The 72,089-nt window shown below is 36.1% G+C and overlaps 4 protein-coding genes across 4 annotated transcripts; 3 read left to right on the top strand and 1 right to left on the bottom strand.

Annotated features, from left to right (window-relative positions):
• Nucleotides 1-14,279: 14,279 nt before the first annotated feature.
• Nucleotides 14,280-37,963, top strand: LOC110096339 (ABC transporter F family member 1). Its single transcript, XM_020822229.2, has 6 exons — nucleotides 14,280-14,436; nucleotides 14,537-14,769; nucleotides 33,976-34,049; nucleotides 34,267-34,477; nucleotides 34,588-34,822; nucleotides 36,603-37,963. Exons 2-6 carry the CDS (start codon nucleotides 14,545-14,547, stop codon nucleotides 37,658-37,660), a joined length of 1,803 nt encoding a protein of 600 aa, XP_020677888.1. The 5' UTR covers nucleotides 14,280-14,436; nucleotides 14,537-14,544; the 3' UTR covers nucleotides 37,661-37,963.
• Nucleotides 37,964-41,288: 3,325 nt separating this feature from the next.
• LOC110096347 (U-box domain-containing protein 12) lies at nucleotides 41,289-46,682 on the bottom strand. Its single transcript, XM_020822247.2, has 4 exons — nucleotides 46,182-46,682; nucleotides 45,094-45,210; nucleotides 42,684-43,097; nucleotides 41,289-42,607 (listed from the first exon to the last, which is right to left on the bottom strand). Exons 1-4 carry the CDS (start codon nucleotides 46,482-46,484, stop codon nucleotides 41,552-41,554), a joined length of 1,890 nt encoding a protein of 629 aa, XP_020677906.1. The 5' UTR covers nucleotides 46,485-46,682; the 3' UTR covers nucleotides 41,289-41,551.
• Nucleotides 46,683-51,691: 5,009 nt separating this feature from the next.
• Nucleotides 51,692-64,094, top strand: LOC110096336. Its single transcript, XM_020822223.2, has 4 exons — nucleotides 51,692-51,872; nucleotides 62,854-63,062; nucleotides 63,136-63,284; nucleotides 63,793-64,094. Exons 1-4 carry the CDS (start codon nucleotides 51,821-51,823, stop codon nucleotides 63,878-63,880), a joined length of 498 nt encoding a protein of 165 aa, XP_020677882.1. The 5' UTR covers nucleotides 51,692-51,820; the 3' UTR covers nucleotides 63,881-64,094.
• A 2,907-nt stretch (nucleotides 64,095-67,001) lies between these two features.
• On the top strand, nucleotides 67,002-69,393 carry LOC110096362 (lysM domain receptor-like kinase 3). Its single transcript, XM_020822264.2, has one exon. It carries the CDS (start codon nucleotides 67,920-67,922, stop codon nucleotides 69,261-69,263), a length of 1,344 nt encoding a protein of 447 aa, XP_020677923.2. The 5' UTR covers nucleotides 67,002-67,919; the 3' UTR covers nucleotides 69,264-69,393.
• Nucleotides 69,394-72,089: the final 2,696 nt, after the last annotated feature.

Here is a 72,089-nt window from a genome sequence, read left to right as displayed (position 1 = left end):
AAGGTGTTGTCACAATGGATGGATGTTGGCGGCATTGGTGAGACCTGAAAATCTGTTAGCAAGCGGCGGAGCCAAATGACATCGGAGGTGGCCGATGCTAGAGCACGGTATTCCGCCTTAGTGGATGATTTAGCCACTGTGACCTGTTTCTTGACACACCATAATATGAGGCTTTTCCCTAGGAAAGTACATAAGCCAGTGATGGATTTTTTTATCGAGAAAATCGCTAGCCCAGTCAGCATCAGAATAATAATTGATTTGAAGAGAACCAGCAGATAATGGGAGCTCGAGACTGATTGTTCCATGAATATAGCGAAGGAGACGCTTTAGAGCAGTATAGTATGCATTAGTGGGGCTATGCATATGTTTACAGATGCTATTGACTGCATAGGCTATATTCGGGCGCGTAATTGTGAGGTAATTTAGAGAGCCAGCGAGACGCCTGTAATGTGTGGGATCAGAGAGTGGTAGGTGGTCGTCTGGATGAGAAGTTGACTTGGAGATTATAGAGGTTGATACCAGTTTGCTGTGTTGTAGGTCGGCTGAGCAAATGATGTCATGGGCATATTGAGTTTGATGTAATTAGAAGCATGATGCTCGCTTCAGAACTTGTATGCCAATAAAGTTGTTGATTTCACCCAGCTATTTGAGAGAAAATTCTTGATCAATTTTGAGTGATGAGCTGATGAATATTGGTTTGGTTATTACCAGTGATGAGTAGATCATCCACATAAATGAGTATGAAGATTTTGGTATCATGCCGTGTGAAGCAGAAGAGAGAGGGATCTGCCTTACTGAAAGAGAAGCCGAATTTGATCAGAGAGGAGGTGAATTTGTTGTACCACTCTCTTGGTGCTTGCTTCAGGCCATAGAGAGCTTTGTATAATTTGCACACAAAGTGAGGATTGTCCCTATCGGTGAAACCAGGGGGCTGAAGCATATATACGTCATCGTGTAGATCTCCATAAAGGAAGGCATCGGAGATATCAAATTGGAGCACTGGCCATTGATATTGAAGGGAGAGTAGTAGAAGCACTCATATGGTTTGGCAATTTATCCACTGGGCTAAATGTCTCCCGGAAATTAATGCCAAGGCCAAAGCCTTGAGCCACTAACCGTGCTTTGTAGCGATCCACTTCACCATTTGGTTTATGTTTGATTCGAAAAGTCCATTTGCAGCCAAGTACTTTAGTACGTGGAGGAGGGGGTACTATAGACCATGTGCCTTGCTTTTGGAGAGCAAGAAACTCCGCGGACATGACAGCTCTCCAGTGAGGGAGTTTGTTTGCTTGAGAGTAGGAGGTTGGTAAAGGTCTGTGGAGGGAATAGTGAGGAGATCGAATATTCATTTGGCGCAGTGAATGCCGGCTTTTAACCGGGTTCGCATGGGATGAAGAGAGGCGATGAATCAATTGGAGATTGGAGTAGAGGGACGAGATGTTGAGGGTTGTGGGGAGGAATGGTTGGTGGGTTGTGGTGGCGGTGAGGGAGTATGATTATGTAAGTGTGGTGTTTATGTGGATCGGATCTGGTGGTGATGTGGAGGGGATTGAGGTAGGTAGCAGTAAATATGGGGAGGATATTGTTTCCTGAGGTGTGGTAGTGGGGTTAGGAGTATTGCTGATCAAGGCATAAGGGAATGAGTTTTTATGAAATTGCACATGGCGGGAAATGTAGAGATTGTTTGTTTGAAGATTTAGGCAACGATAGCCTTTGTGGGAGGGGAGTACCCCAGAAAAATACAAGGTTGTGAGCGGGGATGAAGTTTGGACGGCATGATTGGATGAAGCCATGGGAAGCAAAGGCATCCAAAGGTTCTGAGATATGAGTAATCGGGTGGGAGACTATAGAGAAGCTGATATGGAATTTTGTTATCGCAGGCTCTAGTAGGTAATCTGTTGATGAGGAAATTGGATGTTAGTAGAGCTTTAACCCAATACTGGTGTGGTAGATTAGCTTGATGTAGAAGAGTTCTTGTTGTTTCTAGGAGGTAACGATGCTTCCTTTCAGCTGTGCCGGTTTGTTCGGGAGTGTAGGGACAGCTGAATTGGTGGGAGATGCCATATTCGGTGAGATAGGAATGAAATGCTGTGCTGATGAATTCTCCACCGCCGTTCGATCGGAATTGTTGAATGTTGGTTTTGAATTGGTTAATAATTAATTTATGGACTTGCTGAAACTTGGAGAGAGTTTCAGATTTTGAATCTAAAATAATGTTGTGTGCATTAAATAAATCCATGAAAATTGAGTATGATCATCAATAAAAATGACATATAATCTAAAACCATCTGTAGAAGAAAGAGGTGCTGGACCCCAAATGTCAGAATTTATTAACATAAACAGTTTGGTTACACGAGAGGAGGTAGAAGAGAAAGACAACTTATGGCTTTTGGCCACATTACAGGACTGGCAGACATAGGAGGATAAAAGACTACATATTGAAGAAAAAAGTTTAGCTAGTTGTTGTTGAGTTCGGGTGTGAGAATGGCCGAGTCTGGCATGCCAGAGAGCTGAGTTGGAGGCTGAGGTGTGAAGTGTGACGGGGGAATTTTTTGATGATGGAGAGACCGTGTAGAGACCATTACGGTTGTGTCCACGGATGAGAGGGCGGTTATCCGTAAGATCCTTGATTAAGAAGCCATGAGAGTCAAAAAATATAGAGTAGTTATTATCAGAAGCAAGTTTATGTATTGAAAGAAGGTTATGAGAGAGCTTTGGAACATAAAGAAGCTGGCAAAGATAGAGCTTATGATTCGAGTCGAGGAGGGGTAGAAGGCCTTGACCAGTGTGATGAATGGGGAGGGAGCTGCCACAGGCTGTGGAGATGGTCTCTGTCCTGGTAGGGAGCTGATTGCTGCAGATTGGTGATGTCGGGAGTGAGGTGTGTAGATGCTCCGGAGTCAAGGACCCACGCATTGAGCGAAGTGGGTTGCGAACTAGTCAGCAGAGCCTTTGGTGTAGCATTGGATGGTACAGTGTAGTTTGCATTGTAGCGATGCCAGCACGAGGAGGCAATGTGGCCTAGCTTTCTACATATTTGACATGTTGGTCTGTTGGTGTCACTGCGATTGGGAGAGTTGTTTGGTCTGAAGGGAGCTCCACAACCCCTAGATCCTCGATAGGTAGAACGTCTACGAGGGGTAATACCATGATTGGTGTACATGGCTGTAGGATCCGACAAGATGCTACTGCCTCGATGAAGCTCAGTTTGAAGATGAATCTCTTCACTGCAGAGTAAGTTGTACAGTACGTCGAGACTTAGGGGTAGCTAGCTTGTTCGGATGGTCTTGAATGGATTATACGGCGGGGGAAGACCGTTTAGTATATGAATGATAATTTCCTCAGGATCTAGGAGAGAACTAGCTGCTGTGATGTTATCTACAAGAGTTTTTTATTTTTGCCAGATATTGCATCATGGTCAAATCTTTCATCTGAATGTGATACAGCTCATTTTTGAGCTGAATCACCCGTGACCGATTGGTGGGCTGTAATCGCAGTTCCAGTGTGATCCAGATGTCTCTTGCAGTGGAAAGGGTGAGGATGTATGGCAGAACCGCCGGCGAGATTGTTGAGAGTAAGGCAGATACTAGATTTTGATCAATCAAATTCCACTTCCTGAGCTCACTGGAGTTGTCATAGGTAGAGGAAGCTGAGGGTTTAGGGCTGGCACCAGTGAGATGGCCCTCATAACCATTTGCAGAGAAGAGTTGAAAAATTTGTAGTGCCAAATAGGGTAGTTGTCACTAGTGAGTTGATTGGATATCATGAGCTTGAGATTGTTCATAAAAAACTTCAAGGAGGACAGAATGACAATTTTTGTCATTGCCGAAGACTGGATTGCGGTAGGTTGCGAAGCTCCCGTTGAGGACTGTGTTGCCGAAGGATCTGTCATGATCTTGCGAAGGAATAGGCTTCTTCAGAGCCAATAGCTCTGATACCATGAGAACACCTGCATAAATGGTTAGAGGAAGAAGAACGATAAAAGCTGAAGAACAAAGAACTGGAGGAAACTCATTTCTTGATTTCTCATCATAAGCATTGTAGTACATAGCTTGTGTATATATAGGTGGACTGAGCTCATGTGCTCATGATGATTAAGCCATTGGCTGCATACCTTGGCAGAGTAGTGGGAAGACCTGTAAATAATGAGTAAGTGAGGTGTGCTATGCCTGCAGTGTATCTAGGTGTTAGCACTAACAAAATCATCATTCCAATTTGATTGTTTGAATGGCACAAAATCAACTTAATTTTAGTGCTTGGTTGTCATAACTAATTATCTGTAAGATGAAACATGACTATTCTCATTATTTTATTACTTATACGATCACATTATATTTCATGCATGTTTCGACATAACACCATCTCATATAAGATCACGAAGAGATGTGTTGAGTTTCTTAGGAAAATAACACAAATGATGTTGAGCTAGAGTAGCAATAAGGTGCTCACAAACAAGGATTTCTTACTAATTAAGGCTCATGAATAAATATTTAAATGTATATTCTTTTATTAAAATTCCTTAAGATCCAATTATCCAAAACCTTACACTAGTGTTGATTCAAATGCAAATCTCAATCATTTCTTTTAAATCTCTTAACACATTTCAAAAAGTCTTATGATCTATCACAAATTTGTCAAAAAGGAAAGAATTTTATTTAAATTGAACCTCTCTCCTCATGTTTTGGAATGTTTCAAGATAGAATGCTCAGAGCTATAATAAACGAAGAATAAAGTTATTTTGAATGAAGCTGCAGCGAATTCTAACAACCTTAAATTAATATGTTTTGAATTGATAATTTAAAATTTTAATAGAAGTGTTTTTATAATAGCGAGCAATAAAATGTCATTAAAATAATTTCAAAACTTCTTTAATTTTATGTTTTGAATTAAATAATTGAAATTTTAAAATGCAAATAACTAAAATTAAAAGTGAAATTAAATACTTATGTTGTCAAAATCACAAGAAAATTTAAAAAAAAAAAAAAAATCTGAAAATCCTGCTATTTATCAAATCTTAAAAGCAAACAATCAATTGATAAGACTAAGGCTTCGTTTGGGACGGTTTTTTTACTGCTTCTTAAAGCAGCTTTCTAGTACAATAAATAAATTTTTTATACTAGAAAGCTGCTTTAAGAAGCAGTAAGAAAGCTGTCCCAAACGAAACCTAAATAAAACTTCACATTTTAATTTAATGTTGCGACACAGCTCGTCTTGATTTTGGGTTCGAAGCTTACTACATGATATGCGTGTTATAATATTACAAAGTCACTTGATGTTTTTTAAACAAAAACTAACAGAATTAAATTCACCAAGTTATACAATCAAAATATTTTTAAAAATATTATCTCTCATTCTTTCCCTCTTTTTTTTTTCTCTCTTTATTATCCTCTATCAATCTCTTTTATCTTTTAATTGTCAAAGAACTTCAGTCATGAGAAGAATGACCATTGCCATCAGATTGGAGAACCACAATTTTTCTTTCTTAGGAAACTTCTTTAAATCATTCCGGCTTGTTTAGGATGACTTTCTTGCTATTTTTTAAAGGAACTTTTTTGAACAAAAATTTCAAGCACAAGAAATTTTTTTTACTAAATAGTTACTTTAAAAATCAGTAAGAAAGTTGTCCCGAACGAACTTGTCAATTATGTTCATGCTCATGTCAAGTAACAGCTTATTGCCCAATATGAAAAGTGACAAACCATAGAAATCAAACTGAGGAAAAATGTTTCTGTTCATACAAAAAAAGTTTTTTTTTTTTTGACAGTTAGGAGATTTGAGTCCGAATAAAATGGGAGGAATTTCTTAAGTCGATTGCTCGCCGCAGACCCGATCTCAGAAAAAAAGTTCAGAGAAGGTTAATTTTTGCATTCTTTCAAGTTCTCCACTACAGTAAGTTATATCTATATGTAGAAGTGTTAGGGCATCTCCAACCGAAAACTTCATTTTTCACGGCAAAGTAACGCAAAACTCCAAAATGGCGCGGTGATGCTCCAATCGAACGTCATTTTAGGTGTTTTTGAGAAGGTAACGATCGCCCTCCCTTTCGCGCGTTTTTCCGGTTGAGAGCAAAAAATAGCGTGAGTGAACAGTGCGATGCCAATATTGACGTCGCACTGTTCATCCGCGATCAAATGACGATCGGTTGGAGCAAAACAAGAACGACAAACAAGTCGGTTGGAGATGCCCTTAATACTGATATTCCGCTAACTACAGCAACCGTAAGTCATGGAGATAGTGCGGTAGTTTTAAAAACTGAACACCATCGTGGAGTAATAACAAACTCTCATTTTAAGTAGTTGCAGAATTATCATTCTTATCAAAAAGGATTTAGGCCTTAGATAATTTTTTTTTTCTCGTCATTTTACTTATGGCCTTGTGGTAAAATTTAGATTCTGTTTGAGATAATTTTTTTATTTTATAAATTATTTTTTTAGTACAATATTTTTCAGATCAAAAAATTTTTATATTAAAATATTTCTTTAAAAATAATAAAAAATTATCATGAAAGAAACTTTATAGCAATGATTTTTGCCGCTATTGATTTGTCGGAGGTTGAAATGGATGATGAAGGGTAAATTTTGTGGTCGTTTTAAAACCGTACGTTGGTATGATATAGCTAGGTACTGAAATTATTTTGATAGATAAAAAAAAAAAAGAATTGTATTTCTGAAATTCATGTAAGTAGAGAATATAAATCAACGCCACAAAATTTCCATACGCTCAACATATGTCCATCTTAGACTACTTGGTTGAGTGGCAATTTCATAAATACAGGAAAGTAGGGCTGCAAGCGAATCAAACGTTCGACGAGCTACTTGTTGTTCGGTTCGATTAAAGCTCGTTTGAGATCGTTTAATTAAGTAAACAAACAAACTTGAACAATATTTTAAATACTCTATTCTTAAATAAACAAACTTGAACACTAATGAGTTCAGCTCATTTATGTTCGCGAACAACATCATTTGAGGTTCGTGAACAAGCTCGACATTAAGCTCGATAAGAAGCTCGATAAAAGCTTGATTCGTGTTCGATTTTGAACTCGTGAATAAGCTAGATGAAAATAATTAATATTTGACTACATAATTAATAAATATAAATAATCATTACCTTTGTTATATAGACAATTGCTTTTATTATAAATGTGTTTGTTTATAGATATGTTCATGGACGTGTTTGTTTGATGGTTAAAAAAATTAGTTAAATATGTTCGCGAACAAGCTCGATAAACACTAAACGACCGAACATGAACATGAACTGAACATGAACCGAACATGAACACTCCTTAATTTAAATGAAGCAAACATGAACACAAATGCTAAAGCTCGAACAAACATGAATCAAACATGAACAAGCTGATATTAAATGAACACAAACATGAACACTCACATACTCGGCTCGGCTCGGTTCGTTTGCAGCCCTACAGGAAAGGAAGAGAAAATATCAAGAGCAAGGTAACCTTTTTCTCAAATATCACACATATACTTACAATTTACAAATTGAAAGCAGAATTGACTTTTCTTTATCATTAATGTTGAATGCTTAGTGTTGAGTCCTGGAATAATTGCGGCAGCAGAGAAAATTTTTTTTTAACATCTTAGTTTTGTACGAAGATCCAGCACACAAACCGATAAATCAATAAGTTGAGCGTTCATAAGAGACATCATAGTTTTTTTACGTGGAAATCCCTGAAAAGGAGAAAAAACCACGGGGTCTAGCCCAGCTTGAATGAATCCACTATTACTTGCAATTGATTATAAATGAGGCCCTTCCTTAGGAGGAGGATCTTGGCTCGAAGTAGCAAATATATATCATATAGAGTGTATTATATGGTAAGAGTTGGAAGAAATAGTGTTGATATGTTCGTTTTGGCTGTAGGACTATAGTCGATAAGCGATGTAGGTCAGAATGATCGTAATCGGATGATAGTCGTCAGAAGGACTGGAGGACCGTAGTCGGTGAGCGACGGTGATCGGAAGGGCCATAGTTGGGAAATAGTGGTAAAAAAAGATCGTACTTAATGACGGGCAAAAGTCTAGTGTGGTCGTGAGGAACTCCAGTTGTGGTAGACAGACTGGTGGAAGTCCGATGGTGATCGGCGGATTGGCAAAAGTCCAACGGAGGTCAGGAAGAACTCTGGAGGTTGTCGGCGGACCGATAAAAGTCCGACGTTGGTCAGGAAGATATTCGGCTGAGTTCATCGGACTTGTGAAAGTCCATCAATAATCGGGAAGAACTTCGGCGGTGATCGGCGGACTAGCGGAAGTCCGACGGTAGTCGGTAGACCGGCAAAAGTCCGGTGTTGGTTGGGATCTTCGGAAGAGGTCGGCGGACTGGAGGAAGTCCATCAATAGTCAGGAAGAACTCCGACGGTGGTCGACAGACTGAAGGAAGTCCAACGATGGTTAAGAAAAACTCTGATGGTGATCGGTAGACAAGCAAAAGTTTGACGGTGGTCGGCGGCGAGGAAGCTTCCATACTTCAAACCAATACCTTCCTTTTAAGGAAGGCTCTCATTTGTAATCAATTGCAAGCATTAGTGGATTCATTCAAACTGGGCCAAGCCCCATGGGTTTCCCCCTTTTCAGGGGTTTCCACGTAAAAACTATGATCTCTCTTATGAACGCTATACCCATATTTTTTTATAAGTTTGTATATTTGATTTTTGTACAAAGCTAAGACACTAAACTATATCTCACTCAACCGCTGCGAATATTCCAGGACGCAACACTTATAATTGAAGTCGAGATAGTTTTTTTTTTTTTTTGGAGCATTTAGGTTAATTAGGCAATACTCTAACTATTTAAAATTTTAATTAAATTTTAAATTAATAATTTATTTACTAACTTATTTTACTTAATTATTAATTTTAATATTTTAATTAAATAAGTTTTAAATTTTAATTTTTGTATAATTATAGTTCAAATATAAAGGAGTAAAAATTTTGACACACTCCTTTCCATCAAACTGGTTGGGTGCTTGATGTTTATTTTGTCTAAGTTCGAATCCCAAGGCAGACGGGATGCGGGAAGCAGGGCAGTGCGGGCGGGCAACAGGCAGCAGCTGGGCAGGCCAGTGCGTGAGGCAACCGGGCGGCTTCATTTTTTAAATATATTTTTTTAATTTTTGGCCGCTATGATCGCTAGAAATAAATGCTACTGGAAATAAACCGCATATTTTAGTTTCCTACGTGGTTTATACCGATTTTCTTATAGTGTGCAACGTTGTGGCACTATAGTGATGCACACAAACACACACACACACACAGACACACACACGAGATGGTTAGTAAATGAGCGGTGGTCTGACAACAATCGACGAAATTTTGATGATAATTGTGCTTGGTTAGAACTATAGGATCCTTAAAGCCTGAGAGCTCTCTCAAATCTCCAGCCAAAAGTTCCCTTCATGAAAAGAGCATAGGCCTATAAATAAATTTTTGTGAGTGACAAGCTTTATAAATATGAAAAAAATCGAGGCTAAATTCGGAGTGTTTTATCAGACTGCTCATATAGATTGCCTGATCATATAATATTTATTCATGCATTTAAGTGCATCAATGATGTTTGAATTAAGCGATCTTAGGCTAGTTGGATTTCTCTCGTCTAGCCACTCAATTTGGCTATAAGCATGTCATATTTGTAGATCATATGATCATCCTATTTATGCTTTGAAGCTTCTAAATATGCTTCAATCCATTGATTTGGGCCCTTTTGGACTCATAATGGATTGATTTTGGTGTCATTGGATTAGTCTCATTGAAGCGTTCATTTTGATTATAAGTTTGTTGAAATTGAAATTTGAATGGTCCTACATTTAATTTAAAAAGTTTTCAACTTGAGCATGTCTCGAGATTCGTGCTCAACCAAGACGATTTTTTGACATATCAATCGTCGTTTTAATGATGAATGTGGTTGGAAGATAGACTTTAATATCAAATGATTGTATAACTCTTCAGCGAGGGTTTTGACTATATATATTAAAATGTAGATGTATTTTAGTTTATAATAAAATATTGAGCATATTTAAAAAAATAAATAATAGTCATACTTCTTCAATTTTTATTATTATTAATACGACATCACCAAATTAGCTTGATTGGGCACGAATCTCGAGGCAAAAGCTAGTTGGAAACTTCAAAAATTAATTCCGGGAGCACCCGAACTTCGATTTCAGCGAGCTTATAGTCAAACTGAGCGTCTCGGAAATATGAACCCAACGACACCAAGATCAACCCAATCCGAGCCCAACTGAGTCCGAATCAAGGACCCGAAGCGCTGTTATAAGGTTCAAACTACAATTTGAGTTACCAAACGGTCCTTGATTTTAACGAGCTTATACTCGAATTGAGTGGCTCGACGAGACGAATCCAACGAGCCCAAGATCGCTGAATTATTTCATCATTAAGGCCTCTAAATGTCCAACACAAGGTGCACGATCGAAGGGTTCGATATCGGCCGTCCATTCAAACCACTCCCTATTCGCCCATGATCTCACACCTATTTACGAGCTATGCCACTCCAGAAAAACTATAAATAGAGCCCTAATTCTACACAAAGGGGACTCAAGTGAAGAGAGAAGAATAAGAGAAGAAGGAGGAGAAGGAAGAAGCTCCTTCTCGACCACCGCCGGAGCTCTTCCCACCGCCTGAAGATGCCGAAACTTTGCCGGATTTTCGAGAAACGGCGGGAATTTGTAGAACTTTGTAAACTTGCTTGAAGAAACAAATTGTAATATGATTGCCCCGACTTGTGGGACGAATCATCCATTTGTAATTTGCAAAACACTAGTGGAATTTTTCAAGTGGGCGAGACCCCGTGGTTTTTTCCCTTTTTGGGTTTTCCACATAAAAATTGATGTAGGAACATCTTTAGTAGAATAAATCCTTAGGAATAGTCTATCCTTTATTAGCTTAGGTGTATGGTTCTAGAGTCTTCTATTATGCCTATATATTCAAGATATTGTAAGGAATGGAGGTCATTAAATGATATAAACTCTTTTGAAGCTTTGAGAAAGCTCTCTTCTTCTTCCCTGGATTGGGAAACTCCTTGAAATCCTTCTTGCAGGTTTGATCTTCCGACGATCCACTACATCAGTTGGTATCAGAGCCAGGAGCTTGTGAAGATCGATGTACTGCAGAAGGTCGGCTGTCGACGACGATCGAAGCCGCAAAACAAGATTGGCGTTCGACGACGTTCGACATCAAGAAAGGTGGGCTGTCGACGATGCTCGAAGCCGGATCGCCTTTTACCAAGCTCAGTCGAAGGAATTGCTCGATCGGGTAGACAGAAACCTTGCTCTGATTCGCGAAAACCTTCGAGCAATAAGGAAGATGAGGAAGACGTCGGCAACCATACCGAGGTACTCTCCTTCTTCTTCTTCGATCTCATCATTCGCTTCACGGAGACACCGTCCGTCCCGCCACGATTATCCCCCGCTAGAGCTTCCGCTCCGGTGGCGCGAACCTCCTCCGCTTCAATACCGGATCCCTGTTCCCAAACCTCTTCCGCTGCCGCCTGACCTGACCAACGCCGAACCGACTCCGTTGAACAAGTCTTCAACAAAGCTTCCCGTAACCCCAACCGCCGATCAGCTTCCGGCAACCCCAACAGCCGCCGATCCGGGGTTGCCGACTACAGCCAGTACCAGGCCGCGAGAGACATCTCTGGCGCCCCCAAACCCATTTTCACCTTCAGTTCTGCCCGCCGACCAGACTCCAGCCACCTCAACCTCAGATTCGCCGACGCCATGCTTCGCCGGGTGCTTACCAGAGCTGGATACCGCTATTTCTCTGTCACTCCTCTATTCCACCAATACGCAGGGACAATCGACCCTACTTCCTCCTGCATATTCTCCTGCATTTCATTCGCTCCAGCAAAATGCAACCCTCGAGCTTGCCGAGCAATCCCACGCCAAATCATCGCCTATTGTAATAGGGGAAGCAACCGACGCTGCCATTCCGCCATTGCCGCTCGCTCCTTCCTCTGACCCTTCTATGAGGCATCCAAAACTCGAAGCCAAGGAGAAGCCCTTGTACGAAATCGACAGTGAGAAGAATCCTGCTTCTTCGAATCCTCCTATCGTATACTCAAGTTTAAGCTTCGAGAGCTCAGAAGGCTATCAAAGCCAGAATACCCACTGCGGTAGCATAAAAAACATCAATGGTTTTGCAAACAACAATAAAAAGCGTGGTTCAAGCGTCTCCATCAGTCAGGAGATGCTAGAGAATGGCGATGAAGACAAGGGTAAGGATTTTTGGTGTTCACCAGATCCGGGAGGAACCACTCTACCAATTTGCCGAGTTGTTGTGGCTTCCATGGGAGGAGCTACCGTCCCGTCGCCATCTTTCCTTCTCTTTTTTCTCGCAGGCAAATCTTCCTTCCCTCGATCGTGCTCGTCTTCCACCGAGAAAAATAATCTACTGACACAGCCAGCCTTACACGCAATCTATTTGATAAAATGCCTCACTAGGGTTCCGTTGCCACCTTGCTCCGACCAAGCTCTTGAGAACGTCCGCGAGATCGTGCTTTATTTCCTCACCTCATGCAGTGACCGTGATGTTTCATCGCTGATCGGCAAATCATGGTTCAACGCTGAGACACTTATACGGCTGGAGTTCTTTATCGGTAACTGCTATGCCGTCAGCAAAGAGAAAGAGGAGTGGAATACTCCAAAACCATGACACACGTCTCTTCTTAAGGGCGCTTTGAATTCTAAAATTCTCAATGAGCGAATGTTTGAGCTATGGGCTTCTTTGGCGCCATAGGAGTGGAAACTCTGTATTCCTTCAACAAGCATTACTGGATGCCCTGTGAAGTCTAAGTTAAACCAGCAAAGGATGGGGATTTTTGATGCTGTTAAAATCTTAAATGCAACCCTAGTGTTGGTTGAGAAAATGGGAATTCCCGATACAAAGACCGGAAGCAAGTTTTATGATTCAAAATTTGCTGCTGAACATTCAATTGGTCATAACACGGTCAAGCTAGGATGCTGTGACTGGTGGATAAAGAGATCAAAAAGGATTGCCACATTGGAGTTTGACGGAGTTCATAAATCTAAGAGCCAACTGAAGCTAATCGTCTTCTTGTCAAGGGTGCTGTTGAATGTGTTCTGGAAAGAAGTACTCATGTACAGCTCTCTGATGATTCAGTTGTGCCAGTGGACAAACAATACAGGCAACTGCATAGTTTTACAATCAAGAGAGAGGTTTATTTTGACAGCATATAGCAAGATGGATTGTTTCGAGCAGACAGAGAGGCTCTTTCATTTTATGGAGAAAATGAGTTTTATTTCATGTAATATTCTAATGTTGGCCTATTTGTCAGCTGGGGATTTCTTCAAATTAGTTGAATGCTTTCCGAGATTGACGGCTGAAATTACACCTGATGTTCACAATAGATTGACCGAAGAAGAGAAGGTGAAGATATGTTGCCCCATTAATTATGAGCAGCTCTCATTACAATCCTGCAAGGACTTGGCACAGACCCTCAAATTTCTACTTAAAATTGTAGTTCAAGTGCTACTGTCTCAGCAATCCAAACTCAAGGGTCTATTCCAAGAGTGCAACCGCTTCAAATCCTTTGATACTGAGCAAAAACAATCTAAAGATGGCACTTTTATCGAGAGATGCAAAATCTTTGACCCAGGAGGATTGCTACATTCCAGCCCTTCTCCGATGACTCGTCTCGACGGAGTCGAGCCTTTTTGGACGCAAGGGGAGTATGATGTAGGAACATCTTTAGTAGAATAAATCCTTAGGAATAGTCTATCCTTTATTAGCTTAGGTGTATGGTTCTAGAGTCTTCTATTATGCCTATATATTCAAGATATTATAAGGAATGGAGGTCATTGAATGATATAAACTCTTTTGAAGCTTTGAGAAAGCTCTCTTCTTCTTCCCTGGATTGGGAAACTCCTTAAAATCCTTCTTGCAGGTTTGATCTTCCGATGATCCACTACATCAAAAATTATGGTGTTCGTATTCTCTTTTCAGTTTGTGTGCTGAATACTGGTACAACGCTTGAACGCGAATTTACAAACTCTATCGCCGCGTATATTCTAGCACGCAACAATTATTAAAAATATAAAATTAAAATTTCCTTTAAATAAGAATGATTGTAAGTATATAATAAATTGAATATGCATATTTTTTTTATATTTTATTTTAATGTAAGATTGGAAGATATAAAAAAATCCCGTTTTACATTGCATTATTTTATAAAAAAATCTTTAGAATTTATTTATTGTTTAAAAAATTAAAAAGGCCGACGACTATAAATAGGCGACATTAGACTCTCCTCCACTTCTCTTTAACCCTTCAATTAGGGTATCTTCGCCTATACCTAGATCCGTCTATTTTTGTTCAGTGGTGCGAAGGAGGTGATCAATTCCAGTACCATTACTTCTCGGCTTTCATTTTAATTCAAGGGGAAAGAAAAAGTAAGGGTGAAGCCCTAAAATCCATAGTTGTGCTGCTTGCTCTGTGATCCCTTCATCTTATTCGAAATCTGTTTCTGACTAATTTATTCTTGCTTTTCAGGAAGGAAGATGGTTTCGGATGCGAGCAAGAAGAAAGCTGCCCAAAAGAAGGCAGCCGCGGCTGCGAAGCGGGGTGGGAAGTCCTCGTCGTCCTCATCCAAGGCTGCAGCAGCAGTTGCGACTTCGCATGATGGGACTTTGGAGAGTGTTAACAATGGGGTGGGAGCTCTCGTCATATCGGATCGCACGTGCACCGGCGTCCTTTGCTCGCATCCCCTGTCCAGGGATATCCGCGTGAGTGGCTTGCTGCTGTGCTGTATGGCTTTGATTAATTCTTCTACTACGTTCTATATTTCAAAATTTTTAGGAGTTGTTCTGATATACTGCTTATTGTATATGGAGCTCTGCTAGGTGTCTTTTTTGGTATTTTAAATCAGAAAGTGGATAATCCATGGTAGTTTGTGGTTCTGAATATTGTTGGGATCTTAATTTCAGTTGTTTTTTGGTCAAATTTTCTTTATGGACAGATGTTTTTGATGCTGCAATAAATTATTAGAAATAGCCATTTTTTTATTAGTTTTAAATGAGAATTTGACTCTTAACAAGACACAAATGAGAATTTAACTCTTAACATGACACAATGGAGAAAAATGATTTATGTAGCCGACCTCACCTAGTGGGATAAAGGCTTGATGTTGTTGTTGCACTGAATTTCACAAGTTAAAGTTGTTTTCAAATGTTCTTAAAATAATCTAGAAAAAAATTGTGTTATTTTGTCTTTCAAGATATGTTTGTCATTCTTCAACCTTATGTTGGTACTATTGTTATCTGAAATTTATTGTTTTTCTTTTTCCTGGCAATTATTCTTAATTAATATTCCTTTATGGTTTACCTATCCAGTTATAACTATTTTGTTGGTCCCTCTTAATCGTGGGGTTGGGGATCTACTTCTTTATGCGTAGCTATACTCCATAGACTCCCCAATAATATGCTTTTGGCTTGCTGCCCTCCCATTACTTTTGTAGTAGATATCATCTTGTATTCAAATCTACGTAGTTTTGCAAACTGATTTATCTCTCTCTACTAACACTTTATTCGAAATTAACATATAGTTTATTTTGGAGGAAATAACCTTACAATCAATCAATTAATTGTCTTGTGACCAAGTTAATATGCTTATTCTACTTCTATTAATCATGAAAATTGAATCCTTTTTAAGTTGATATTCAAAGACATAAAAGTTGCCTAGATGAGGCGTTGTGAGAATTCAGAAGGATGCTAATAATCTCAACTTGGTTCGGTTGACACATCTTAATATTAGCTCGAAGCTATTCAATTCAATCTTGAGTCAAACCATGCTTGTTGTTCGTTTAAGGTTGGGTGAATATGGTGGGTTGTTGACCCTCCATTCCTCCCATAGATGAATATTATGTCATTTCTATACATCGTTCCATAAATAGATCATTTACTCGGCAATTTTGAATTCAATTTAGTCAAGGTGGTGTTAGATGTAGAGTCAGTCACTCAAGTCCTAATTTGTAACATGGATCACAATTATTGTGTTAGCTGTGATATGAACGACTTGGCTACATTTTTGCACTAGTCCATAATTAGCATAAGAAATGGCTTATTATGCTCAGGTTGCTATTTTAATCATATTGTCTATCCACTCGGCTGAACCTAGATTACTTGGCTCGGCTCCAATAGAGAGTGAACCCAAGTCAGTCAGAAAGAAGATAAGTTTGATGGCAATTGGATTGGCAGAATAGGAATCGATGACCCAAGATGTTTTTGGTTTCCCAATCATCAAGCAACACATGCTCAGTTAGTTACTATGCTTCTTGCTTATCCAATGCAATTACAATCTCTTGAATCAGAGTTTGACATGGGTCCATACATTTGAATTATCGTTTGTATAAAACGTTAACTGTGTAGGAGAGATACAAGAGAAAATCCCATGTTGGTCCATAAAAACTATACCTGATGTAATCAATATGACGTCTTTGTATCTATGAAAATCTAACAGGATATTTTCGACATATGTGCAACTTTTTGGCTCTTTTTCCAATGAAAGGTCCAAGAATAGAAGAAAAAAGTTTTCCATCTCAATCTCCCTCTCTTATCGCATCTCTTTAAATTAATCTTATGGTAATTCTTGTTCATCTAAAGAACATCAAGCCATCATGTTCTTTATTTTAATTATTCATGAATTCATAATACATGTATTTACATTTTGTTCTAATCTCGAGTTAGCTCAATTTGATGTAGGCCTGACTCAATTCTTGTTTATTTTAACCCGACCTGGCTTTCTTGTTGCAATCTAAGCTTGATTTGAGCCAAAAAAATTGTTTTTCCTGAATAATCTTTGGTCTTCAAGTCAAATTCATAGTTTACATCTCATAGGCAAGCTTCATTAAGGCATTGCATTGCCTCAAGGTGCTAAGGAGTGAGATGTGTTAGTGCCATTATTTAAGAGATGGATGGTAATACTTCAAACACATAAGCTGAGTTAGTTCTTGATGATGATAATTTGACATTAGGTGATGTGGAAAAAATATTAGAAGTTGGAGAAGTATTTTTTTTCCCGCATAACCCTATTTGCATGCTAGCAATTGCATTAGCATTTTATTTTTCAAGAGTTACTTATAAGTCATTTTAAAGAATTTTTAAGACACATATTAGTATCTTTTTGAATTTATTATATATTTATATTATTTGCACAACATATGCATTTCATAAATGAGAATTTGGCTTTTAACAGGATACAATGGCGAAAAAGGATTCATGTAGCCGACCCCACGTAGTGGGACAAAGGCTTGATGTTGTTGTTTGTTGTTGTACAAGCTTTTTGCTTATTTGACCATTATGTATGTGAAATTTAGGCCTAGTGATAAGATCATGTTACATTTAAACCTTTAAGAAGTTGCATGCAAGGAAGGTTGATATATTTAAAATTTTGAAACACATTGATATCAATGCTTATAAAATAGAAATTTCATGAAATTTTGGTATAAATCTAGTTTTTTTGGTGTTTAATTTGATCTTATTTCATTAGTCTACTACTGTCCTTGAATTCTACTCTATTTCTACCTACCTATGATTCTACATCTAAGACTGCGAAATACTTTCATGCAACTAATTCCTAAAGCTATTCTAGATTATGAGATCTTGTTCACTATTCATGTTGGATTTCAGAGATATGCTTTTTGGGAGTGTCAAAAAATTACCTAACATGACAAGCTGACATGAACATGATGTGAAAATCTAGGTTCAAGTTGAGTCGATTAAATTTCAAATCGGTTTTGGTTTGATCCGAAAAAGTTAAAATTGACCTAATTACTATTCAAGTTTGGGCTAAATGGTTCATATTAAGGTTAAACTGATTTTGTTCAAATTAAGTTGATTACATTCAAGTTAATTGGGTTATGTTTTGTTGATCTAAAAAATTGCATGATCCATATAATAAATTGGTTAAATGAGTCGAGCTTGGTTTGAATCGTGTTCAGATTAAATATTTTATTCCTAATAATAAATAGGCTAGTGATGTGATACAATCCGATGCGAAAGTGATTTGCTTAATGAAGTTTGCACGTTTAGATTTAGAGGCAATAATAAGCAAGATCTTATGCGGAATTGAACGATAAAATAAATATTAAAGTGGTGCCTAGTTTAGGTTAACTCACATGCATAGAAGTTAAGTTCAAAAGATAGCTAGCTTAATCCAACATTGCATACATGGATAGTTCCAACAATTCCAATACTAACAATAAGATTAGTCTATGAAAGATCCCTCACCCAACTCTTCCTATTACTAGGCTTTTAGCAGAGAAGTATTAACATGATTGTCATGAATTTACTAGACCACAATTGAGAAGCACTTTGAAGATAAAAGAGTCGGGGAAAGAGTTTACCCAAAGACGAGAGATTGCGAAGCTCCCCGTTTGATCACCAAGACACTGGATGAAGAGCAACTAGCAATGTCAAGGCTTGGACACATTTAGGAAGGTGATCATTGACTCCTTGGTCAGCATGGCAGCAAAAGATGGCCGCCAAAATGATTGGACAGCAACTGGAGATGTGTAGGCTGCAGCAATTGATGGTTGAAAACCCCTTTTTGGCCTTTAAAATACTTCTAACAGCAGTTTGACAGCAACTTAAAGCAATGGGACAACAGTTTTTCCCGTCAAAGGAGGCTTAGGCAGCAATTGACAAAGTAGTAAAATCAGGCACTTTGCATAAGAATACTGGAGCACACAGGAAGTCACGCCTTGCAAGGAGGAAGAAGACCATTGAAATCCACCATGGTTGGTACATTCCTGCCGTTACTGCTTGAATGATGCAAGGATGACCAAAGAAATAGGAATTACAAAGCTCCGGTGATCATTTGTTTATTTGAGAGGAAGTAGACAGCCACCACGAGCTTCTGGATGCAGCTGGACATCAATCTGGAATTTAGAGACTGCGGGACAGCAATAGGAGATTGCCAAGATTGCTAGATAGCAACTTTGGTACTTAAAAAATTCTGGCCAGCCACCTACAATTGCTTAGGAAAGCTTGGACAGCTGCTGTAGACCGATGGGATCAATTCAAACCCAATAGGAATTAATTGGATTTAATTAAAGAGTTAATTGGGCGAGGGGGAAAAGAGATGAGAGGGAAAATCTGTATTTTAATTTCAGATTTTCATTAAGGGGAATTGTTAATTTGAATTTCAAATTAACACAATTAAGGGAGTAAATGGGGCCGGCGGTCATTAAGGGATTTATAAGGGGTTTAATTGTTGCTTAGGTGGCAAGGTGGAGAGAGAAGGGTGAGAGCTTTGTGTAGGAAAACTGAAATAGATTTCAGTTTTAATTGGGATGGAGGGGGTTTAATTGGAAAACAATTTCAGATTTCAAAATTTGGAAGGAGGTGCATTTGATGGCAATCAATGGGGAGGCCTAATGAGGGGGCCGGCGGTATGGAGAGAGAAGAGACGGAGTTAGATAGAGAGGGAGAGAGGTTCTCAAACATGAAATGCATGACTAGGAAAATTTTAAATAAATCCAAATTAATTTAATTTATAATTTGAATTCATTTCAAAAAATTTCCATAATTGGAATTTCCAGCATTTGGAAAGAATTTGAATTTTGAAATTCAAATCTTCCAATGAGAACTAGGGAAGGGAGAATGTGGGGAAAGTGGTGGAGAGGAAGAGGCCGGCGGCAAGGTGGCCCGGCCGGCGGAAATAGCGGTGGCCGCCGTGGTAGGCGCTCCAATGATGGCGACGTTAGTGAGAGGTTTGGCTCCTTTCAACTATTGGTCGTTGCTTGCGGGAGATTGTGGGTGGAGAAGAAGAATGTTTGCTTGAAAAGGGGAGAAAGGAGATAATGCTAAATGACAGATTCAGCCAATTGGATCCATGAACAAGGAATATACGAGAGAAAGGTAGAGATAACTAATGAACTCACACAGAGATCGTAAGAACCGCGAACCTCGGACTCTTTCCAAAGATTGACGGTATTGCAAAATCACCCTTCTCGGGCTTTCTCCTCTCTATGAACCCTCACTAAGAGATCACGTGAACCCTAAGAGATCAACAAGAACATAAAACTTTTCATTATCAATCATCAATCATCCCTTCCAAGAGGAAGAGAGGAGGCTTAAATAGCCAAATACATGAAGGAAAATAAAAAGACACAATTGCCCCTTAGGGCAAACATAAAAAACAAAGCCCTCAAGTGAGGTAGAAATGGAAAAGTACAAATAAACAAATAAAATACATGAAAATACAATAGACACGATCGTAGCCGTTGATTCTCGATGTCCTCATCAGCTAGGTTCAAGTCAAACAAATTAGATCGGGTCAATATTAGGTTTGGTCTTCAAAACTTGACCTGTCAATCCGAATTGACGCCCTAAAACTTTCTCACCAATAAAAAGAGATCTGGCTATGATGATTCATTGATTTACCTAATAGGAGCCTCATAATTTATGTTCATATTTGCTTGATACATATATCGAATGCAAGTCTGTCAAAGACAAATTTGTCTAAGTTGAAACATATTTAATGAAAAATCTTTGAGTTTATTCTTGTCAAAAGCTAATAGCAGTTACACAAGCATTAATTTAATTATTAATTTATATATTTCAGTTTTGTTAGTGGATTTCTTTCATTACTTAGATCAATTTCGATTGTTATGTTTGCTTGAAGATTATGCCCATGATGATGTATGAGAAGGCTTGTACTAGCCAATGAAGGCATTTTCTTGCATTAGGTTAATTTATTGTGTTGCAATCTTAATTTAAACTGAGAATTAGTAATTGCGGATCTCATTATCATTGAATTGAATTTTGTTCTTCTCTTGTATTCAAATATAAATGATGTTGCCTAGCCTAGTACTAAAATTTTTATCGATTGAAACTTCAATCAAAATGGAATTGGACTTGGGTGAAATCTTGGTTAAGTTTCAAATAAAGCTTTCGATTATGAGTATACTAGTAAATCCAAATTGATACTTGACACAAAATTTATTTATCTAGAGAGGGATTGACGATCCATTGATGTTACTACTACCCCCGTTGATTGGATTGGGAATTTGCAAACCTCATTTGATTTGAATGGAAATTCAATTTTTTCTTTCATTGTTATATTGGAATGATATTGACTAGCACCAGAACTCTATGGCTGGAACTTTAATTATAACTTGGTTTTGCTTGAAAGCTTGTTAAAGATTCAATTTAGGCAATTTGATTATGATAATAAACTATTAAGAGGGCCAACTTAATGTATGATCCAAAATTTATCTACTAGGTCATAGCCCTATTTGGTAGCATTAGATCATTGTAACTTAGAATGTTTTATGATCAGAGAATCATCAGTCTCCGTCAAGTAGGTAGCTACTACCCCACTACTATGACTTTTTTGAACTTGATAAAGAAGTCTTTGCAAGCTCGGCCTGTAGATTATTTTGAGTTTAGTATGATGAGTTAGTCAATATATTGAAGACTAAAACCCAATTTGCAGACATTCATTTATTTTCATATTTAGAAATGAAATGATTAGCACTATTTTTAGAGCACATTTTAGGTAACAATCGGGTTGTTATCCATATTTTAAATTGTAGCAATCCAGCCCAGTGCTTTAAAAATCGGACCAGACCGGCCGGTCCGACCGGTTCAACCGTGAACCGGGTTAAGGGCCGGTCCGGTTCAATCTGAAAACCGCCTTCACATTGAACTGGCCGGTTTTGGGTAGAACCGTCGGTTCAACCGTGAACCGGTCCGTTTTTAAAACGGCCGGTTCAAGTTTTTTTATTAATATTAGTTAAATAAATTATATAATATAAATAAATATTAAACTTAATCATTATCAATATAAATATTAATGTTAAAACTCTTAAATTAAATTAAACACACTATTATTAGGGTTTAGGTTAAAAAAATTTAAATATTTTTTAAATAAATAATTTAACATATAATTAAAAATTTTAATTAATAATAATATATTTTATTATAAAACATTTATTCCAAATTATCATGAAGCATTCATATGGAGTGGTGGTACCATGTGAGCTCTTAACACAAGAGAACTCAAAATGCTATGTAAACACTAGCAAGAAAGTCTTCTCAAGTGTGTGTGGGACTAAAGAAAAGAGTTGAGATGTAAATGAACTCATAAAATATATAATGCATATAAAAATATTTTAAACAGATTTTTAATTAATATTATTTTTATTGTAAATGAAAACTTTATTTATTAGTTAATAATAAAAATTATACTATACACTAATAAAAATAATTTATCATTAATAATTTTATGTATTTAATTATTTATTAATTATTTAAGATATAAATTTATAAAAGAAATTTGGTATACAACATAAACATGTAAAATATATTTAATCATATAATATAAAATAAGAATAATTTATATTAAATTTATAAACTTATGTTATAATTAAATTTATATTAAATATGTATTTATATTAAATTATATGGTTATATATAAATTTAATTTACATTAAAAATTAAATTTAAAATTCAAAAAAATATTTAAATTTAAAATTATCATATTTTTATGAGTGTAAATTATTATAAATATGAGATTTAGAATTTTTTTCTTTTATGTGAGATTTTAATATAATTCTTTTACTTAATTATATAAAATTTATGTTTCATAGTTTTTTTTTTAATTTAATTTTTTGCCTCAAACTTTGAATGATAATATTATTATTACGTTAATTTTATTAAATTTTAATAATATTTATTATTTATTACGTCATCCGGTTCGACCCCGGTTAGACCGGTTGAACCGGTCGAACCGTGAACCTCTCCTTCTTCCGGTTCGTTGTCCGGTCCGGTGTTCACAGCCTTGATCCAGTCTTAAACTATATTGAACAGAGCCTTAAACTATATTGAACAGAGGACTAAACCCAACAAGATGAGCAGGAGAGATTGGCAATGATTGCCATGTTAACAATAGTCCTAACCTAAACCTGTTGAACGCTCTCAAGTATAATAGCCTCTAAGGTTTTCTTTTCCTTTGGTTCTCCTGTTCAAGACAATTTTTTCATTTAAAATTCAAGACTTCAGCTTGAAGAGTACTCACATCAACCCAAGGTTTGTTTGAATCCATGATAGAAGGTGTAAGTTTTCTACTTTAATTTTGTTAATTTCTTTGTGATATGCAAAATTTTGGGGATGTTTAGGTCTATGCTTAAGAAATTCAGCCAAAGCTTGTATGAGGTTTGCATAACTAAACCATTTTCCGTAGTTGGTGCACCTTTTATTTGCTAAAATTGCATTCCTACTTCTGCTAAAATTGTTGTTTAATCCTACGACGACATGTTGCAACTCCATAAAAACTTGAGAGAATTTTTTATTTTCTTATTTACTGAACTTTGCTTAATTCCTTGAAATTTACAAACTGTATCATAACTCTGTTGAAATTTGCTTGATTTTCTGGACCGAAATAAAATGAAATGTTGCTACAAATCATTTTTGAGAAAGAATTGGTTGAATTTTAAACATTGCTTTGTTTGGAGTTGATAGTTTATTAATTGAGTATTGAATGCTACTACATGTAATTGTTGGGCTATAATTTGCCATTGCATTGTATATAGGATGAAAATCCAGTTAATTGAACTTCACAAATGGTAAGAGTACTTTGACACACGAATAGAAATTTAAATAAAGCATTTGATATTATAGTATGTAAATATGATGAGCTCAGTCATAACATTGTTTCTCTTCATTGGTCCAAACAAGACTTAAGTCATTGACAACTTTAAGTAGAACTTATTCATCAGTATTATGCACATTTTCAGAAGAGTAGAATTTATTATAATCCTTTTATGGTGATTAATTTATTGACACTCAGTTGTAGGTCCAATGTATGACTCCTTCAAGATAGAAAGCTTCTAACTTAAATACTTAGTCTTAATCCACTATATACACTTAATATTGTTGACAATATTTTTGATCTCCTCTCTTTAGTCACACCAACAGCAGATCCCATGCAATGCATGGTCATTTTTTACCCAAAAGCTACGTTCTGAATCCTTCCACTTATGTTAAACATCTTAGATCTCCTTGTTTAAGAAATTAGTCCCATTGAAGTTTTTAAGTACATTAAACATTTCATATTGAGAACCTAGGTTTTGAAGACTGTCTGATGCAGGAAGGTGCTTTGCAATTCACATTGCCTATATTGTTATCCAAATTTGGACCAGCGCCTCTACTTGCAATAATCTCTTACCTCATCTTTATTTTGAACTGAAAATCACACTTGATTTTAAGCTACTAGTCGTAGTTAAGTTAAGTCTAGTTAAGCACAACTGATCATATTTTTCATATATTAATTAATTAAGTTACTCATTATTACACTTGAATTTCCATATTATATGAAGAAACTCATCAAATATGTTGAGTTGCTGAGAAATGTTATTGATTTTTTACATATGATTTTCTTCATGAAAGCCTAAATTTTTTGTGCTTCCTCTACGTTTTTGACCCCAAGTAAAGTTGTCATAGAATTTATTAGAAGCATGTTTCAGTCTGCTCTTCAATCTGACATTCCTTCTCTATGACTAGTCTACTTCTTTAATATCTGAATCTGTTATATGCTTTAGTACTAATTGTACGGAAATCCTATGGAGCGTCATAGGTGTTGTATTAGTTACACGTTTTAGTTTCTCTTCAATTTGAGAGTCGGTTTCCCTGATTTTTCTGCTTCTTTACTGTTTGAACATGTTATATAGTTTAGCAGTCAGTGTATCTAAATCCAATGGAAAGTCATAAGTGTTTAATCACACAGAGCTCCTTAGTGTTGCCTATTTTCACGGTTACTCTTAGTATGCATCCTAGATACCTATAGGAATCATTATTTCACATGCATGCATTATTATCTGCTACTATTGCCTTGCTATATATTGTAAGACATATTGCCATTTGTACCAAATAATATAAAGCTATAATGAATTCTATTCCTTGTAAAACATACAGTACTGTGTTTGATTTATAGTTTTCTGGTATGATTTATTCTTTAATGTTCCACACACTGCACGTTAAGGCTTCAATACCTTGCCATTTTATTTGAAAGCCAACATTTTAAGCATGTGTCTTTTATTTGCATTCTGATTATAATGTTTGTTATGCTTCAAAATTTGAAAATATGTAAGCATACGATAATTCTTTCAAGCCTCTAGTGTTACTTGTTAGTTTTCCTACTGGTAGAGTGTCTGCAACATCTAAGACAGTTTCTAAGCCAGTTTTACCATCGATTCTTCCTCCCGAGGTAGGTGATGTTCATATGTTCTGATCAGTTTGAGATGTCTTGCCTTACTCTGTTTATTTCCCATTGGATGATCAGCTGTGCGCACACGACTTGTTTTTTGATCAACTACCTTGACAACAACTCTGTAGTGAGAGTTCTTTGCACTCTAGGATTTATGACAGACAAACAATGGAGTTACACGATGTTGGACTAGTAAATTGTTCTTTTTAGTATTTTTTTATAAGCCATCATTCTAATGTCATGTTTGTTTGGTTATTAATGTTAGCTTTAGTTTCTCTATTTTGTTTAGTTTTTAATAAACTTAATAAGATTTTTACTGTGCCTAGGCATTTGGTTAATAGGGACTCCATTCCGGGTTTCTTAAATTATTATGAATGGTTTGTGAATATTAGAATCATTGAAAGGATCAGCTGCTCTGAAAGGATCAGGTGCTCTACTTTCTTTCTTTCAGGTCTCGGCTTCCTCTCTTCCTCCTCTCTTTTAACTCTTTTCCTTTTCCTTTTCATTTCAAGTTTATCTGAATTTCCATATCCTATTCATTTCCTATCACTACGCCAAGCTACAATCACGCCTTCCCCTTATCCAGCTTTAAATTCCATCCGATTTGTCCTGCAGAAACCACGAGTCTTTTAAATCCCTATCAGGGAAATGAATTGTCCCTTCCATTTTAGTCCTTTGTGTTTGATTGGTTAGTCCTCAAAATTGCCTCAAAATTAGTAAAATCCTAATTGAAATCTGTAGCTTTGCTCAAAATCTAAAAATTCCTTATTTAGCTTTGCTGAAATCTGAAACGGGAAACCTGAAGCATCCTCCACCTATTGTATTGAGACTGCCACTGTGATCATTTCCCTTTTTTGTTGTGTCGATTTGGTATTAACAGCACTGGTTGCGAGTTCAAATCCTGACGGGCTTACTTGGCATCCAAGAGGACGGGAGTAAGGGGATTGAATGATAGAGGATTGCCAATAGAGCAAATATAATAACTATCGCATCTCTTGTGATCTATAGTGAACATTAAAGTAATGGAGCCCATGGCCACTATCAACGATTGTGACATGAGTGGTGTGGATTCACTGAACCAATGTTTTCTTAGGTGGCTAGAACTATCCCTAGCACCTCCTCCATTGGCTCAAACAAGGGTATTATTATTAACTGTTACTATCGATTATTAGTTTTTTAGTTTGTATGCTGATATAATACTGCGTTGAAATTTATTATAATATAGAATATAAATGGCAACAGAAATATGGATTCTGATAAAATTGATTAGTAGTCAGATATTAATTGTCAGTGAAATCAAGATCGCTGTTCCAAATTTATTATGTAATGTTTTTTTTTAATTACTATATGAAAATAATAGAAAAATATTAGTAAATTATTTACTTACTACTGGGTTATGTTACTTAATCAATATTATTATGGCACATTTGTATATTTATATAATTATATTCATCAATCTTGACCTAAGAAGGGCTGTGCATTTTTTTTATTAGAGCAATATTTGTGCTTATCATTTATGTACTATTTTTAAACCATTGGTTGACATCATTATTTGACGTCATTGATGCTATAAGTTTTTTAGAACTATGATATGCATCATTAAAATAATTGATGGAAATTACCCACTAAATTAAATGTGCTAAATTGAATTTTGTTGGTTTGGTTAATATGTTGTTATAGAAATCTGATTTAGTGGCTTGCAATTCTATTTCATTTTTTATGATGCTCATCTATGTGTTTCTTTGAGGTGAATATGAATCTAGAAGATGAATTAAAATATAAAACAAACAAGCCCAGTAGAAAAAAAAATGTTAGCATGTTCTTAAGAGTGTTTTATCATGACAAAATACGATATGACAGTTGTCTTTTAGGTTTTTAGGTTAGAAGTATTATTTAAATGGTACATTAAGCGGGAAATTATGCTGTTCTTAGGGTATACTTTTGAATGCATATGTGAAATAAGCAAAATTTGTCCTCATTTGCTACACTTCATTTGTTTTTCTCTGGTATTTTATTGAATATGGAAGGGTTAAAGCATTATCATCTCTCTCTCTCTCTCTCTAAGATGGAGACAGGGTTTAGCCGCTAGATTAGTTTCATGATTGAAAGTAAAGGTCCAAATAGGTTTGGAAGTTGTTGAGCTTGTCATAGCAACATTAAATGCAATCTTCAGCTATAGTTAAAACTCAAATATCCTATACGTTGATGTTGATGAGAATGGACCATTAGTAGTTTGAAGGACAATTTTTTCAGAGGACATAGTTTTTGTTGAAGGCAGCAATTGATTGCCCCTTCCCCTCTTTTGCATTATGGTATGATGGCTCACAATGTTCCTGGATGAAAGGGAAGCTGCAACATTAAGTGTTTTTTTTAGGGTGTCCATATATGACCCGACCTCAAAACCAGACCCGAAAATTTTGGGTTCGGGTTGACCTGTTCAACAAACGGGTCAGTTCGGGTTTAAAATTTTGACCCAATTGAAATATCAGGTCGGGTTAGCCCACAAACCCGAATGCAACCTGTTTGACACATTTGACTTGTCTGTCAGCTCGCACTCGCCTGCGCCCTCCCCTGCTCATGCTTGTACTCGCACTCACCCTTGCGGCCTCTCATGCTCATGCTCATGGCCTCACCCTCGCGCTCACACTTACGGCCTCGCCCTCTCCCACTCGCACTGTCAGCCTTGCCCTTACCCGCTCGTGCTTTGCCATCGGCCTTGCCCTTGCCCTTGCCCTTGCCCGCTCGCATGCTCGATGTGCTCACACTTAACCGGATCAGCGGGTTGGGTAGTGTTGGGTCGGGTTCGTGTCGGGTCGGGTTGGTGTCTAATTTTTAGCCTGTTTGGACAAATTGGTCGGGTTTGGGTCGGACGTCTTAAGTGCAGGTCAATTTCGGATTTGACTCGAATCTGACCCGAAAACCAATTTTTTGTTTGCAATTTCTCAAGAAAGAATAACAAGCTGTGGATTATTGAGGTGGAGGATATGATTCCGCATTATTGGAAGATAAAACTCATGAATTGCTCCGGTTGATGATGTAGTTTTATTTAATATGTTTTAAATAAATAAATTATGCTACATCATTTAACTTTTCTTGTTAAGATGTTTATTTCTTTCCTATTTGCTCTCATTATATTAACCAATATATAAGGGCCAAATTTCAATCACTAAAGGACATGGAGCATTGCACTTTTTTGCCTCCCTATTTCTTTTCTACTTTTTTGGTATAGTTTCGCACTACAATTTAGTTCTAATGAGATATGTCTTGATTGAACTTCAAATGCAATTTTAGGTAGTACAAAAATACGTCGTAGGTGTTATATTTGTGCTAGTAAAGGTCTTTGGCATTATTCAAGAAATGCAAAAAAAAAAAAAAGTTATCACAAAGACACAAAGTTGGGGTCTTCTTTATTTCGATTTTTCTATGTGTGGTATACAAGAGTGGTGCTACTTTAGGCTTTTGATTTATCCTTGATTTATTTTAAAAAATAGGGTGAGGGCTATTTGCGTGACCAACAACTGCTCTTATTCTATGGATTTAGACATTGTAAACTGTACGATTTCTTGCTTGGTTGATTACATGATTTAAATTTAATTGAGAGTTTATTTTGGAATTAATTTAAATATAAATTGAGATTTATCTTGTGCCAACTTTTTTTACTAATCTAGGTTAGGAGGTTTCCATAAATAATTGTACGAGATATGTGATTTATTGTTTTTTGTCATAATATAATTTTACTTTCTAATTTAAATCTTGTGAGTGCAAGTTAATATATGATTCCTTTGAGCACGGTACAAGTGCGACTATCTGATTTTAGGTGAAGTCATCAGCTTATGCTAGATGAAGCATGAATTTTTTATATTTCAGTAATTTCAGTCTTTGTTTATTTTTTCTACATAAATTGTTATTGCTAGTTTAGTGCTCTTTATTTTAATAATAATTTTTTTCTTATAGATTATTTAAGTTAAATTTATTCATTTGTTTATTTATTTATTTATCTATTTATCATTTGTTTATTTATTTATTTATCTTCCCAAATTCTTGTTAAAATTTAATGAGTATTATGATATTTTCATTATTAGCTAGGCTTAAAGACTATTATTGTCTATTTTCATTGAAAGTAGCTTTTTGGTATAATTGAGAACTTGTGATGTGAGTGAATCATCTACTTCTCTTTTGTATGAAAGCATATTGCAACACTTCATATTAGTTTTAGTAGAAGATATAACTTCGAGTGAACTTGCAAAAAATTTGTATCAAATTTTATGGTTGCATTGTCAAATTGAATAAATGTAGGATATTAATTGAGTCAATAAAAATTAATAAATGATGTAATTTAGGCAGGATCGAGTAAGTTATGATTCAAGACAAACACTTTATAATTATATCGAGGTTTAGAATTGAATTTTTCAAGATGGTTTAATAAACTGGAGTTATTTGAATGTTACTTTTTATTTGATTATGAAAAGTAGATATTGCTAAAATAAACTTAGGCTGGACATGCTTAGTTATTTTGATGAAGTGTTTCAAGTGAAATAATATCAACATGATTTACATGAAATAATCTTAAATAGAATTATTTACCATTTGCCAAATATAAGGATGAATTTATAATTAATTTTAGAGTTGTTAACAAATTGATTCAGGTATGTTTGAATACTATGTAAGTTTTGCATGTATTGTAGTTGCACATGGTTTCCTTTGGTTTATTTTGTTACTACTACTTCATTAAAGGTCTTATGCTAGAAATTACGAATAAATTAAGCTATAATTTAACAAAAATATAATATGAGGCCTTATATTTTTATCAATGTGTATTGAGGCATGTTCAAGCATTCTATTAGGTTTGTTGAAGCTGTGACGATTCATAAGAAAAGCTCATTAACATGTAATTTAAAGCGAATGAAATATACCCTAATACAAGAGGCAAGTATGGTTGAAGTTTACAAATAAAAAAACTATGGTTTATGAATATTCATATGAAGTTGCATTAGATGATAAATACAATGTACAATGACTATATGAATTTGTATCCAATGTTGTTGAATTTAATTATGCATCTACAATAGACTTATATTCATGAACCTGGGCCTATAATTGATCAAAATCGGAATTGAAGTTTGAATAATGTTGAGCTTGAGTTCATATATGAAACTGAATTTTTAATAAAAATGGAGCTTATGTTTGAATGTGAAGCTGAACCAATCATTATGTGATGTAGGTAATGAATCAAAATAAGTGATGAAAATACAACGTTGGATGAATTCTTTGTTGATATTGTTCCTATGATTATCAAATTAATGTTGACTTTATTTTGGGTTCTTGATTTTTAGATATACCAATTCATAAAAAGAACCTTACAGACAATATTTTTCAGTAATTTATAAATAACAATTGCCTTAAAACAAACCTTAAATTTAAATTTTTTATTTTTATTTTTATGGTCATACTTTGGCTTGATTCCTTGTTCTTGATTTCTCGATATATCAATTTATAGGAGGAACCTCATAAAGGAAGTTAAGTCGCAACAATATTTTTAGCCATTTTCCAATAAAAAAAATCTTAAAACAAACCATATGTTTAAAATTCCATCTGCATGATCAATTCTAAATGTCCATCATTCATCAGACTTTATATTTAAATTATTTGAATTCGTTTTCTTTAAGATGTTTATTCTTACATATAAATATATCAAAAGTTGCATGTTTTGTTAGTGTGTAGTTTAATTGACATTTCATTTTCTAGGTCATTATTAATATTATTAGGATGCATCTTAATTTTGTTGTACTTTCATGACTTGCCTCATCTGACATTAATCATTGCATTTATTATTGTAGTTTTGAAAATTACAAGTTTTATGTGCATTGAACATGTAGTATGTTGAAAGTAAGTATGGTGATAAGGTCATAGTGCATTAAAATTCAGAAAATCTTCCACTTGAAATTTTTAAGTTGAATATAAGGAATGCATAACTTTTTAAAATTGTGCAAAACATTGAACTAATGCCTAAGAAATAGAAATTCCATGAAATTTTGATATAAATGTAGTGTTCAATGTATTTAATTTGACTTTATTTCACGACCAACTATCAATTATTTGGATTATACTCTCTTTTAAGTTATTTCTTTTGCATCCATGTTCAGTCCTCTGCTAAATATTTTTATGCAACATATTCACGAGATTATTTTAGATGATGAGATTATATCCAGTGCCAATAGCTACATATTAGAGATACCTTATTCATTGGCTAGATAGACTTGATTGCGGTTATTCATTGATTACTCTCTATGTACATATTTGATTGATAAGTATCAAATTCTAAATTCATCGGAGCCAAATTTGTCTAGACTGAGCATTTTTTTGGAAATCTGTGTTTATTCTTGTGGTGGCATGGCTTCATGCATTAATCTGTATGTTGTTTATATTTTTTTAACAAGTTGATTTCTTTCATTTGTTCATTTTATTTGTTAGGTGGTAATGGCTGAGAAGGGTTGTAATTGTTCAGAGAAGTATTTATTGGCTTTAGATTAGTGTTTTTGGTTGGCATAATTTCAGCATTGATTTAGTTAAGATTAATTTCCATAAAAGATGGTATGGAGTGCTCAATTCATTGTAGTTGATTTTTTTTCAAGCTGGAAGATTGATGCGGTGATTGCTATGAGATGAGGTGTTGGTCTTTGGCACTTTTTCATAAATAAAAAAGAAAAAATGGCTATTACAGAGGCGTGACCTTTGGTATTCTTTATTGCAATTTTTCTACCTTTGGGATGCATAGGTGATGTTAATTTGTACTTGGACTTATCTTTGATTTATGTTAAAAAGAAATTAAATATGGTCTTTGTGTGGTTTTGACTTGAATGGTGTGCAGCTTTCTTGGATGGGTGCATGAGTTGTAGTTGTTGCTATTCCATGGATTTGAAAATTTTAAAATAGAAGGTTGCTGTTTTAGTTAGTAGCAATATTTAAATTAAATTTGGAATTATTTTTAGAATAATTTAAAATTAAATTGAAACTGACGTAGACTATAAGTCTATAAATAGTAGGGGTGTAAAAAAAGGACCCGACTCGCCAACCCGTCCCGAAAAATTCAGTTTTGGATCGACCCGTTTAATAAACGGGATCTGCTTTGGGCCTGAAATTCTGACCCGTTTATTAAACAGGGCGGGTTCAGGTTGAACCTCCAACCCGATTTCGACCTGAAATGATTTTTATATTTTTTTCTTAGATTTTTATTTGTTGGTATGATTCTCTTATTTTTTATTAATTAATTTAAAATCTATTGTCTAAAAGTTATGATTTTTTTAAATAAAATTTGATTATTGAGTCGGCTTTGGGACGTTCATGATGCTAGCCAGTCCAGTTCTATTCCACATTTTGGACCCGTGTATTAAAGGGGTTGGGATCGGGTTGGCAGGATTCAGGTCGGGTCAATTTCTGGTCGGACCCGAACCCAACCCATTGACCCGTTTTGACACCCCTAATAAATAGTGGTACTAGATATATAATTCATAATTTCGCTTGAATAAAAATTTTAGAACTTATGATTACTAGTTAGATATGTGATTTCGTCGAGTTTGATACAAATGCGACTATTTAAAATCAGGAGAAGTCATTTTCTTGGTCCAATGTGAGGCATTTTTTTTTTATTATCTTGATAATTTCATAATTCACATAAAACGGCCGCCTTCTGATGACCCGGTTAGGAGACTAGATATATTAGATTTAACTCAAGTTAAGAAAGGTAGAGGTAGACCTAAAAAAATTTGGTTAGAAAATATTAGAATTGATATTTCTTTATTAGATTTAAATGAGAGTTTAACTTTTAGCATGGTACAATGGAGAAAAAGGATTCATGTAGCCGTCCCCACATAGCGGGATAAAGGCTTGATGTTGTTGGTGTTGTTGTTGTATCTTGATAATTTCATAATTGTCCATTTCTTCTACATAATTTATTATTGGTTAGTTTAATGCTCATGATTTTGATAAAAAAACTGATACATTGAAAATTGTATTTAGTGGAATTTTTTTTTTGGAGTTTAGGGTTTATGATATTTACGATTTCTTTATAATCAACTATGCTTAAAGATTGCTATTTCCTATTTTCATCGAAAGAAAAGAAGTTATTGGTATTGTTGGTAACTTGTGATTTGTGGATACTCTACTTTTTTTTTGCTTGAAAGCATATTTTGCATAATATTTTTTGTATTAGGAAACCTAACCTTGACTTGTCCTGTATGAATGACCAGTCCAGTTCTAGTATATTTTTTCCTCCATGCCCGTGACTTGGAACCTACACATTGTGTTTGAAACATAGCTCATTGTTGATTTGTTAATCGTGCTTAGAATGATTTTATGCAGCTATTTCGTGGCATGACTGGAGATGTTTTAATTATCTTTTTTATAATTGAAACATAGTTATACTTGGTTGAACCTGCAAGTTCTGTTTTTATTAGTTGAAAAGTCCTTTATTATGATATAATGTCATTCTTTCAACAGATTGAAAATTCTTGTGATGTGCTTGATGCAAAAATAATCTTTCCAAGCATGCTATTTGTTGCTTGACTACTTAATGATCTTGACATAGATCACTATTTTCTCATGCATTAACTTGTTGCATGTGGTTTCAATTCATTTACTATGTGTTTCTTTATTTGTTTGTAGATTTCTTGGCATTAATTTCACCGTTATACTTGACTTTGTTTTTATTATTGGTTGTGTTCCAGATTGAGTCTTTGGCACTGACATTTCATGGTCATGATCTCATAGTTGATTCCGAATTAGAGCTTAACTATGGCAGGTAAGCTCATCTCTACACTGCTCTTAAATGATAAACCAATATGAATGATAGAGCTATGGCACAGTGGAATCCTAATTAACTAAATGTTGAATTACATTATATCATTATATAATGGGGTTTATTAATATTTTTGTGCATGGTGTTTTTGGCAACCAAAAAGTAATGTTCGCCAGTATATTGCTATTTACAAAATACTCACAAATAATATCTCTTACAGGCGATATGGTTTACTTGGCTTGAATGGATGTGGGAAGTCTACACTTCTTACAGCAATAGGGCTTAGAGAGCTACCAATTCCTGAGCATATGGATATCCACCACCTTACTCGGGAGATTGAAGCCTCAGATATGTCTGCACTTGAAGCTGTTATCAGCTGTGATGAGGAAAGGATTAGATTGGAGAAAGAAGTTGAAAGATTAGCAGCTGAGGTTGTTTGTTCCACTTTTAATCATTTCAAACCTTCGCTTATTATCATTTATACAAAAATTAATGTTGAATTTGTTGCACTAATGCGTTGTGGATTTCTAATAATGCTTAGGATGGTGGCGGTGGAGAAGCGCTTGACAGAATCTATGAACGGCTAGAAGCAATGGATGCATCAACTGCTGAAAAACGGGCTGCTGAAATTCTTTTTGGGTTGGGTTTCAATAAGCAGATGCAAGCAAAGAAGACAAAGGACTTCTCTGGTGGTTGGCGTATGAGGATTGCATTAGCCCGAGCTTTATTTATGAACCCAACTATTCTTCTGCTCGATGAACCTACAAATCATCTCGGTGAACTCTACGAACTTAAATTTTACTTTATCTTCTACTTTCTGAAATGCTATGAGCGGATTGTCTTATTTTTACTTATTTGTGCTCAAGATGATTTCTTTTGTTAATTCTAAATATGTGTATTGAGTGATTTCTGATCAACAAGTAGTTCTTTTTAGAGTTTTTTTTTTCTATATTTATCATCCATAAGTTTATATTTAAGCATTTTGGCAACTTATTTTACTTGTTAGGTTTGTAAATGCTGATTTTGTTTTAGCAAATGCTGATTGTTTTTACCTTTATATTTCATGCCATGGGGATGGGCATAAACCTAGAGGCATGACCCCTAAGTCTCATAAATTTTTTTTTCTTTTAATATTTTAAAAATAAACAAAAATGTTTTAAGAGAAAAAATATGTAGAAATAGGTAAACTAAAATTTTAGGAGAAATTCAACAGAAATATATAGAAAATGTAATTGGTGAAATTTATAAGTATATTCTATACAGTCTCTAAATTCTAGGTAACATAGACACCTAAAGTAAAATAAATATGCAAAACAAGCAAACAAACCAATAATTATTCACACCTCTTTCCTCAAGCACCTTATACTTAAGGTCTGTAATTATCGCTAGACTAGGCCAAATTCCCATATCACATGCAATCATAAATACCAATTACATTAGACGACCAAATCAAAATCCTCGAGTTCTATTTATATCAAATACACAAGTCTTGAGCATCATGGTTATTCTCAGCCAAATGTAAATATTTAAGGCTCAACTATTATCAATGATAACTCATATGAAATACATGGACTTCATTTCCGAAGCACACTCACATTTTAACCAATCTTTGTGCTAGTAGTTTAAACACATTAAAGCCCCACCAATCTTCTAATCGGCCCACCGGTCTTCCCCCAAGTTTTAAGCCTTGCCCTTCTTGAAATTTAATCCCACCTGTCCTAGTGAACCAAATAATCATTAGAGTAGATTAAGTCAAAACTTAAATCCTTGTACCCAAGTCACTACCTCATGCAAACTACATTATAGTTCAGAGCTCGGGTCAACTCAAGGATCTTTGTTTGAGGCACCTTGTGGAAGCTTGAGTATGTTGTTTGTGTGATCATTACTCGCGGTACTGAGCTTTAACTGTGTTCGAACTTTTTGTGCATGGCTTTTTATATCCTTCATTTGTTCTGATTGAGTGCCACATGACATGTTATACTCTTGCTTATATATATTTTGGCACAACTTTGAGCAATGTTAATTTTGATCTGTCATATACTATTTGCTCTTATTTATTGGGCATTTTTTATCCTTGTAAGTGTAATTTCTGCAAACTTTGATTTAATAGATGCAACTCTCATCATCTCAATTATAATCATTTTTCACTATATTCTTTTTAATTTCATCATGCGTCCGTCTTGGCAAATCGTTTACTTTTCTATCACACTCAAATTGGTTGCTAAGGACTTCTTTTTTGCCTTCATTTATTGGTGATCCATATAACATGATTAATCTACTTGGAATTTATAAATTAACTTCAAATCTTTTTTAGGGTAATTCATCTTAACAATCAGTTTTTTTGTTATTACTACACGATAAAATTTATAACTGCATAGAATGCTATTAGGAGGATAAATATTATAAGATGTATAATCAATTTATTGATCCATAAAATTTACTTTTTTTCCCTTTATAATTAATTTTTTTTAGTTTTTTTTTTCTATTGGTGCTATATAAACTTTTATGTTGATTCACAAAGCTTAAGCTTTTTTCTTCGTTTCTTCTCCCCATCAGATCTGGAGGCATGCGTCTGGCTGGAGGAGACACTTAAGAATTTTGACCGCATTCTAGTTGTGGTGTCTCACTCACAGGATTTTCTCAATGGAGTTTGCACAAATATTATCCACATGCAGAACAAGAAACTGAAGATGTACACAGGCAACTTTGATCAGTACATACAAACCCGTGCAGAGCTCGAGGAAAATCAAATGAAACAATACAGGTGGGAACAGGATCAGATCTCTGCCATGAAGGAATACATTGCGCGCTTCGGCCATGGTTCTGCAAAGCTGGCCCGGCAAGCCCAAAGCAAGGAGAAAACATTGGCCAAAATGGAGCGCGGTGGACTCACAGAGAGAGTAGTTAAGGACAGGGTCCTCGTTTTCAACTTCACTGATGTGGGGAAGCTTCCCCCACCTGTACTACAGTTTGTGGAAGTCTCATTTGGATACACTCCTGACAATCTCATATACAAAAACCTAGATTTTGGCGTCGATCTTGATTCCAGGATTGCACTGGTGGGTCCAAATGGTGCAGGAAAGAGCACTCTGCTTAAACTAATGACCGGTGATCTGATTCCGGCGGACGGAATGGTCCGCCGCCACAACCACCTGAGGATTGCCCAGTTTCATCAGCATTTAGCAGAGAAGCTCGATTTAGAGATGTCAGCTCTCCAGTACATGATGAAGGAATATACTGGCAACGAAGAAGAGAAAATGCGAGCAGCGATCGGTCGATTTGGTCTAACCGGAAAGGCCCAGGTGATGCCGATGAAGAACCTTTCCGACGGCCAGAGGAGCCGGGTGATCTTCGCCTGGCTTGCTTGGAGACAGCCCCACATGCTGCTTCTTGATGAGCCAACCAACCATCTTGACATCGAGACCATCGATTCGCTGGCGGAGGCTTTGAATGCGTGGGATGGAGGAATGGTTCTTGTGAGTCATGACTTCAGGTTGATCAATCAGGTTGCAGAGGAAATATGGGTTTGTGAAAATCAGGCGGTGAGGCGGTGGGAGGGCGACATCATCGACTTCAAAAATCATTTGAAGAGCAAGGCTGGTTTGGCCGAGTAATTTAAAGGAGTAAACAAGCTGGAATATATTTTCAGGTAATAGCGTTCTATCTTTATCATACTTGTACTACTAATTATTCGTGCTACTGTTTCTACATTATATATATGAAACCGAATTATCAGAGTGTCATTATTCGTCTCTCGGATATTGCTTGGTTTGAGAAGGACTTGTAGAGCCTGGCTGAGCATGTTCCGATGGCTTTACTAGAATTTTGTATTCTTTAAATCCTAGTATTTATTATGGAGTACATGATTACTGGATATATATAATATATATATCATCAAATAGAATTGCACTCACAATATTAAGGAGAGTATCTTGTTTGATAATATTATCGTTGTATGAAATTAATTCGAAGGCTTACTTGATTGATTGCATAGTGTAAAAGTTTTCTTATTTGAAAATTTGCCAAAATCCTTATTGGTTGCATGGCAGATCTGTTGAATTGTTGTCGGATCAGCCAATTGGGTCTTGTTTGTTTTGGCGTTTTTAAAACCTTTTATGTTTAGAAACGGTGAAATTATTTTTTGGTCGTTGTTTGGATGTGACGTTTCTATAGAAATGCTTTTTGTAGAATTTTATTTTTCTATTATTTTAAGAAGTTTTTTGATATTTATTTCTCCGTTAGAAAATTCCATTCCTTTTATTTAATATTTCTAAAACTATTTTTTATAAAATGAGAGGAAGGAAGAATCAAACGAAGCTTTAGGCCTTGTTTGATTGGGCGTTTTTTGTGCTTATTCCTTTTTAAAACGGAAAAGTTATTTCTTCTTTATTTTTTGGTTCCTCCAACCACGTTCCCAATAACACCATTATTTTCATGTTTCTGTTGTTTTGAGAAAGCTTTTGATATGTACTTTTTATGTTAGAAAACTCAATTTTTTAAATCAATGTTTCTTAAAACTGTCTTTTGCAAAAGTACTGAATAACCAAACGGAGCCTTAGGATGATCTGTTGAACATTCCTGCTTCTTGTTTGATGTCAAACCATAGCTGGAGAAGTTCAAAGAGGTTGCAACTGTGGCTCCTAAATGCTCATTCTTTTACTTTTCCATGCTCTTCCTCAGTAGACTTTTTCTCCCTTGTTTTTTGCAACCAACTCTAAACATAAAGAGAAAAGTCCATAACTACTATGCTTGCCATATCAAAGCAGTTGGCCACAGGAAGAAGCACATGACGCAGTTGTAAGAATTTTAAAATTTGAAGTAGCAGAGGCAGAAAAGCATGATTTGTTAAACTGCCAAGTCTCGTCAAAATAAACTACCGAGTCCCTTAAATCCGTTCTTAGCCGTATCGTGCAAGTTAAACAACTATTACCCAAATGATTGCTAAGTCATGTTAAATAAAAAGATGCTCAAATGCTCATAAATATCAAATGTTCAAAGAGATCAATATTTTTTGTTCCATTGTTTGAGATTTTGATAAAAAATAAGCAAAATGTCATTATAAAAGATTTAGATTTCTAAGATATGAATAATCCAAAGATTTGTTGATAGATCAAGTTGTTGCCCATTGCCCCTTGATTCATGCAATATAATTATTGTCGACCATCATCTATGACTAATGGCTCCCTCCAACATTTGATTGCCGCATTCAACCATCAACTGACATCATCGTCTGCTCTCACACAACCACAAGCACCCACAATCAATCGACACGGACATATGTTGTTACCCGATTATCAAGAACTAATGCCGATACTTATCGTCATTTATCAGTTTTTTTATATTTATCTACTCTTATAAAAGACCAAAAAATACTAATCTAGACGTTGTAATCCAACATTCTTTACTTTAAAGAATTGCAAAATTTTTTATCATTCACATTACTTAGTAGGTTATTCTCGTTAGGTTAGGCCACCTAAATTTTTACTTAATTTCTCACACAAATGCCTCTTTGGAACTTCAAAACTCTTTTTTTATTTATAAGCAAAACTTCAGTTTGACGCTTTAAATCTCCTATTGCCACAAAATTTTCTAACAATGATAACAATATAATCAATCACTTGCATATCAATAACGAATTAATTAATTATGTTAATGCAAAAATTAGAATGCTTAATAAAAGATTCACATAAATTAAAATAAGATAAGATTATTGTTAGTTCTTTGTGGAGTCTGATTGTGCTGATCGATCATGTTGTACTAAGAGTTAGCTCTCAATTTTTTAGTTGTTCACATAAATTTTAATATTCTTTTTCGTTGTTTACACCTTATTTATTTCAATTTGTTTACCCCTAACAATTATCAGTGATTAAAATGATAGACGAATACATTATAGCAAGTCTACACAAATCCATAATAAGCTGATATTTATATCAAGAATATATTCATCATATTTTCAACACATCTTGCAGGTTATAACTTACCCAAGATTGGTTAAGCAAAAAATTAACTAATATGGTCATAATTAATCCTAACATTTACCATGATAAATTTCTCAATGATTGCTAAAATCAAGTGGAACAATTTGCCATTATTTCATATATCATGTCCTATTACCATCATGAACAGTAAGGTTTACTCTATTGGCCCAAGTAATTGTACACCTCCTCCCAACAATTGGACATATTTGCCCTCGCAATGGGGAAATTATTGGGTTCGGACACCGGACACAACACGTTCTGTACTTCACAGTACCGAGCAGTACTGAGCTCGGTACTGTGAAGTATTGAGTGCCGAGTAGTATTGAGCTCGGTGCTGAACAGTACCGAGCTTGGTACTGCTCAATACCGAGCTCAGTACCGAGTAGGAGTTGATGTGGCACATTTTCATTGGCTCCGGTTGTCGTCCGGTGTCCAGACCTAATAATTTCCCCTCACAATGTGGCTTTTGTTAGCCAATAGAGTTCACTAAGCCTTAACCAACACACGGGATTTTCATATAAATCATAGAATTATTATATATTTATATATCTAATATATTTTAATGGCTCAATTACATCAATAGATATACATTAAAAAATAAATTTCACCTTTAAAAAATCAATATTAATAATATTTTGATGTAATTTAAAATTTAATATACTATATAAATAAATATAAAAATTTACTTGTTAAAAATATAATTATTTAAAGACTCCTAAGAATATTTTGAAGAACAAAAAATCAGAATTTATTTAATTATTAAAGGCAAAATATAAGGTATGAAATGAGCACCATGAAAAGGTTGGTGTAGCTCCAATGGAAGATAAGATTAGAGAGAATCGCATTAGATAGTTTGGTCACATAAAACGGCGGTCTTACAATAACCCGGTTAGGAAAATAGATGTATTAAATTTGACTTATGTTAAGAAAGGTAGAGGTAGACCTAAAAAGACTTGGTTAGAGAATATTAGAAATGATATTTCCTTATTAGATTTAAACAAGAGTTTGACTTTTAAGCGTACACAATGAAGAAAAAAAATTCATGTAGCCAACCCCACTTAGTGGTACAAAGGCTTGATGTCGTATTAAAGGAAAAATATAGTCAGCCATACCAACTGAAAGGAAAATAGAAGATTCAAATTGATATATGTAGATGAATCTATAATATGAACATTTGCATGAAAGTGAAATGTTAAAAGCAGGATTTTTACAAGCATTGCAAGCAAATCAGGAAGAAAGAAAACAAATCTGATTGCACTGCAAATTACTTCATAAAAATTGCTGGAGTTGATTGCAAAAGAGACTTATGCGCACTCATTCTTAAATAATGTTTAATGATATAGAGATTACAATGCATCATAAATACCTGCTGAGGGTTTTGTATAGATTTATCCAGAGAAAGTGTGCATTTACAACATAAAAGCTTTTTATCAGCTCATAAATGTTCTCCATAATGCACATAAATCATTCTTATCTTACTGTGTCACGCCTGAACTAAAACTGAAGTGTGATGGTCATAATTCAAAACTAAGTACCTCGGTGAATAAGCTCCAGAAGGCTTCCTGCTTTCCTTTTAGCTCTATCTGTCCCAGTTTCTAAGAGTTCTTTTAAAGCTTCTTCTGCGCCAACTTCTCTTGCAATTTTCACTTGCTGCACATCCCCAGCGCAGAGTGAATACAGCACTGCAGCTGAATTCTCCCTGTTCCTAGGGGTCCCAATTCTCATCACTTCCACCAAAATCGGAATTGGAGTGGCTTCTGCAATTGCCAGTCTCCCTTCATGATGGCTTGCCAGTATTGCCATTATAGCCAGGGCTTCATCTAACATCCCGCCACTTGGATCGGTCAAAAGTCGCAGAAGATGGATTACGATGCCGGCCTTGACAGCTCTCACTTTGTTACCCTGATAGATAGAGAGGTTGAAGATAGCTGTGGCAGCATCTTTCTTGCCTCTTGGGCTTCCTTGGCACAGGAGATCAATAAGTGCAGGAATGGCTCCAGCAGCCCCAATTGTTATCTTATTGGCATCAATTACAGATAAGCTGAAAAGTGTAGCAGCAGCGTTTTCTCTTGCTTCCATGCTCCCATTCTTAAGCACTTCTACTATTTTTGGGATTGCCTGAGCAGCGACAATGCTACTTTTGTTGCTCTCATTAATAGAAAGGTTGAGGAGAGCAGTTACTGCATGCTCCTGTGTCCTCGGATCAGGTGATTGGAGGAGTTCTACAAGCAAGGGGATTGCACCTGCTTCAGCAATACATACTCTGTTGTCTGCATTCCTTTTTGCTAGCAATCGAAGCTCACCAGCAGCTGCTCTCTGTACTTCTTGGTTGGTACTTAGTAATTTCTCTAGTAGTGCACTGATACCAGCTCGATCACAGTCAGAATGATTCACTGACTTTTTGTCGCGGCCATTGCCATTCCTTCTAGGAGGCTCAAGTCCATTAGCCTCACACCACTGTGCTATCAGGCTCTTTAAGACAAAATTTGGGGTGAGAGCAGTGTGGGAAAGATTCTGTTGTGTCTTTGGACAGGTTTTGTGTCCTGCATCTAGCCATTTCTGAATGCAAGCTCTCTCATATGTCTGCAAGAAAAATGACTATCACATCAGTGTTATCTAAGTCAAGAAGAATAATGTTGAAGTTAGTGTGGTGTATTACTTGCCCAGTAGAGACAATGACAGGGTCCTTCATCAGTTCAAGAGATATAGGGCAACGAAAATCATCAGGGATGACAGGAGATCTATGTTTCACTAGGCTTCTTTTATTTTCAAGGTTTTCTTGAACTGGGTTCTCAATGATTCCAGAGTCTTTAAGCTTTTTGAGCAAGGTTGACATCTCTTCCAAGCAGTCGTCGGGATCTCCGCCGCAAGAAATGACCATTTCATTTAAAGCAGCAGCTTCTTTCGTGAGGTCATTGATGGTTCTGAGTTGAAGTTTCTCAGAAAGCCTCTGAAGTACAGCTTGATCACAGAAGTCTCCACTACGTACCAAAGAAAAATCCCTAAGAAGTTGAGAATCAGGCAAATCCATCTTTTCTTTTGCCCTTCGAAACTGCACATGCACAAGCTCAATCTGAAAATTCAAAGGAACACATCAGTTATTTTAGATTACAAATGTCAAGTATGCAAGAAAGAAAGTAAATCTTTTTGCACATTTTGAGATACTAGAAACGAGGACATTATGGGAAGGGAATATATTTTAAATTCATTAAAATCATCAATGGTGTCCACCACATACTAATTTCATAAAAATTCAAATCAAGTTTATATTTTTTTCTTGTTTTTTAATTGAGTTTTCAAAGATCAGTCAAGCATATTGCTTAGTGCAACGTTATATTCATCATATCCGCAAACATTGTGCAAATAACAGTACAAGTAAAATACTGTGATATCAAGAACAAAATGGGACCTGAAACATAATTTAATACAAAAAAGCAGTTGAGAACACCAGGAACAGTGCAGCAGCCAACTGGTGCGTATTTGAATTTTTGCTTAGAAATTTAGACAGTTGAAATGGGTCCAAAACTCCAAAGATATAAAAAAATCTAAAAAACAAGACAAATCTCTGTATCTGTTGAATTTCTTTCAGGGAAAGTCGGGCACATTCGTTCAGTCCCATTTATTCACACCATCTTCCTGTTTTATACACTTAAAAGGTCAAGAATGCCATTCTTTAACTTAAAAATGACTTTTCATTATACTTATATATTATATGCTTTAGTTTACGTAATTTTAAAAGGAAGGGAAAGTAGCCTCTGGTTAATAAACTTTTTTAACTAATACATACGACATTTCCATATACATCCTTCCAAATCAAGATGCTAAACACTGTTGTCCTTGTAAAAATATGCACAACTGTAAGCATAGAAGCATAAAATTTCAAGCCACATGGTTTAATCCAAAATTAACTCTCCTCGTAGGTTGGATATAAGTTTCATAGTGCTGTTGCACACAGCTGATCATATTACAATGTAATTATCCTACAAAGAGAATAAGCTATCAATTTTAAAGATGTTGTAATATTTGTGATGTAGAATAAAAAGTCTGGTAAGAATAAGATATTTAAAGGCATGAATTAAATTTATCAGTTTAGTAAGATTTTAGAGCACTTTTTAAGTGGAATCATTATCATACAATGAGTTTATCATCATAAGTATAAATCAAATGATGCATATTATCCCCATTATCCATTATGAAAAGAATATAATAATCAATTTATAGAAAGTTTTCTAATTTGAAAATAGCTAAGTTGCTGCCATCATCATGAGAAATTGATTACCATTATGATTATCACTTAAATTTGAGAAAATTTTAAAATTCAATTTCATAATGCAAATAGGAAAAAAAAAATACTTTCCTTATAAAAGGATTTTTCCATCAGCATCTTCAATTAAGGGTGGAGTACACAAGGAATATATTGATTATCATAAATATAATTATTAGGATTTATTCTCTTTCGAATGAGTGACAGCCGAAAATTTAAGCAAAGCATAGGGCATCCTCCCTCTTTCTCCATTTTGCATTAAAATACATGAAAAGAAGATTTGTATGCTTATAATCAAAGATTTTTTTTCAATTAAGCAAGGGAGCCATCAACTATGCAATCATGTCATGAAGATTTTGAAACTTCTTTTTCCCTCTATGAAATTATGTAATAATATATATTTTAGTGCTTATAAATTTGAGTTGAGTTGTACTAGAAAATTATATTAGGTTGAAAATAATAGGAGATGCTTGTATGTAATGAAAGTTGTAGCTTGATGGCTTCCTCCTATTAAAATTATTTAGTGAGTGCTCTTCAAAATTATCTTTATAGAAAAATACCATCATCTTATTAATTTATATCATCTATATATTATCATGGGTAGCTCATCATTCATATACATCTGTTTGTCCAATTATTTTCTACACTTGATTAATATCTGTGACATCTATGTGATCATGATCTAAAAAAATTAAAAAGTTTGAACTGTAAAGTAATTCAAAGTAGAACATAATCGTTACTAACAACTAAAGTGATGAATTTTTTTTTTTTGTCCAATGGTTGAAAAACTCTAATTTCCCAGTACCTGTTCTTGCACCTCTTCAGGAATATCAAACTTATCATAGGATAATCTGCTTAAAGCCCTCTCTATTTGTTCTGTGACCTCCTGAAAGTTTTTTGCATACTTGTCCCCTTGCAAAACCTGAAAAAGGATTAGCATATAAAAGGTGGAAGATGCAAACAAAAAGTAAGTCAGTTTGTGCTTGATGAAAGACGCAGCACTAATTAATATTTAAAACAGTAAATGAGCATTATTATTTATTTGCAGAAAGCAGTAAAGCACAGCAAGAAGGAAATTACTCAGACAAACAGTTAGCTGTCAGATTAACGAATTCGTTTAGGGCTATGTAGATCTTATCTTAAGCTGATGAAACCTTGGCTAAGGTTTCGTTTGGGACAGCTTTCAAACTGCTTTCTAAAACGGTTTTTCAGTATAAAATTTTCTAATTCAAGAAATTTTTATACTAGTAAGCTGTTTTAGATAGCAACAAAAAAGCAGTCCCAAACGAAGCCTAAGTTTGAATCAACGATTATGGAGATGCATAAAATTAATGTTTTAAGACATGATAAAGGAATCATCTTCCTTGATTCAAGAAAAGGCATTCAATATGAATATTAGAATCCATGGTACAATATTTGAAAAATTTGCTAACAAATATCATGTAAATCACATTGCTTAATAGCTAATTCACCACCCTTTCCATTTTAATTATTTCAACATATCTGAAATAAGAGTATGATCATCTAGGTGCCACGTCCGATGAAATACATGCCAAAGGTTTCAGATCAATTTATTCTTTTAAAACCCATATTGCACAACTTTCTCCCCAGTTATTTACCAGTTGACTTCTACCAAAGCCATCAGTTTACAGAATACTGAATAGATCAAACTGAGTTTTGATAATCACCATCATCTGTAAGTAACTATCGAACAAAATCTTCAAACCAAAACAAAAATAAATTAGATATAGTATGCTTCAGTAGATCATACTCTGCTATATTTTCAAGCGGACATGCCATCAAACAATAATAATAAATCCAACTTAATCATTGTATACGATTAAAACCCAGAAGGCCCGGCAGATCTGTTTCAGACAACAAGGAAACTTATACCTGATAGAGCTTGCTTCCCTCGTTGACCGAGCGTAGAAGATCCTTGGCAGCAACCAAAGCGTCAAGTAGCTCGCAGAGGGCTCGGGACTCGTTCTCCCTAATGAGCTCTTCCTCAGTGCTATCCTTGAGCTCGTCGAAGAAAGGGCTCAGGAGCTTCATCCGCCGCGCGAGATCGTAGTAAGCCCTGCGAAATGGTCCCCGGCACTCCTGCATCGCAGATATTTCTCCCAATACAGCTGAAAGCGCTCCGACAACAGCTAAATTCCTTCCTTCCGGCTCCTCCTCCTCTGCCGTAGACCCCATTCCCGCGCAGATCAGAAAGCAGTGAAATCTGAACGAGGATATAATAAACGGACTGGATTTCCAGGAGAATTAGGAGGCCTTGCTAAAATTGGGTTTTTCGAGATGCGAAGAGGAAGGAAAGATGCGGAGAAGACAAAGGAAAGATGCGGAACGTTGAAGGAGAAACAGTCGGAAGGACAAGCAAAGGCCAGAGGAAAGTCGAAAATTGGAAAACAGCTGCCGCTGATCATTAATAAATTTACTACAATTTTTTTTTTACTCAAATGTAAATAAACATAAGTGTGAAAGGCTGAACAATGCATGCATATAGAAGGCTGAATTGGGTAGACACAATATGGATATATAAGACTATACAAGACTATAAAGCATGAATATAGGGATGCATAGAACTAATGTTTTGAGTCAACGAGAAAATAATATCAATATTAAATTTTGTGGTCATAGGGATACCTAATTTGATAAGGGGCAAATAAACGAGAAGTTGTATAGTAAGAATATGAATGATATTCACCTAGTTAAAAATATTGCATTTCATATCATGACAAAGTGTATCCAGTTTCGATATCATTTCATCAGTTTGCTTCTAGAAAATGTTTAGTTATCTTTGGAGAAGAAACATACGACCCAGAATCATACAGACGTGCTGACGAAGATGGTGAGAGTTGATAAACTGAAGCTATGCACAACTTTAGTTGGTTTTCATGGAGGAAAAAAGCAGGGGGGCAGGTATACTACAAGTGCTATGATTGGTGTTGCATACCGGGAGAATAATTGATCTCAATCAACTCCAAGTGGGAGATTGTTGGTCTATGTGGAATTTGATCTGTTGATCAATCGGATTGTTCTATTACTTTTCAATTTGTTGTGCTCGTTGGGGGGGGGGGGCCTCCCCCAGGAAATTTTTTTTTCAAACAAATTTTGTTTTCAAACAACATCCAGCATCGTATAACCAAGCACTCCGATGTTATATACTCGAGCGCCCTAACATTTAAAAGAGTTAGAATATTTTAATATCTATTGATTAAAATAAATCATAAATTCTATTAAATTAATATTATGTATAACTTAATTGTGTATATACATATAGTTGGTATATTTCCACATAGTTTTTAGTTTATTATAAAAAATAATTATAATTTTATTAAAATTTAACTTTATTTCTATGTTATAATCTTTCATTAGAATAAATTCGTTCATAAATAAGAGATGTTTATTCAAGTTTATTGGATTATTTTTATTTAAAGTGTTCATGAATAAGCTTATTTATAAGAATAATTATTTCATAAGCTCATTTGTTTGTGAACATACTTATTCGGTAGCTCGAAATACTCGTTAAATATGTTTGTGAACATGCATTACAAGAAAGTTACCTTTTTGGGCGGTCAAATTTGATGCAAAATAAGAAAAATTTGCTGCAAAATACGATTTGTAAAAAAGTGGCATCGTAAAATTATTTGCAGTGGAAAAAATCAGCGGAAAATATCTTCGGCGGACTTACGAATTTGCGGTTGAATTTCAACAAAAAAAACCACAAATTTTATCCAGCAAGACGAGTTTCCTCTTGCCCGCGCCTGACCACAATGCCTGTGCTTGACCGGCTGCCCGCACTTGATCGGCATGCTCGCGCCATCTCCAACCTGACCGGCTTGCTAGATTTGAACCCTATTCCACTCGTCAAATACCATTTCTCCTCTCCACTCGGCCGTGAACACAAAGCAACATAAAAAGCTTTTATTTATTTGTTTATATTATAGCTTAGGTTGCATGGATTTGCGGCACAATTCCGCCTAAAAAAATAGTTAAAAATTTCCATCGTCATTTTCGATAAAAAATAATCTGACGTACGTAAAGTCCATGCTCAAATCCGCCGCAAACTGCCAACTTTCCTGTAGTGATGCTTTGTAGTAATTATATGTTGGCAGGATCGATAAAACTTTTTTTGTTAAGTTATTGAATATCTAGAATATAAAGCCTGTTAATAGCTTGATAATACTCATTTGTTTATATCTCGACAAGCATAAAATGAATCAAAGACAAATCAAACATGAACATTTATCATTTTTTAACAAACCAAACTTGAACACAAATATAAATGTTCAAATCGATCTCGTACTAAGCTTGAACTACAAACACACAAATACATGGCATAACAAATACCTAGTCAGCTCGTCTTGGTTCGTTTGCAACCCTATCTTTGTTGTATGTTCCTTTATAATTAAGAAAAAAAAAAACTGCATAGATATTTTGGGCATTTAATAATTGTTTACATGCCAACTACTTGGGTGTCATGGATGAAAAAAAGCCATGTCTCCAAAAAATTATTGATCAAATGGCTAATATCTATTAATTTTATTATATAGTACATCTAAATGCTAAACTAATCATCAAATATAAAGTATAAATTATTAGTACAACTCAGCAGATATGCATACGCTTCTATTATTGTTTAAATAATAGTAGTGAGGCACATCCAACATTTTATAAAGATTTTATTTGAGATGGTTATCTTATTGGTTCTTAAAGCATCTTTTTAGTACAAAAAAAAATATTTTTTGGACTAAAAAATTGCTTTAAGAAACAGTTAGAAAACTGTCCCAAACGAAACCAAAGTCTCAGACTACAAGCAAAGCAAAGATTCCATTGAAAAAGTTTGGAAATGCCTCAATGAGGACATCTCCAACCGAAATTCTCATTTTTCACTGCAAAATGCAGTAAAATCAATAAGTGCCATGATTCATCTCCAGTGGAAGGCCATTTTGCCCCCAAATCATCGCTCGTTTCTTTCGCGTCTTTCTCAAACGAGTTCGGTAGAGAGAAAGAAATGGCGCAAGTGAACAGTGCGACGCCAATATTGGCGTTGCACTGTTCAACTGAGATCAAATGGCGGAAAAAAAAGGCGTTCGGTTGCGACGTTTGAGGGCCTCCATTCGGCTGTTTGCCGAACGGTTGGAGATGGTCTAAGAAAGAGAGACGCTCTTGGCACCGACTAAGCTTTCGTTTGTGATTTTTTTTTATTGTTTTCTAAAATGACTTTTTAGTATAAAAAATTCTTGAATAAGAAGTTTTTATACTAAAAAATTGCTTTTGAAAGAAATTAAAAAGTTGTCTCAAATGAAACCTAAATTAATGTTACATTTAGAAAAACTTCTTTCATGTAAATTTATAAGAACACAAAGCATGCATTTTGTGGTATTTTTGTTGTGAAATATGTGTAGCATTTTATTGTATTTTTACGAGACTTATTGACAATTACTTCCAAATGAAAACTTCTTATCAATTAGATTAAAAAAGAAATAAAAACTTCTTATCAATTACACCGATCTATAGAAAAAAAACAAAACAACTATCTTGGAGACGATGGGGGATAAGCTTCATCGTCGAGAAGGAATCAGTCCGGATCACCAGCTAAGGCCCCTAAATGACTGCTCAGTGATAAAGGAGGTAGGGGTACAGAGACAACCAGGAGGTTTTCCTAGAAGCAGCCACCCTTGAAAGAGTGCATAATAGCTCACTTATCGAGCGCTCTTTGCGCCGAAGATGAACGGGGCTAAGCGATCTGCCGAAGCTGTGGGATGTAAAAATGCATCGGTAGGGGAGCGTTCCGCCTTAGAGGGAAGCACCCGCGCAAGCAGGTGTGGACGAAGCGGAAGCGAGAATGTCGGCTTGAGTAACGCAAACATTGGTGAGAATCCAATGCCCCGAAAACCTAAGGGTTCAAGAACTGTGTTTCATCAAAATGATACTTCTCAAACTAAGCTGGTTCATATTGGTCACAATAGCTGACTATATAAGATCAATCAGATCTTTGAAGTTAATCTTTGTTAGAACTATCAATTATTTTCTCCATTTTTCGCTAAGAAATCAAATAATTTGGTCATTTTTTTACTATTTTTTTCATATAATACAAGAATATTGGTAGTTGATTCATCTTTAAAGTTTTGCACCTTTATTTTTAATTTAAATTTTTTTATTTACTATTGATCTGATCAACTTGTTTGAATATATTTCTTTGATCCATTATCTGATTTTGTGTTTATCTCCATCAAAAGGATCTCAATTTTTGCTCAAATTGAATTTAAAACATATGAATTATTATATAAGCAATTAGATCACATGTTTATAACATATTCAAATATTTAAAATTACTTATAACTAGTGAAGTTGGATTAAACTATATTGTCTCATTTAAGTTTGCAATCACATCCTTTTTAGGTGTGTTGCGTGATGGAATATTCACAGGTAGAAAAATATAAAATTTAACATCTTAGCCTTATATGAAAATCTAACAATAGATAAGAGTGAAGAGTTTTTATGTTGAAACCACTAAAAAGAAAAAAAAAATCAGTTTGAATGAATTAACTAGTTTTGATGGTTGATTATAAATTATACCTCTTATCAAGCTCCTTGAAGAAGGGTGCTGGCTCAATGTAGCAAATGTCATGTATAGAGTGCATTACATGACAACAATTTTAAAAGTGTTGGCATATTTATTCGGTCAATAGGATCGTAGTCAGCGGGTGACAGTGTTTGAAAAGATTGTAGTCGGTGAACAACTATAGTAAAAAAGTCCGTAGTAGGCTGACGACAAAATTTGGGAGGAGATCTGGCATTGGTAGCATTCAGAAAGAGTTCTGAGGATAATCGGAGAACGGACAAATGTCCAACTGCGATCGATGGTCTGGAAGAACGATGATGCTGGCAACATTGGATGGAGATTGCAATAGAACCCTCAAACTTTAAGCATCTTGAGAGTGCTCCATAAGACGATATGCTATTTTTAAGGAACAATATTTATATATGTAATATTAAAAATTTAAATTATATTTAAAATATTAGTAATATTACTTTTTTTAAATAAAAAATATAAATTTAAGTATATATTTTATAGGGAGATTTATATACATATAATTATATACTATTCTATTTACATATATTTAACATCTAAAACTTTAATATTACATACATATCACCCATAGTTCATTTTCATATCAAATATGAATGATAGATATGAAATATATGAGTGGTAGGAAGGAAATATGAGTGATATATTTAATATTAAAAATATTATAAGGTGATATGTATGTAATATTAAAGTTTTTAATATTAAATATATAAATAGGATGATATAAAGTGGCATGTAAATTTCCTATTTTATAATATTATACGACTAAATATAAAAGTTTAGATGTGATGATAATGTAAATATGATTTTAAAGCGTGTACAGGGTCGTTTCAGGTGAGTGAGGACTGGTTGCTGACGGCAAGCGGTGAAGCGGAGCTTATCACCCAGAACCAGGGGGAAAAGCCGCGGGATTTCCTTCTTAGCTTCAAAGGAAATGGAGTGCGCTTTGGTTGTCTCGTTATCAAGTCCCTTCTTTCCTAGAACAGGTAAAGAAGCCCTAATTTGGTTTGTAATATCTATACAAAATCTTAAATTTTTTTGCCTATGATGACAAACTGAAGGCTTGAAAGAAAAATTATTATTATTTCAAGAGTATTCTTAAATTTTCTTGCGAATGACTTTTCTATGGCCTTGCGTTTTTTTTTTGAATCCACGCTTATGGCTTTCGTGTGGTCGGCTTCGGCTTTTTAATAGCTGTGTAGCCTACCCCAATCCTTTGGACGATACATTGATTTGGCATTCTTTGGTTTGACCGGGTTAGGCTGACATATACATCCACAGTGACCAGGAAATCGCTCTATTTGCACATTTTATAAACGTTTGATGACCTTCAGCTCTCAACCATGATGTCCTTTAATGAACTGGGTTTCTTTGCTGAAAAAGAGTCTCCTGAGGATTTCATTGTAAATTTTTCATTGATATAATGTTGGAGGGATGAGCTTTTAGGTTTATGAATGTGCAGAAGGAAAATGTTGAGAATTGCATCTCCTTTGCCCTTTTTAAGCTCTGAAATTACATAGGAGGCTTAGGGCATCTCCAACCGAAAACCCATTTTTCACTCCAAAATGCAATAAAACTTCAAAATGCAGTGATTCATCTCCAATGAAACTCCATTTCTTTCTCCTCTTTCACGCGGTTCTTCATCTCGCTGGGAAGGTAATCATCTTTCCACTCTTTCGCGCACTTCTTCAGAAAATCCTGTAACGCAAAAAATTGGCGTAGGTGAACAGTGCGGTGCCAATATTGACGTATTGGATTTTGGTGTGCGATTTGAAAGTTCGTTAAGGATATTAGGTTCTTATGAACTAGCCCAAAGCTAATCAAGAGGGGGGTGAATTAATATTTTAAAAATTCTTTAAATCAAAATCAACAAACCAAAGTTCACCACAACGAAAATAAAGAGTGTGAAAATTAATGCGGAAAAACAGTAGTAAAGGAACACAGAAATTTATAGTGGTTCGATCAACTCGACCTACGTCCACTCTCCGAAGGCGCCCTCCGAGTATTACACTAAACTCAATGACTCTCTTTTTGCTCCCACAGCAAGGCGGAGAAACCTTTACAAAACACATTTTCCACCAACACTGGTGAGGCAGAGAACCCGACTCCTTTTGCTTCCTCCTGAAGCAGGCAGAGAACCTTGATCGATTGTTGAAGCTTACCTCTCTCAACCCTCCAAGGACAAAGGACGAGGATCAGAGAAGACGACTTGGAACCTTGTTTGGAGTAACCATTGTGAATCCTCTCACAAACTCCTCCTTACAAGTTCCTCTCTCTCGCTCCCTCTCTCTCCCTCTACTCTAGGCTCTCTCAGGTCAAGACAACAGGAAAAGATCTCCTCTAAGGTAAAGCAAGAGATCTTAAATAGAAGAGCTTCGGAATAGCTCTTATTTTATACAAACCGACTTTATCGTCATTCAGCCTGGCCGACCAGCATAAATTTCGCTCAATCAGCCCGGTCGGTTTGGGACGATTAGACAATTTTTGGTAATGTCGTCCAGACCGATATGATATCGTCTTGGACGATTAGTTTAAATCCGAGGAAAATTGTCTTGAACATCGCCCTGAATAGAGGTTGGCCAATGTCAATCGTCCACGACATCGTCCCGGCCGATGTGTCGTGCAATCAGCCTTAATTGTTTTCCTTAATCACCTGATCAATTTAGGCATAATTGTGCTTCATTGTCCAGGCTGATGTCCTGGACGATGTCCAAAAATAACTAATGCCTAAATAGTTATGGCAGCTGATTCTTTCTGATTTGAGCATATTGCCCCAGCCTATACATTATCGTCCAGGCCGATCGGCTTAATGACGGCTGCCTTAATCATGATGCCCTGATTAGGGTTTCTATTTTTGAACCGATCGTCTAAGTTGATATAAATATCGTCCCGGACGATGTTACCAAAAACAATAAACTCTAAGAAACAGACAAAAATTATCCCAAGGTGTGTGTGTGCAAGGTTACTAAGCATCAGGAGCCACACCAATTACAATAGACTCAAGAAAGTAAAAAGTGTACAAAGTGACTCAGACCTAGTCTATCCAATCTTGAGCTGGTTCCAATTGCTGTCTGATCTTGTGGACCTGAAATATCAGTAGGCAAGACAGTCGTAGAGAAACAAGAGTGTTTGCTATCATCAGAATCATAATCCATAAAATAGATTCGCAACACGATTTAGAGTTTGAATGGAGTGAATGGCGGACAACATACCACTGTATGCAATTCGGTTGGAGATGATTTTATCAATCTTGATTGTAAATGTTTTATATGGATAGATTTGCTAAATACCTAAAGAACAAAGTTTCCTTTGATCCACAATTCACTTCTAATCATAAACACTCAATACAGGATGCCCAAGCGTTCAAGATTTGTAACTACAATCTAGGATAAGATACAAAATAAAAACTCACAAAAAAACCATAATTTGCAGGTTATAATGCTCAACTTTAGCAAAAATTAGCCCTTTTACTATAAAAACAACAAACACATTTCTTTCATTCCAAACAATAATGGAAGGGTTTCCAAGATTTGAAATCTTACAAGAAATATAATGATCATACATAAAATTTTTGCAATGACTAAAATTTATTGTAAAAGGAAATTCAACATGTATCATTCTAGATATTAAACAAATTAATATCAACAAGAATGCTAGAAATCATCCATTAGAAGATCCAAGCCTAATGCTAGCAAAAAGAGATTTTCTCCTAGAAGGGCCCATAAAAAATTGTGAAGCACTCAAATAATCCACATAAAAAAACACACAATAATTGATGAAAACCTATGATCACAAACATGGACATGGTGACACGGATACGAAACATGTAAATTATTGTAAATATAGGACACGGACACGGGTTGAATATGATATTATAATATTATATTTTTAAAATAGTGTATAAAAATTGAATAAGTATAATATTAAAAATAACTTAGAAATAATAAGTCATTTAACTAGAATTTGTACTTAAAATGATTAATATTAGGATGTTGAGAGTCGGCTATTGATGTCGTGTATCGGGTATCAAGAGAGGAGATTATTTGGAAATGTCAATGTTTTAATGACCTCAGACTTCAATGTTGAGATGACATCGGGCATTGTTGTGTAACCAAAGTAGCGACCCGTCAAAGAGAAATGAAAATGAGAATATTTGATGAATTGGGGTATTGAGTGCAGGTGATTGATTCGGCATTGTGAATAAGAAATAAGAAATTTAATTTTTATATTTTAGATAAATAAAAATTTTAAATACAATAAATTATATTTTAAAAAAAATTATAAAATTTTTAATACACGTGTCAGACATGCGTGTCTAATTTATATTTAATACTTGTTTAATCATACACGTTTTTGGCCTATATGACACGTTGATGGAGGCGTGTTGGATGCATGTCATGTCGGAGGTGTGTCAAACGCGTGTCATGTCGGATAATGTATGTCTTTTTGAGGAAAAGTGTCGGCGCATCATAGATGAAAACTATAGTTTTATTTCACTACTCAATGCAATAAGTTTTACATGCTTCAAGGGTCATATATATAGCCCAACGAAGGACTCTAAATAAGAAACTCTCCATAATCCTCTTAGACCTGAATGAAAATTGTAAGTTCCAATTCTTCCAACATCAAATGGTATAAATCAACCATTTACCAAATATGGTCACTGCATATTTCATCAAATGGAAGGCCAAAGATGTGGCAATCTCATTGTATGCAAGTCCTGCAGGCAATCCCTATATAAGGAAAACCTTGGTCAACATAGAAAGAAATAATGTATTGGAATCTATATGAGGAAGCTTAATTGACTGAAACTACTGGAATTAGCAATCTCCTTCTATGGCTCTGCTATTATAGTATTTAGATATTTCATTAGCAGCTTTTGATACTATTAGCCATTTGCGCCAATAAGCATAACTGAATGAAACTACTCGAAGGAAAGCATATAAGGAAAACACAAGAATGAGAACTGCATATGGACAAAAACTCAGTTTATTTTGCTAGGAAATCAAATAACAAGAAGCAAGATACAATAGATCCTCTTTCGAGAGGAGTCTTCTCTCCCAAACCTTAGACGCCGCTAGGATCCCTCACACAAGAAAACTACAGCACACAAATACAAAATTCTGCATAAGAAATCAAATAAACCCTAACTTTAAACTTTAATGAGCTTCCTCCTTCCCTCCTAAATCAGCCCTCCTTCCGAAAGTGTTTCCCTCATGTATTTGAAATTCAATTAGGAAATGATTTCCTAATTGATTCCCTACCAACATAATATTTTAATTCCCTATTGGGCCCCACCTCATCAACTGACTCCCTAGGCCTATTCGTCGGCCCCACTTGGGCAGAAGTCTGCTGGATCAGGCGGTCCAGTGGCTCCCGAGTCCGCTTTGTGTGGACCCCCGCTGCTTCTTCCACTATCACGTAGGGACCAAAATATCGAGGGGATAACTTATCAATTTTTCTATGTGCTAGGGTTTTCTGTCTGTAGGGACGAAGCTTTAAAAAATCTTTTCCCCTACCTCAAACTGAATGTTAGACCTGTGTGCATTTGCCCTCTTTTTCATAATTTGTAAAGCTCTCAATAAATATCCCTTCAGCTCCCCCAAGATCTTATCTCTGTCCTCCAAGTATTGTTTTACTGAAGCCACTAGTGTGTCTCCTTGCCCATAGTATATCAAGTGAGGCGGATCTCGTCTATATAACACTTTGAATGGTGTAGTTTATGACACCGAATGATAAGACGTGTTATACCAATACTCTTCCTGAGCCAACCATTTGGCCCACAACTTGGGTGTATCTGATATAAAGCATGACAAATAGGTCTCCACACTATGATTGACTACTTCTGTCTATTCGTCCATATGAGGATGATAATTAGTGCTTCTTTTAAGGATGGTCCCCTGCATTTTGAACAATTCCTTCCATAACTGGCTTAGGATGATTTTTTCCCTATTTGATATAATCGATTTTGAAATTCCATGTAGTCTCACCACTTCCCTCATAAAAAGCGTTGCTATTAATACTGCTGTATTGCGGTGCCGAAGGGAAATGAAATGACCATATTTATCCAATCCACTACCACCAGCCCTTTGATGAAATCTATGGTCACCTCCTCCCACACATTTTATGGCAGAGCTAACGGCTGGAGGAGCCCTCCTAAAGATAGCTAAATACTTATGCCTTTGGCATATATCACAGCTAGCCACCATTTTCTCAACATCTTTCTGGATCTCCTCCCAATACAGCTCGGCAGATAACCAACGATACGCTTTTTGGTCCCTCGAATGTCCCCTAATGGCCGTCCCATGAAACTCCTAAAGCAAGTAGGGAATGTAAGAAGAGGTCTTTGGAAGCACAAATCGCTCATCATGAAGTAACTTTTGTCCCACTACTGAATATTCTGGATGGCTGTCCTTGTTTCCTGCCAGCTCCTCCCTAATTTTCGTCAGGCCTGCATCATGTTCGCTCTTCTCTCTCTCCTCAGTGCTTCCCAGTCAACCACCAAGGGCATAAACAATGCCATTATATGGGGTTTCCCCATGCACCTGAATAACCCATTAGCTTCTTTGTTCTCCACTTTGGGTCTGTCTTGGATTTCAAAATCATAACCCAATAACTTGGAGAGTCACCTTTGATGCTCCTCAGTGACCATTCTCTGTTCCAATAAATACTTCAAACTTATCTGGTTATTTCTGATGATGAAATGTCTTCCAAGGAGATACAGTCGTCATATCTAGATGGCTAGCACAATCGCAATCAGCTCCCTCTCGTAGACTGACTTGAGCTTGGCTCGGGCCATCAATACCTTGTTGAAATAGGCTACTGGCCTCTGGTTCTGCATAAGTATCGCTCCTAGCCCAAAATCTAAGGTGTCTATCTCCACAAGAAAAGGCTGGCTAAAATTCGAAAGGGCTAAGATTGACACACTGGTCATAGCCTTCTTCAACTCCTCAAAAGTTTGGGTGGTCGATTCTCCCAACTTGAAATTGTCCTTCTTAAGCTGGTCTGTCAATAGCCCTGCTATCGATCTATATCCCTTCACAAATTTTCAATAGTAGCTGGTGAGTCCTAAGAATCCTTTTAGCTCCTTTAGATTCTTGGGTATGGGCCACCTAAGCAAGACCAAAATCTTACTCTGGTCAGTTACGACACCCTCCTGAGATATCCCATGCTCTAAGTATTCCACTCAGGGCTGGGCGAAAGAACACTTCTTATTAGCAAATAAGGAGTGCTCCCTTAAGGTCGATAGCATAACTCCCATATGCTCCCCTTCCAGACCTGCTGTAAACCAATATATCATTAAAAAATGCCAAAAAAAACCTTCATAAGTAGGGTTGGAATATCCTGTTAATAAGAGAATGGAAGGTGACCGGTGCATTACTGAGGCCAATCATAATCACCAAAAACTCATAATGTTCCCTGTGCATCCCAAAAGCTATCTTGTGGATGTCTTCTGGTCGTATTCTAATCTAGTGATATCCGAATTTTAAGTCGATCTTGAAAAATATCACATATCCATGCAGCTCATCTAACAACTCATCAATGATAGGTATGGAAAGCTTTTCTAGTATTAATTTCTTATTTAAAACATGATAATCTAAGCAGAATCTCCAGCTCTAATTCTTCTTCTTCACCAACAATTTAGGACTTGAGAAGGGCTTACATTGGGTTTGATGATTTCAGCTTCAAGCATCTCCCGAATTAGTTTCTCAATCTCATCCTTTTGGATCTGGGGGTATTGATAGGGCCTAACACTAATAGGAGAAATTTCCTCCTTTAGAACAATAGAGTGCTCGTGCTCTCATAGGGGTGACAATCCCCAATGAAGCTAGAATATCTCCATAAACTGCTGAAACAAGGCCTGGATAATGTCTGGAATGTCCTCTTTACCCTCTATCTCTCCTCCCTCCAGACTTTAGAGCTCTACCAAGAATCCCCCTCCTGCCCCTTGAAGGGCACGAACCATGTTTTTCAACAAAACCATTGCCTTGGATAAGTTGGGGTCTCCCTTAACCCCTCCACCTGAATCTCCATGGTCAAAGCCTTCCAGTTCACCTTGGTCTCTCCCAAGGTCTGTAGCCATTTCATGCCCAAAATCAAGTCAGTACTTCCCAACTCTAATGGAGGAAATCCTCCTTGATTTGTATCCCTTACAGCTATACTGCCTAACCCTGACATATCCCTCTGCTCTTCTCTACTTTTCCTGTACCCATCATCACTCCAAACCTTCAAGTGTTTATCAGTTTTAGCCCCAATTTATCTTACCTGGTTCGATATGAAGTTATGGGTAGCCCCACTGTCCACTAGGATTGTCACTGCCTCTCCTTCAACATGCCCTCCTCACTTTCATAGTGTGATTTGTGGTGAATCCCACGAAGTTCAATGAAATTTCTGCCACCTCCAAAGGCAAGGGCTCCTCTTCCTCTTCCTCCTCCTTCACTTCCTCTTCCTTGTCCACCTCCTTCCCATCACACATCATGAGAACCTACAATGTGCAATTTTTGCACAAACCCTAGTATAACAAATATTCCAACTGCAAGTGACCAGGAGCACCACAACTGTTTAAGGAATCTTGCTATGGATTGTAATTTATATTTCCTTTTTGCGTTTGGAATGGGACAATTCTATCATTCTTGTTGTGCTATGATGCTTTTCTTTCCTTTTTTTTAAATTTTTGGAAGACATGATTTTTTTTTTCTAGAAGACGCTTAGTAATATACATAAGTTGATTGGTCAAAACTAATTAGATCATTTAATGTACATGAAAGATCCATTTTATTGAACCATCCAGTTAATTGTGTTGCAATCCATGACCCCTAGTTTGAGCTTTTGATGATAACAAATAATATCGTTTAAATATATATTCATTGAATATCCTTTGATTTCTGCTCTTGTCATTGAATATCCTTTGATTTCTGCTATTGTCTGTGATTACTAACATTTCAGGAAGATCACAAATTACTCAGGACAACTGGAAGACTCAAGACTGGGTAGAGTAGGAGTGTGAGTCTGAAACAGTGTAGTTTTCTATTTATTTTAATTTTTCTTTTCTTGAGTCTGGCCACAAATTGCATGTAAGTCTGAGCAACCATGCACACACACAGGGGGAGAGGATTTTTTAAAAGAAACAAAATGAAGATTTTTCTATGTTTGATCGTACTGTACGAATTTATATCGTACTATACGATCTGATATTGTAAAACGATTTTCTGTGAACAGATCGTACTGTACGAATCATATCGTACTGTACGATGTGTTACTAATCCAAAACCCTAGCCGCCAGATTAATTTAAGTAAGGTTATTAGCCGTTCATACGGTACGAAGAACTTCATACTTTATGATATTATTTGAATACTTAAATTAGCCCGTAATTAGTGGAATAAATCACGGACTAATCTATGATTGATCATCGTACTGTACGAATATGTTCGTACTATACGATGAACAGAGGCTGATTTTGATCGTCCCGGAGATCGTCCTGAATGATCCCTTGATTTGGCCTCATCGTTCTGTACGAAGTTGATCGTACCCTACGATCAATAGAGACGAGTTTTGATCATCCCGGATATCTTCCTGTACGAACATAAGAGTAGAGGTTTGTACTGTACGATGTTGTATCGTACGGTACGATTTATTTTGAACTATTTGTAAACCTTCATATCAGGATGAAGAATTTTATACATATCGTACTGTACGATGTCATATCGTACTGGATGATAGTAACGACTACTTTGAAAATTTCAGGGATTTTGGAGCCTGTTTTAAGTATTAAAATAGTAATGTTTTCAGTGTGTGACAGAAAGAGGGGAACATGATTAGAGAGGGAATCCTTGAGAGAGAGCTCTTGAGAAGTTTTTAGGGGTTGAGAGAGGAAGGAGAGGGTGAGCTTGATGAGGGAGAAGTAGTGTGAGGGAGATCACACGGTTGCTCCGTTTTTGCTGCATCTTGCTCCTCCTGTGGCCCGAGAAGAACTTGTGGAAGGCTCTCTGAGGGGGAGACTTTTCTACATCTGTGACCTCGAAGGTACTCTGTCTTCTCTAGGAGAGAGAAAAACGAGAAGGTACGCTGCCGTCGCCAGGAGGGTGAGAAAAGCGCTTGACACTCCGCCACGCCGGGTTGGTGAAAGTGAGTCATGTGAGGGCTTCTCCGCCTTGCCGAGGGGGCAAAAGGAGAACTATAGTTTGTAGTGAAATTCTCGGAGCGGAGGACTCCGGGGAGTGGACGTAGGTCATGGTTTGACTCATAGAAGTTTTTGTTACTATTTTTTGTAAATGATGAATTTATTGGTAGAGATATGACCTATGTAGCACGGATACTCCTATTTATGAGGCATGCTGTATCAGACACTTGTTAAATGCGGATACGCCTCCGATATGTCACGGATATGTGTCGGATACGGTTTTTCCGTGTCCAATTAAAATATTATTTTAATTTGATCAGACACATGTATCGGATACGCATGTCCTTTTCTTCTTTTTCTTCATCGTAGGCTCGGTACCGCTTGGTTCTCAGTACTGCTCGGTACCTCTCCGCAGCACTCGGCACCGAGAAGCTAGAGAAATCTTTAAAACAACTCTTACAATAAAAATTTGTTTCGCCCCCTGTTAGGCGCTGTAGGGGGCAGCGCCCCCTTGGACCCCCGGCAGACTGGTATATTTTTGTATTCATGTTATTTTATTGTTGGTAGTACAAATAATTGTTATTTTTTGTCATTATTTAAAATTTTAAATTAATTTATTTTAATCGTTTTGAGGCTTACGCCTCGATCCGCCTCGAGACTTACGCCTCGCCTCGCTTAGAAAAAACGCATCGATTCCCGATTTCGCCTTTTAAAACCTTGCTTTGACCAAACCACTATAAAATTCTGGTGTGCTTTTTCCTTATCGCTTTTTATTTTTGCTTGCACTTTATTTTCATTATATTTGCTTGGTGATAATTGTGAAAGAAAAAGAATTTCATTATTGCATGTTAAGTTCAATTAATTGCTTTCGCATTGGTTAAAGTTTTCTTGTTAAAAATTTAAAAACACAAAAATATTAGAACTCTGGCTTAGGATTTTAATTATTGCAACAAATTTTCGCGATTCACCCCCACTCTTGGCGATCTAGTAATTTCAAGTTGCTCTTTAACCTTACAGAAAATGTTTTGCTTGAACTCCAACTGGTGGGATCATAGTACTATGTTCCCATTTCTAATGTGTAATAGTATTTGCTTGAAACACTGGTTAATCCAAGTTATCACTGTAATAGAATCTCTTTCTAGCCAAACTTTATTGAGTCAATAATGAAATATTCTACTTCTACTTCAAGCTCTCTCATGTTGCATGAAGCGCAACTAAGGAACCGAACCCTTGCCGACTAGTAAAGCAATAACATGGAATTTAAACATGTAACACGAATTAAGCCTTCCTTGGGAGCCCCGCACACTGCACATCTAAACGTTTTTTCTTTTTTCCTTTTTCTTTAAAGATTGAAGCCTTCTGAAGACGTTGAACAATGAAAGTCATGGCGCCTTACTATGATGATTTTTACACCAACGTATTTTCCCCACCCTATCGCTTTTCTCTTCGTCTGTTATCTCTTTGTACAACTCTGAAAGCTTGAAAGGCTTCGTTTACATTTTCTTCAGTTATGCTTGTGACTTCTTTATAAGTCGAAATGCTGCAAAGCAGAATTTTCAGTTTGTAGGTCAATTGTACTATAAAAATATACCTATTTACTATAGTTCTTCCTGGGTTTATGATGCATGAACTCCAGTTGTTAAATTAAATAAAAAATCTTTCTATGAAACCCGCAAAACAATTAATGCAAATAACAATGGCACTTTGCAACTTTTGCAATCCTTCGTGTGTTGCTTTTGATTTTTATTTTTATTTTTTGTGTCGTCTTAGAAACCTTTTGGAATGATGTTACTCAGCTATTTTCTGATCTTTTTAAACTTCTAATGGTTTCATTGATCCCTTGAAGCCAATAATGATTCATGCGCTGAGCTTGGGAATGCAATTATATCTTCTTCTGGTTCTTCATTAAATTTCCGTTCTGTCCACGGAAGAAAGAATCACCTAGCCTCCGCTGCATTACCAGAAAATTCCCCATCAATAATTTTAGCAGCCATGGCTGTGGGTGCAGCAGCAACACTTCTCGCAAGAAGAACAACTTCTCCAATCAGCAATGATGTATTCCATCAAACCACTAATTAATTCTAAGTCCTCCGCTTCAAGTTCTTTTCTGACTTTCTGAATCAGGCAGATCACTACAAAACCTTGCGAGGAATGTGCCGGTTCTGGTGTATGTTCAGCTTGTAATGGAGAGGGATTTATACTGAAGAAATTATCAACAGAAAGTGCGGATAGGGCCAGAATGGCTTCAAAAAACATGGCTACTCGATACACTGCAGGGTTTGTATTTATATTCAGGGGCTGTTTGGTATTGGATTGGATTTAATTTAGTAAGATTTAGTAAATCCTGTAAATTCAGATTTAGTAAATCCCGAGACTGTTAAATCCTGAAAACTATTTCGTTTGATAAATGTTAAATCCTGAGAAACTGTTTGGCAACATATTGTAGGATTTAAAACAGTTAAATCCGCGGAGTCGGGATGATACCTGCACGAAGACAAGTACCCGCGCAACTCAACTGTAAATCCCATTAAATCCACTGAGGAATCGGATTAGGATTTATCCGGATTTACGTGGATTTGGGGCGTAAATCGGTAAATTCAGGATTTACGTCGTCGCCGGATTTACGGTCACGCTAAATACCGTTTGGCTGGATTTAGCGTAAATCCGACTCAAATCCCGCTGTAAATATGATACCAAACAGCCCCTAAATTTCCTCTCTTTTTCATAAGAATTGACGAGCTTCTCTCTGAGATTCATGTCCTAATTTACTCTTCACTGTCCTCAGACTTCCAAAAAAATGGAGCTATTGCAACAAATGTTCTTCATCTCGGTATTGTCGTGCTTGTGATGGTACAGGGAGTGTGAACTCCTGAGCTTGCTCAGATAATCTGCTGGCATCTAAACGTTGAATCCAGAAGACACCGTGGCTCTTTCATTCTCCATTTTACTTGTATTTGAGGGGATTGCAGGTATGTTTTCAATGATAGAATGACGATCATTTATATTTTGGACGTTCTGTAGGTTTTTCAACCGTTACTAGCTATCTCAATTAACTCAACAGAAGTTTCGAAACCAATTTATTGATTTCTTCTAAGATTGATAACAAGTAGGGGGATAAATTAGTCGAGTCGAGATCGATCTACCATTGTCTTGAGTTTGAGCTGTTGACTAATTTATTGATTTTGAGCTCAAATTCAAGCATAACTCTATGAGTTCAAGCTAGCTAATTTATTTTAGTAGGTTGAATATAATTCTAATTAAGGTAATAAAATATTAAAAAAAAAGAATTGTGGGGAGAAATAATAATAAATGAGTTGAGATAAAGAAAAAAGAGTCATTTTAAACATTTTTGATAACTTTTTTCTCAGGCACTTTAAATTTAATCTATTTTAAATATATTTAATAATAATATTTTTTGGATGAGGTAGCTCACAAACTTGCAAGTGAAGTATTTGGATCAAATTTGACTTACTAGTCATTGAGTTAGAGTTGATTTAACTACATTTCTTTAAATGGACAAGAATTACTAATGGGATTGGGAAGAGGAGAGGTAGACTTTATTTTATATGAATAAATGTAGTGCACAAAGATTTGCATATTTTTATTCTAATATCTTATGTGGCACTTAGCATGAACAAAATAGAATGATCATTGGTAAAATTGATACAAAATAGGTCTAATGATATTGACATGGGCAAATATAGAGGAGAAATAAAATTTGATTAATATTCAAAGGAAAGCCAAAATAGGTTTTTGGGTTGGAGTTAGCCCGCTCTTAATACGTCGTGACCCAAACTTGACATATTTGTTCAAACGGGTTAAAAATTTACACACTAACTCGGCCCAACCCACTAATTGGTTGAGTGTGTAGGGTGGTGAGCGCGAGTGTGACCATGAGTGTGAGCTCGACGAGCAAGATTTGACCAAGCGAGCGGGCGACATATGGGTCAAATGGGTTCCGTTTGGGTTCGCTGGTTAACCCAAATCTAACTCGTTTGTCAAAAGATGACTCAAACTTGGAATTTTTAAGTCGGGTTTAAGTCGGATTTTCAGGTCGTGTCATATATTGACATCCGAGTGAACTGAATTTTAATGTTTTATTGCTCCTAACAATTAAGAATTTGAAAGCTGGATAAATGAAATATTCAATATTTAAAGGTTCAAAACAAAATCAATTAGCGAATAATTATTATGCAGTAAATATAACAAAATCATATTATAATTTATTTATTTAAATGAGTTCTAATATTTATAAAAACAGTACTATTAATTGTTATAAAATTATTAAAATACACCTTTTAATGTCATCTTCTTATTTTAATTTCCAATAAAAAATGCAAAATGCTAAAACATTTGCTGGAACAAAATCTTAATATCATATATATATATATATAATGAGATTACGAAGAACTTCGTAGTTTTAATTTTTATAAAGATCAAGGTTCAGAAGTGGTTGTTTTCGGTTTAGTTAAAACCATTTGGTTAGAAACTGTACAGATTCAACAGTTCAATGGATCAACTAACAGTCCGTGCAGTTTTTTTTTTCCTCTGTTCGACCAGCTTATCACTTGCTTGAACACTAAATGGCCAGTTTATGGCCTAATCTGTTGAACCGATCTGTCCGATTCGATTGCTTGTAAACTCTTTAAAGCACCAAAGATGGCAGAAGACCAGTCGCAACAAAACCTGATCATAAACCCTTCGACAAGTGAGAAACATGCTTCACTAAAAACTAATGGCTTATTATTATTATTATTATTTTGTGACGAGGAAGCACTTTTCGTAGGCCAGTGAAATCCCGGTTGACCTAGCATGCAACCCACATCAATTTACACGAGCCAACACTTAAGACTTTCACTACTTGCCAAAGAATTCGAACCAGGGACTTAGGCTTTGTCCAGCCGATTTTTTTATTAATTAATTTGATTAAGCTGGCATGCTTTTATCGTCTAAATTATCCTGCTCCTTACCATAGCTCTAATTGTGGCCATGATTTAGGTGTGGAGATGATATTAAAGTTGGTGTTCGGGGTTAGTGAAATAAAATAAAGAAGGCTTGAAATATTTTGTTTGGAAAGAGAGTTCTGTCTAGACAATTTGGAGCAAAGGGGAAGACATTTGCACAAATCGGAACAATTTGGGGAGAGGGGGATGAAAATTCTGTGTACACAGTTTGGAGCAAAGGAGTAGACATTAATGTTTCATTAGTGACAGTGTTTTTATTATTTTCTATAATAATTTTTTAATATAAAATTGTTTTGAAAGTAGTAAAAAAAAAATAGTGACAAAAAATTGTCTCAAACGAAGCTTAAGTTATCATGACAAAATTTTAGTTATCAATAATGTATCTAAATTTTGTATAATCAGCATTATTTATGAAAATGCAAACCACAAGCGTAGGATGAGAAAGTCCCTTGTTCGTATTAACTTAGGCTTCGTTTGTTTTTTTTGTGCTTTTTTAAAAGACAGTTTTAAAAAATATTAGTTCAGAAAATGGAGTTTTCTAACGGAGAAGCACATATAAAAAGCTTTCTCTAAACTGCAGAAAAATGAAAAAAAAATGAGTTATTGAGAACGTGATTTGATGAACCAAACAACAAAAAAAAAAAATCATCCGTTTTCGAAAACGGAGAAGGCAAAAAAACGCTCAAACAAACAAAGCCTTAGGCTTCATTTAAAACAATTTTCTTACTGCTTTCTAAAGCTACTATTTCATAATGATTCATAGGTATGTCGATATTACACAAATTTGATATTGATAATCTAGCAAAGAATACTTATCATGATGTTCTACAACACACTGATCTTCTTATATAAATTTTTTAGACTCAGAATGCAACAACAACAACAATATCAAACTTTTTTTCCACTACATTGGGTCAGCTATCTGATTCTTTTTTCTCCATTTTTAGACTCAGAATGCAACTCACTTAAATATAAATAAGATAAATATGAATATTTTGGTAGTTTTTTATACAAATATGAAGAAATATATTGAAAAGCGTACTAAGAAACAAAATAAAATTATAGTCATTTAATTGGTCCATTAATACGTTAATATTTTGAGATCCACTAAACATATATGCATAATGTTCATGTATGTAATAAGAAAAATAATCAAATCTTTCATACATCATTATCATGATGATATTGTGTAATACATTTATAAGTAGTGCAAAATACATGTTATGGTGTTGCAAATTAGGGATTTATAATAAGACAATTATAAGATAAATCCCTTCAAATTTCTTACAATGAATGACCAATTAATTGTAAATTAGCTATGTATAATTGAAAGTTTTGGTAATATATGTAGGTTTTGAAAGATAAAAGGGGTTTTCACAAACACATAGATAAGAGAACAACCAGAATGATATGGTGAATCTTCTAATGAATTAATTATTATGTGCGGATGCCAAACGTTGTAGTAAGAACAACCAGAATGCTCAATGTCACTTATGTGCTCAATACTGCGTCTTGACACCGCTGACGTGATGCATTCTGGTTGATCTGTGAACGACATTTTATATCCGATCTCCGCACAGAATAATTTCTCCTCTGATGACCTATCTCAAGAATGTTATTTTTAGGTATTGCATCACAATGCATTATAAATAAATAAAACAAAATAAATGTCGGATACACAAAAAAAAATAATATTGTTGGTGTAAAGAAAGTTGAATTTGAGAAATATTGCTCAAAAAGAGAAATCATATTCGTTAAGCAACAATCCACAAGGCCACTTCAGGCTTCGGCTGTCCGCTTTCTGCAGTGCTTTCCACCTGCGCGGCGCCAATTCTTCGAACTCGCTCTCCCTCATCCTCTTTCGTCTTTCCACGCCAGTTCTTCCCCAAATGATACTCTCAGGAAAACCCTAATATTCTAACCGGTACTAACTTTCTCGCTTCTCTTTATGCCGGAAAGAAGAATCTCTTCCCCTCCCATTGTCAGAAGCGACTCCCCCATGTGCGGGAGTCGAGGCGACGCCCAAGCCTCCGAGCCCAGGCCGCGCTCCGCCACTCGCTCCACTAGATCTCGTTCTTCCGAAGCTGTCACGTCCGCCTCCAGCTCCTCCTTCACCCCGAGCATACCCACCATCACCGATAGCTCCAGCGCCGCCGCGGCCGCCACAACCTCCTCCTCCTCATCGCTGAGCATCTCCTCAATTGCCAGCCTCCGCGGCTCCCTCCCTGAAAAACCCATCCTATTCCCCTCCGCCGAGATCGCCGCCGCTACCAACAATTTTCTCGCCAAGCGCATCTCCCCTTCCTCCTCCTCCTCTTGGAGATGCTCCCTCCGTGGCCACGACACCGTCGTTATTCAGCGCTCCTTTCGAGGTGACCCCGCTGCTCTCCGCGCCCGCCTGGCTGCTGTCTGCAAGAGTAATCACCGCAGCATCGTCAGACTCCTCGGCGCTTCGCTCTCCGACGACCGCATCTTTCTAGTTTACGACTTTGTAGCCGGGGCTTCCCTCGCCGATTGCCTTCGCAACCAACGAAACCCTAACTTCACTCCTCTTTCCTCATGGATCTCCCGCATCCAGGTCGCCAGTGACCTTGCTCAAGGCCTCGAGTACATCCATGATCACTCTGCCGGTGGCGGAATAGTCCATAACCGCATCAAGAGCTCCGCGATCATCGTCACCGAGCTCCACTTTAATGCCTTGATTTGCCATTTCGGCGCTTCTTTTCTAGCCGGCGAAATACCTGAAGAGGCGTCCACTTCGCGTAGCAAGATGAATAGAGTGGATAGCCATTTGAAGAAGATCAATGGAACGAGGGGGTACCTGGCGCCGGAGGTAGTCGCTGGCGGTGGCGTGTCCCGGAGATCCGACGTGTTCGCATTGGGGGTTCTGCTCCTAGAGCTTATCTCCGGAGAGGTTCCGATCAAGTTAAAGTTCGATCCGGTAAGCAAGGAGTATCAGAGTACTTCGCTGATTCAGATGGCTAGAGATGTGTTCGGGGAAGCGGGATTGGAGGAAGAAGGGACGCAAGCAGCGGCGGAGTCGGATTTGGTGGAAGGGAGGAGGATGAGGATTCGCCAATGGGTGGATAGAAGACTGAAGGATTCTTTTCCGGTTGATGTGGTTGAGGATCTGATGGGGATTGCTTTGCGGTGCGTGGAGGTTGAGGCTGAGAAGAGGCCCAGTATGGCTTGGGTGCAGGGGAAGGTCTCTAGGCTCTTCCTCAAGTCCAAGGTTTGGGCTGAGAGGGTTAGGCCGCCGGCGGACTTCTCGGTCTCTCTGGCTCCGCGGTGACATCGCTCGCCGCGGCGGAGGTGATAAGCGATGTGACTGTTGGAAGCCGTCCCCTGAATTTATTTATTTGGATTTTTCATTTTATCTGTTACTTTTATTTTATATATATTTTTTGCACGTTGAGCGGATTTTCTAATCCTCGGACTCGTTTTATTTTCTTTACTTATGGTTTATTTATTCTATTTTTTTTTTATAATTATAAAAATTAAATAATTAATATATCAAATGTTTTTCTGTTAAGGAGCACTGATAAAAAATAATAATTTTAAATTCAAAAGAACTTATCCAAAATCACGATGCTATTGTTTATTTTTTATTCATTATTATTATAATAGCACAATAAATAATGCAATATAATATAAATATTACATAATATCTTTTTTTGAGAGTTATTGATTTGATTTAATTAGGTTGAAAATAAATATTTTTTTCCTGTTAATAGTCATTCCTGATGCTCACTTTGATAAAGCTTCTATTCACCATTGGTGATAATATAAATGAATATAAATGTGTGAGTGGGGCCGTTATTATTGGATTCAAATTTATCCTTATGAGATGTCCAATCTTGTCAGCAAGAAGACTCAAAAGGGTGGGGATCTAAGAGCTTGTAACGAAATGGAAAGAAAGCAGAATTAAAGTAGAAGTAGAGGATGATTTTCAGAGTTATTTTGGGTAAATGCTCCACTCTCCAGAAAGCTTGAAAGTTGTGTCAAAGGATTCAAAAAATGTATTTTCAAAATTTGTATATAGAGATCTGAAAGTCATTGGGAAGATCATATCAAAAGAAAGATAAAAAGTACAGTAGTAAATAAGGCCCAAGCACTTATCTCGATTATATAGGTGTTTGGTGAGATCATTGTTCTTCGGCTTAGCTCTTTGGCCTCAGGGTCAGTTCCATTTGCAAAGTCTTTGAGGTAGAGTTGGTGAAGGTGATTCCTCAGATGGGTCGAGCCTGAAGGATTGTTGTATGCAAGTTACTAGTGACCACCTTGATGAAGTTTTTGGATTATTTTAGTATAAAGGGCAAGTTTGTGTGAAGTGTAAGGACGGTGAACTTTAGGTTGGCTAAGTAGGAGGAAGCGGTTTTGCATCTTCCTCGGGGTGTAGCTAATTTGGTGAAGTATATACATTGATGGCTTAGCGATTAAGGTAATGACAAGTCGCAATGAAAGGGCATCAACTCGACCCAACACGCGGACTGAGGTGAAGGCTAGCGTGTGGCATGTGACGAGCGGTGAGGCCAGGCATGTCGTGTGAGCCAATGGCGAGGCAACGTTGGGCATGCAGCATGGGCGAGCAGCAAGGCCAGCGCGTGCATGAGGCAGGCCGCGGAGTAGTGACCTCTTAGGAAGTTACACTAATAGAACAAAACTATGAAGCATTTAGGCAAAAGCGGACAATATCGCAATAGTTAAGAGTTTGGTCTCTTAAATCTCCTCCCTTCTCCTCCGGTTCCTTTCTCGGCCAAGGCATGCGAGTGTGTGGGTGAGGGAAGCCCACTAGTTCAAACAACAATTCAAAAAAATTCATTTTTTTCCATTTAAAATACTTTTTGTATCTTTGAGTTGTTACAATCTTCCCATCTTTAAAAAATGTCGTGCTTGATATTTCAACTCGATATTTCCATATCAGTAAGTGAGAGAGAGAGAGAGAGAGAGAGAGAGAGAGAGCATACTCAAACAAAACTATCAAATCCAATCGATTAAAAATTCAATATTAAAAATCTATAATAAATCGAAAACTACGTCAAATCTCTTCAAAATGAGGCAATATAAAACATCACAAAATCATACTTGTCGTAGCCTCAAACACTTTAGGGATTGCTTTAACTGACTTCAAATTCCACTCTAAACATATCCATGTCCATGACTAGGCAATGTGCATTTTACTATTCGTTGCCCATATTCACTGCATCTAAAACATTGTCCCGTCACATTATAGTAGTGTCCAACATGTCTCCTTCCACACCAAATACACTGTAGAGTGGTAGGAACTTTAACATTTAACAATCCTTTTCTTACTAGTTTTCCCCATCTTTTTATAGCTCTATCCAGTCTACTTTGTTAGTCAAACGTTCACCATTAGAGCAATCATATTAGTAAACTTTTCTATACTCCTCGAGGTACCGAAAACACATCGGTGTCTAATTCGCTCGGATTGGGTTGATCTTGGTGTCGTTGGGTTGGTATTTCCGAGACGCTCAGTTTGACTGTAAGCTCGCTGAAATCGAAGTTCGGGTGCTCTCTGAATTAATTTTTGAGGTTTTCAACTAGCTTTTGCTTCGAGATTCGTGCCCGATCAAGCTAATTTTTGGAGTACGTATCACTAATCAATAAACAAGACTTAAATTAAAAACAAATCCTTCAAAACAAAATTACAAAATAAATGTTTCGAATTAAAATAAATTTATAAACTCATTCAATTAGTAACTAATGTGATCAATAAGCAGCTCTGGCCACAATCAAATTTTTTCGCTATCTATTGCTTTGACACTACTTTTATTATGCCCCAAGATCTAGAGTGAAAGAATTTATTTTCCTTTTTCTTTTTATATCTTTATTACATTGTTAATTTGTTCTATTCATTTCAACCAGATCAATTTCAACATCCATAGCCGATTACTTGCATTAAAGAATAAAATCAATAAACAAAGGAAAACATAATTCATAATTATATCGATTAGTATCTACATTTAATTATTAGAGTTCAAAATAATATAAACAATGGCCACACTGGCTCTAAAATAATCAAAAAGTAAAGAAACTGAAATAAACTATTCTAGCACCACTGTATGCATAACCTCAAGTTGTAGGCTTCTTATTTGAA

The sequence above is a fragment of the Dendrobium catenatum genome, unplaced genomic scaffold, assembly GCF_001605985.2.
Source record: "Dendrobium catenatum unplaced genomic scaffold, ASM160598v2 fragScaff_scaffold_864, whole genome shotgun sequence".
Classification (NCBI taxonomy): Eukaryota; Viridiplantae; Streptophyta; class Magnoliopsida; order Asparagales; family Orchidaceae; genus Dendrobium; species Dendrobium catenatum.
This window is presented reverse-complemented; position numbering and strand designations above follow the sequence as displayed.

What these genes read in the sequence shown, in the direction of transcription:
- LOC110096339 (XM_020822229.2), top strand. Translation starts at nt 14,545, where the DNA reads ATGGTTTCGGATGCGAGCAAGAAGAAAGCTGCCCAAAAGAAGGCAGCC. An exon ending in TTAGAGCTTAACTATGGCAG is followed by an intron (nt 34,050 to 34,266) that starts GTAAGCTCATCT and finishes TATCTCTTACAG; the next exon opens with GCGATATGGTTTACTTGGCT. An exon ending in TTGAAAGATTAGCAGCTGAG is followed by an intron (nt 34,478 to 34,587) that starts GTTGTTTGTTCC and finishes AATAATGCTTAG; the next exon opens with GATGGTGGCGGTGGAGAAGC.
- LOC110096362 (XM_020822264.2), top strand. Translation starts at nt 67,920, where the DNA reads ATGCCGGAAAGAAGAATCTCTTCCCCTCCCATTGTCAGAAGCGACTCC.
- LOC110096336 (XM_020822223.2), top strand. Translation starts at nt 51,821, where the DNA reads ATGGAGTGCGCTTTGGTTGTCTCGTTATCAAGTCCCTTCTTTCCTAGA. An exon ending in TCCCTTCTTTCCTAGAACAG is followed by an intron (nt 51,873 to 62,853) that starts GTAAAGAAGCCC and finishes GATCCCTTGAAG; the next exon opens with CCAATAATGATTCATGCGCT. An exon ending in GCTACTCGATACACTGCAGG is followed by an intron (nt 63,285 to 63,792) that starts GTTTGTATTTAT and finishes CACTGTCCTCAG; the next exon opens with ACTTCCAAAAAAATGGAGCT.
- LOC110096347 (XM_020822247.2), bottom strand. Translation starts at nt 46,484, where the DNA reads ATGGGGTCTACGGCAGAGGAGGAGGAGCCGGAAGGAAGGAATTTAGCT. An exon ending in CTGAAGAGGTGCAAGAACAG is followed by an intron (nt 43,098 to 45,093) that starts GTACTGGGAAAT and finishes TTGAATTTTCAG; the next exon opens with ATTGAGCTTGTGCATGTGCA. An exon ending in TCATTGTCTCTACTGGGCAA is followed by an intron (nt 42,608 to 42,683) that starts GTAATACACCAC and finishes TTTTTCTTGCAG; the next exon opens with ACATATGAGAGAGCTTGCAT.